This window comes from Gavia stellata, chromosome 2 (genome assembly GCF_030936135.1).
Source record: "Gavia stellata isolate bGavSte3 chromosome 2, bGavSte3.hap2, whole genome shotgun sequence".
Taxonomy (NCBI): domain Eukaryota; kingdom Metazoa; phylum Chordata; class Aves; order Gaviiformes; family Gaviidae; genus Gavia; species Gavia stellata.
Window position 1 is genome coordinate 31,064,523 of NC_082595.1, and position 55,475 is coordinate 31,119,997.

The 55,475-nt window shown below is 42.7% G+C and overlaps 1 protein-coding gene across 1 annotated transcript; it reads right to left on the reverse strand.

The window, feature by feature from the left end:
• Positions 1–296: 296 nt before the first annotated feature.
• TSNAX (translin associated factor X) lies at positions 297–26,654 on the reverse strand. Its single transcript, XM_059834770.1, has 6 exons — positions 26,622–26,654; positions 24,399–24,506; positions 19,982–20,096; positions 18,551–18,681; positions 3,775–3,902; positions 297–2,094 (listed from the first exon to the last, which is right to left on the reverse strand). Exons 1-6 carry the CDS (start codon positions 26,635–26,637, stop codon positions 1,720–1,722), a joined length of 873 nt encoding a protein of 290 aa, XP_059690753.1. The 5' UTR covers positions 26,638–26,654; the 3' UTR covers positions 297–1,719.
• Positions 26,655–55,475: the final 28,821 nt, after the last annotated feature.

A 55,475-nucleotide genomic window follows, 5' to 3' on the forward strand; every position in this document is an offset into this window, starting at 1 on the left:
CTGCAGATTTATTCCAGCAATAAACTTGTTTGGTCATCTGAATCCTTTGCATTTTTTTAATTCAAGAGGATCACATGAAGCTTCTATCCTAACTAGTTTTTAGACTTCACGGAATAAACTTAGGGAGAAAAAGAAAAATTCAGGATTAGAAAGTGCCCCTCAAAGTATGAGTATAGGAATGGAGTGAAATTTCCAAGTCAAGCTGTGCACAGCGGGAAACTCGCACCTTTATCTACTGCTGAGACCGACAGGCAAAAGGACCAACATACAGGCAGTGACTGCTTTTCAGAATTTATTGAAAAAAATAGTATTAAACAATAGGAAAAAAGCCACTCCTTTTTAACCCACCACATACTGCTTTATGTAGGAACAATGGAAAAATGTGACAGAAATGTATTCACCCATTCCTACCCATATATCAGATAATCCCAGCTACTCAGGACATGCTCGTGGGAAAAATATTGGCAGTATCACAGCATATGGAAGTGGAAATAAAAAACATGCAGTATTTTCAATTGCAGTTGGGAGGCCTATTTCCTGGAGTCTAAAGATCATGTTGTTTTATCTGTTTTCCTTTAGCATAATGTACATTATCAGACTTTCATAACTTCAGACACCGGCAGAAAGCCCTGATTTTTTGCCAATGGTGACATACCCACCTCAAAGATAAATGTGGAAGTCAGAATGTCTGCCTTATTTCTGTTTGCAATTTCCTTTCCATAGGAACATGCACATAATATAGTTCCTGCTAACAGATATTTAAAACTTGGCTAGCCCTTTTTCACTTATACCAGTTCAACCCCACTGGAGGTCCTCAGGGCAGCACAAACAATGGAGAACAGACTTCCAACACCACACCACACTTGTTTTGGCCAAAAACTGCTTTTCCTAACACCAAATTATTCATGTTAAACATACTTGGTAGGTCTTCTGCTTTCGTCTACAAACAGAAAGATGTCAGATTCTGCATTAAACTGTATTACAAAAAATGTACACCAATACATTCCATGGGGGGTGTGGATTTTCTAGCTCATGTCAAAACTGTGAAGTACCAGTGTTAACTTTAGCAGAGCCCCAAAATAATGAGTGCACAGTATTATTTACCTGGTGTAACTAGCTTCATTATCAATTGGTGAAAAGCTGACTTAGCTTCAGTTTCATGCTCAGAAGCATTAATCAGAGAAAACCTAAGTTGCATGGCACCTTTGAGACCACTTCAGTTGTAAGTCAATGGATGAACTTACACATACATAGGTGCATTGTTTTAGGTACGACATGAGTATAGAACCCAAATACTCAGAAAACAGGGGCCAGCAGAAACCTATGGATAATGCTAAATAACAGTACCTAACCATTTTTTTTCCCACTGCTGTGCTTGCTGAAAACTGGTAACAGCAACTACATAACAGTTCGAGGTGACTCACACAACTGACAGTCACTGGTGTAGAGCGCAGTGGAAATTTTGGTCATTCTGAAAGAAGATACAATGGAGCAATACAGGAAATTCCATACTGAGAGGACAAAGTCAAACATTTGTTCTCTTGCACATCATAAAAAGTATTTTTGGTTACGAATTACCACTGCAAACAATTTTCTCATAGATAAAACTAAAAATGTCTCTACCTAAAAAGCTTTGAGAAGGGCCAAAACCCCACAAACCGTAACTAAAAGGCTTTCTCCAAGTCCTCTTCCCTTCAGACTTGCAACAGTCCCCTTATTTTAAGACAGACCCTCCTCTTGGTCAATCAATTCTGTTTTGGTGGAGAACACATCAGCCAGCATGTGCTTTGGGATTTCAGATCCCCGTACTTTTAACGTGTAGCAGGCATTCTCTACTTTTGCCAGACTCTGTTTCAAGGTATACAGCTTCTTAGATACTTCGTAAGGTCCAGTGTTGCCAATGAAAGTAAAACCATCATAAATCTGACGTAAGAACTGGCTCAGTTCAAAAGGCGTGTCTATGTCACCATTTCCAACACTGCTGATGCATAGCCGCATCAGCTCTCCAGTTAGATCAGCCACTCCCAGCAGGTAATCTACAGGTGTTACCTTCAGGCTCCAAGTGTGCGGTTGTTTATCATGGGAATTGGTGGTCTGAGGACAGAACAGAACAAAATCCAGTACAGAGAACTATGAAAAAGCAGTCTCTAATGGCTTAAATGCACACTAACTTATCTAATATAACTAGTAATTAAAAACATTCCAGAAAATTAAATTGCATGGCACTTCCACACAGTCTGATTTCAGAAGTACTAATCTCCTTCCAGCATACCAGAAGGTATGAAAGCATCGCTTCCACTTGAGAAGTGATTTCCATTCTAGCAAGCATGATAAACACACCCTGCTTCTACCATCTCTATTTGCAAACAGAATTATTACGGTTTTGTACCAATATTTATTTGCAGTTGCTCTTTTTTTTTTGGCTGACAGATCTCAGCCTAATAGATTTAAATTTTCCCTAAATGCTCTGTCCAAAGCTAGCAAAGCAATCAAGAATCAAAAAGAGTCTGCTTTATGAAAACAAATCATAAGATGTTGTAATAGTATCTTGAATTTCAAAATATATTTTCTACAATAAGCTGATAGGTACAGTTCTCATATCTGTTTTATATCAACTGAACTCATTAAGATACCTAAAAAATACTTCATGAAGAAAACTCATCACAAAGTTACAGGTTTGCTCCTATATCCAAGTTTCCAATACTTTTTATTGCCAAAATATTGGTAACTTGGGAGACAACACAGGTTTCGTTCTGTTCCCTTGTTCCCATAACATGCAGTCCACCCAAATTCACAAATCTGTCCATAGGCGTGTATGCAGGGTTTAACACCTTCACAGTTTGTTAAAACAAGTGTGCCACAACGGGTTTGCCTCTGGTAAGAACAAATGAACTTAAGCTAAAAACTTGGCTTCTTTGCAAATATCTTACCAAGAGAATGAAAAAAGAATAAAAAGTGCTTTACAGCAGAATCTCTTCAACAGAAGCAGACTCAGGAATTCATCTAAAGCAGTAGTGCTGTGCATTACTGTACATTGCATGTGTACTGCATGTGTATGTCTGTACATTACTACAAAATTGCCTTTTGTCCCCTGTAGACAATCAAACTGTACACAGTTTACTGCGGTGGGTGGCAGTAGTTTGTCCCTATGCAAAAAGTTCTATTTAGGACAGGGTAGGAGTATGGGCAAGCCAAGAAACAGTAGATGTGGTATTAGGACTAAGGTATGATGGGACACAAGCTTGTCCTCTGAGGGGAGGCATCAAGATCAAGTCCAGGAAAGTTACAAATGACCAAGCTAAGACATATGCAGTGCATTTTAACAGAAGCTGAATACAGTGCCTCTTGTGACTAGTTTAGTAAGATTTCATTCATGGAGTTCATCCTGCCTTGGATTCGTTTGTCTCCCCCAACTTTTGCTACATCACTATACACCAGTAGGACCTACAAGCAGTTCCAGCCATTAAAAATCCCTCTTCTATATTCCTTTGCTAGTATTTCACTATCCTGGATCCTTCCCCCTACCAAAAGGAGTTCAGTTTGCTCTGAATAAAAAGGATGTGAAATTTATAAAGTCGTATCCCACAGACTTAGTTTACTACTTGTTAAAAACATACTTTTTATTCTGACAAGTGAGTCAAAGCCCAAATGTATATCTAATACCATTCCACTAACTGGGCTTATTTAATCAGATACCAAAAATGTGACTAAGCCTACTCATTGCATTTCCATCCCAGAAAGATGTTTGTCATATGAGAAAAGAAAAACTTTTACCGTATTTGTTGTTTCTTCTCTCTCTTCTGCTGTAAATATTAGTTGTTTGTTGATCTCTTCAACACTAATCAAAGATCGTGTTTTGATAAAATACTGAAATGAGACTGCCTCAACATATTCTTGAAGTCCTGCAAAAATAGCAGAATAATTAAGCTAATGTTTCAAACTTTCCAGCAATGATCCATGCTCACAATTATTTAAGAAATCTTTTAAGTGAGACTTTAAGGTTACTAGCAAAAACTGAAAACTAAGATAGTCCAGAAATAGCACTGAAACATAATTTAACATAGCACGCTTCTGAAATACAAAAACCAGACCAAGAACACAGCAGATAAACATTTTCAAGTTTTTACTTCAACTGCATTTTTCATCCAGAACCTTCTGTAGTATCAGTATAAAGCATCATGTTACTCTCAGAAACTTACTGAAGAGCAGCTCCCCATAATGTTCCTCAGTACTGTTTAGTATCTTCATCAATGACATAGACAGTGGGATCAGGTGCACCCTCAGCAAATTTGCAGATGACACCAAGCCAAGTGGTGCAATTGACATGCCTGAGGGACAGGATGCCATTCAGAGGGACAAGCTCGGGAAGTGGGCCCATGTGAACCTCATGAGGTTCAACAAGGCCAAGTGCAAGGACCTGCACTTGGGTCAGGGCACCCCCCAGTATCAATACAGGCTGGGGGATGAAGGGATTGAGAGCAGCCCTGCGGAGAAGGACTTGGGGGTACTGGTGGATGAAAAGCTGGACATGAGCCAGCAATGTGCGCTCGCAGCCCAGAAAGCCAACCATATCCTGGGCCGCATCAAAAGAAGCATGGCTTCAAAAGGTCGAGGGAGGTGATTCTGCGCTGCTACTCTGCTCTCATGAGACCACACCTGGAGTACTGTGTCCAGCTCTGGGGTCCCCAGCACAGGAAAGACACGGACCTGGTGGAGTGGGTCCAGAGAAGGGCCACAAAAATGATCAGAGGGATGGAACACCTCTCCTGTGAAGAAAGGCTGAGAGAGTTGGGGTTGTTCAGCCTGGAGAAGAGAAGGCTCCGGGGAGACCTTATTGCAGCCTTTTAAGTACTTAAATAGGGCCTATAAGAAAGATGTGGACTGACTTTTTAGCAGGGCCTGTTGCGATAGGACAAGGGTAATGGTTTGAAACTGAAAGAGGGTAGATTCAGACTAGATATAAGGAAGAAATTTTTTATGATGAAGGTGGTGAGGCACTGGAACAGGTTGCCCAGAGGTGGTAGATGCCCCATCCCCAGAAATGTTCAAGGTCAGGTTGGACAGGGCTTTGAACAACCTGACCTAGTTGAAGATGTCCCTGTTCATTGCAAGGGGGTTGAACTAGATGACCTTTAAAGGCCCCTTCCAACCCAAACGATTATATGATTCTGTGATAATGGAGATTTTAAAATATGGCATTTGTATGATGGAGGATGCAGATTCCTATTTCACGAGTTCGCAAAGACAAAGGACACAATGCAGAGAAAAACACTGCAGATAAATTAAAAACAAGGAAGGCAGCTCACCTACCAAAAAAAAACCATAAAGAGAGGTTTCCTTTGTTTTATCTTATTAGCAACAGTAGATACTCATTTAAAACTGAATTTCCCACTTCTCTATTTTGTGGGAATTAGCAAACAGAGTCCTTAAAACATGCAGATTAGATGAAATGCATGTTCAGAACAAAGCATCTGTTGTTACATATGGCTCAGACCAAAAAAAAATCAACCAGACAGGGCTGTGATGTCCAACAAGAGGAATATACTGAACAACAACTCTGTCCAAAAGAACTTATACTCTAAAAATAAAGCATGCAGGGAGACAAAGGGAGTTGCCACAATTACCTCTTGCTACCTACTTAGCAGATGGTGATTTTCTGTATGCATTATAGCAAAGGTGAGATCTAAAAAAGCTTGAATGTTGAAGACAGTGATTTCACAGGTTCTGTCAGTTACTCCTTATGTGCAGAGAGCAGATTTGGGGAAAGCATGTGGGAAAAGTTCATAAGCAGAAAGCTGAAGTTGGCCCTATTGGTAGGAAAAAAGCAGAAACAAACCTGGAACAAACAGCCATGGCATGACTAAGCTAAAAAAGGGTTTGCAGACAACATCAATGCACATGTATATCTGACCTACGGACAGAGAAAGTGCCAAAGGAGGACATTAAAGGAACAAACTAATGTGACAGAGATGGTTCTAGCAGAGCCATTCTGAGCCATTTTAAAGGGATGGTTTCACTTCAAGAGAAGCAAAGAGGTGACACTGCCGCATCACACTGCGAGAGGGCCAGGATTAGACAATAGTTTTGCCAGTGAGTAAAGTGAGAAAATGTGGAGGTACCCAAAGGTACCAGAAGTAGAATCCTGGTTCCATTAGAATAATCTTAAAATCCTCAACTGACCTATACAGGGCCAGAGCCTCAGCCTACAGAGATATGCAGGAAGCAGCAAATTTAGACTTCATCTGGATCAAAGAAAAAGTCTAAATCAAAAAGAAAAGAACATAGATTTGAATAACAGATGAGGGTGGAATTACCCCTGAAAAACTAGAGGTTACCTCAAGAGAAATTCAATTGTAGAAGGCTTTCCATGTTACAATCACAAAGCATGATGAGTAACCTGCATTTTTTCCTTTTAAATATGTATTTGCCAGGTGAGCGGAGGCAATTCAGCAAGGCAATTCAGCCTGCACCCTTTATGCTTCTGTGCAGCAGCAGTGGGAAAAGCAGAATAAACATCCAGCAACCAAAGCCACACTCAGCACTGCTGTTCAAAAATCAGAATGCACACGGGGAGCTGCAAGTCCAATTAAATACAATAATTTAATCAACTGAATTCAGGTAAAGCATTCTGGGCACAAGCAATAGAAGAATACTAGATAAAAGCTACTCAGGATCTTCTAAGATAAATAACTTCAGAAAGTGCAGAGAGGCAGATTTCATCACCCATTCTTTGCCTGACTTACTCTCTGACGTAACATGGCCAGTAATTCATTATGAAATTTTGGCTTTTTCTGTGGATAAGCTGTAAGCTACCACATACAACAGCACTCAACATGGCAACATCTGTGAGAATCTCTCTCTGCTGTCTGTGGAGAAGATTTATTACATATGAAGAATCAAGTTGGCATTTTCCCAAGTTCTCAGATCAAATCAGCTCTCAAACTTTTTGTTAAACAGTTTTCTCAATCAATCATAACTTCCAGTTTCAGCTCACTTCACTTTACTACTTCTCCACACAGGTTTTATCTTTTTCCAGGACAATTGTTTGGCTCCTTATAGGAGCTCCTTATAGGCATACTTATATGTATGTATACACACACACACATTTTTTGCTTCCTCCCGCTGTCCCAGTCTAGCTGACATGTTCCACTCTTCTCCTCACTCCTGTTTAACGCCACCACGCGAATGTTGCACACACAGTCTGGTTTGTTATTTACTGTTACCTTTTCACAGTTCGGGAATCTATCTCCCACTAGCTACAAGTAAGCCTTACAAAACCTCATTTAAAGTTCTTACCATTACACATAGACTGGTAACAAATCCTAGTTACAACTACTTTGCAAAAAATATGAGTAGCTGACTTTTTTTTTCAAGTCCTTCTTTCAGAAGTAGCTACAACATGACACTTCAATGACCCAAGACCTTGAAATAAGGTGTTTCCATGTGCAGGTAGAAGGATGTTTAAACATGTTGTGGTTTAGCTTAATGGTTAGGACATCCGCTATTTTCAGCAAATAATCCCCAAGGTGAAAAAACCCATCCCATTTCACTACACTATCCAACAATACCTTTCCCCTTATGTTCTTGTTTTGGATTTATTCCAAAATTGGCTTATTTACAGATTGAGCTGCCAGTAATGGGATAGTTTGTAAGACTGCCTTTTATGTAACTTATTTTTCTAGTACACGGAACGAAAATCCCAGTTAAAAGCACTGTATTATTTCTACTAGCACTTCTTAAAATTAAGATGTAAGGTAAAAAAATGCATAAGTATTTTCATATTTTATTACATTTACTCTATATAAATAGCTTGTACTAGTGACAAGTTACAGTGACCCAGTATAACAGCTTCCTTCTGTATTTTGAAAATTTGTTTTCTACATAAGAACTACAAAGTTACACTGAGGTAACTTCTGAGCACATACTATCTATAAAGGAAGAGATTTTGTGCCTGAAAGCTTGTGCATTTTTTTTTGCCAGCTGTATCAGCTGATATTCAAGACATCTATCCTTATCAGCATATGCAAGCTCTGAGAAAGAACTGTTAAGCAGTTTCTCTAAGAAACTTAGCAAGAAATCAGGTTTCTTCAAAAGAACAAGTCATTTGAGCACTCAATCGAAGAGTCAAATGAATGCGTAAGGGGTAGCAAAAGATAGTTCTACTTAAAAAATGAGTAAAAAATAGAAGTTCCTTAATTGCAGGAGTCAGGCTGGGGCAAACAGAGATCTAATTCCACCCGAGACGTACATGCATGTGTGCATAGAAGTTTTAACCCAGAATGAAAGATCAAACAAGAGGTGAAAGTATCCTCATAAAATTTTGTTTACTTAATTTCCTCCTTTAAATATCTGTTAAACAGTTAAAAAATGGGTTAAAATGGATTTCACGCCTCTCAGTTCTTAAGGTTAGCAATGCCAGTGCTACCTGCCATCTTCCCAAACAAGCTTCTTCTCTCCCTATTTCTTCTCAAACCCATTTTCCTTCTATCCCTTCCTCCTCTTTCTTTCCTCTTTCTCTTTATCGTTCACAGAGCAGCCTGTGCTGATGGTTAGGACACAAGCAGATGACAGCCTGTGTTCTCTTACCCAGCTCCTCCCCTAAACTGTGCAGCAGGAATCACAGGCGAAGTGCAGCCAATAGAAAGATGGTAGGAAAATACACACAGCAAGTTCCTTCCAGGATCACTATATGAAGGGTGGGCCACATCATTTACAGGGTGAATCATGTGAAACTACCCACTTGCAAATTCATTACAAAATCAAAACAGCACAGCCACAGCTCTATCTTATCATCGTGTTTAGGCTGGCAAGTTACACTCTCGTTAAAAAACAAACAAACAAAAAACAAACAAAAACCACAAACACAAAAAACCACACACAACCCAGAAAAAAAAAAAAAAAAGAGTCATATTCTTGTGGAAATCCCAGACAGAAGAAAACCAAAGTTAAACTGGAGGGCCCTTACTACTAAGCTCTGCAGAATATGGGGAGGATAGTAGATTTAAAAAACCCACTTCTACAAGCATATTGATCAATGAAGAGGAGAACTGGTGAAATAAGCAAATAATTAACCAGGTACATCAACTGAAACAAGTACAAGCAATAAATATAAAAGTATTAATACACTAATTAAATAATTTTGCTTCAGAGTCAGTGTCCTATTAAGATGAAACTGACAACTGATACCTCAGTCTTTTCCATTTATGTTCTCTGCAGACTTGGCAATGATTCCTTAGATTCACAGGTCTCTTTCCATGCACAAGTGATAAAAACTTCAGTAATTAAACTAAAACTGAGGCTGTGAAACAATCCAACTGCTTGTTCACTGTGAGCATGAAGTCAAAGGTTAATTTTATAACTACACCAAAAGAGCATAAATCCGGCTATCCTCAGAGACAGGCATGTTCTGAACATCCTGTTGTGAAAATGTCTTAAAAGAGTAATTCCACTCAGGCATGAATTTTATAAAATGGGACTAACTAACAAATACAAGTAAAAGCACTAGAACAAATGTCCATAAAAGCTTACAAATTTTGGGGGCGGTGGGGGAATCTGTTTCTATTCACTTCAAAAGCTGAGTCATTGTGGCAGGTAAGGGGACGAGTAGTCTTTGAATTTTTAAGGGAACTGGGCAGAGAAAAAACACAGCTAAGTCCACATCCACATAAACAAACTGCTCCATTTTATCAAAACAGTTTTGAAATTACTTTAGTAATCAGTAAAAACCCAGATGTGAATATTTGTCAGAAAATCTTATTTTAAATAACCTTGAACTGATTAATGATGGAATATAAATAAAGAATGTATATTATATCTAGCAGTGATTTGTCTAAACTGGTTTACTATTATATCAACAATTGAATTGATGCAAATTTCTCGTATTAAGCCCTGAATGCTTTGCTGATTAGTCAATTGCTACTTGACACATCTATGACCACCAAGAAGTTCTGTCCCCTTCTAGCTGCCTGTATTGAAGTGATGTATTTCAGATACTGAAGTGTTAATATTGTTTGCACTTTGTTTAAAGTTGAATACACAGCAACTTTAGGGAAAAGGTAATCCCAAGATTAGTCTGTTTTCCCAATAACTACAGAAACAAATATAGGTTCCCTATTCAACAGGCATAGGTGCCTGTAAGAGTTAAATTATTTCCCCAAACAGGCACAAAAAACCTGCAGAGAACTGCAAAGAATATTTTAATGTCTCATTGCAGAGAACAGTTTAATCGAGCCTCTTTGTTATTGTTATTAGAAACATGTGTACATATGACAAATGCTAGGTTTTTTGCAGATGACTCATAATGGATGAGAAATTCACAAGCTTTCATTTTGCTCCTACTTGACCTGAGGCATGTACCATGGTTACTTCTGTACCCAAGTTTTTTGTTCTGAAGGGTGGGGTTTTTTGTAGCAGCAATGTTCTACATGAGTTCTTAGAAACAATCAAAACAAACCCAAACTATTCCTGTGACAAGTAGTCCTCCTGATCTTTTTGACTACCTCCAATTGCCTTGATAATTGATACAGAGTTTCAAAAGTCATTCAGTTGGATGGCAAATTTTACACTAGTGCCTTGAGGGTAAGTGTTCAAGATACCAAAGAAAGGTTGGACTTAATGATCTTAAAGGTCTTTTCCAACCTAAGCAATTCTATGATTCTATGAAAGGAAGCTCTGACTTAGCCAGGATGGTCAATGATCAAAGAAGGAATAGCACCTAACACAACACAGCTTCTTCAGTTCAAACCCCAGTGAAATGTCTCCTCAAGATGGGGGAGATGCCTGTTGGGGCAACAGCCCCAACTCACTAGCACATCAGAAGTACCAATGGTGGCCATTTATCCTCATAAATATAGATCTGGTGAGATGGTACAAAAGGTACATCACCACTCACCGCATGACTGCAAAATGAAAACCTTATCATGATGCACTATACTAGTTGTTTTCTGGAATGAAGTTCCTCTATGACACATTCTCCTGTGTGATTTTAAACAAACAAACAAAAAAGGTTCATAGATTTTTCTTGGTCTTCTCTCATGTTCCACCCGCACTTGGTTCCTGTAAAGGCGGGAGAGCTCTGGTCTGTGAATGACTGATGTTAACAGCTGCAGGGTCAAAAAAAATTCCTGAGCCAGAGCACAAGGTCTGCTCCATTTGCTAGATATGAAACTGATTTAAAAGATGACAATCTGAAACTAGTGATGTTGTTATGTAAACAACAGCAGTATTTGCCATAATAGTACTGCAGGACTTTAGGACAGTTAAGTCTTATGTTAGAACTAGGAAAGGACAATCTTTGTTGGGCCCGATCCACAGCACGCATCTTTAATGGACTGTATATAGCTTCTCTTACGGAGTTATGCTGCCCTCAACGGCTCCTGCTGAATTTACGGCTTATGCTGAACTCAATGGCTCGTTCATGGATCAGCTGATAATCAATGCTCACATAGTGCATGCACTGTTTGGTCATGTCTGAGTTCACATTCACTTTCCCAGGTTTAAGTTTTTGTGTATAGACATACAAACCCTGAAGCACAAAGTAAAAAGTGAGAAGCTTTGCAGTTGCTGATTTTTCACTTTCCCTGGAAGAACCTAGAAAAAAGGCATGAACCAGAAATAATCAAAGGGTAGTGAGATGCAACAAGCTGAAGGTATCAAGTTTCAAATAAGCAACTTGCAGGGTGAAGAAAATCAGTTTCACAAAGTTTGTTGGCACAGTTGCTGATGTGGTAACATCAGAGAAACAGAGAAAGTAACAAAACAGAGAAACGAAGAAATTAACAAAATTAGATCTGATAAATATTAGCTTATTCACCACAAATTCCATTAATTTTCCAGTATAATCAGGAAACTTTGTTTCCATTTCTGGCATTTTACCTCTCACCCACAACAGCAGAGAGATGAACTTTAATTCTTCAGTTACATCCTGTTCCTGTGTTACTATGTTTTCCCACCATCTTGCAGAAACATGATTACTTCCATCATGGATAGCTTTCCTTTCAAGTTTTAGGTGTATTCAAGTCTTTTCCCGGGTGAGACGTTTACAATTCATGATACCTTCCTCATGCAGTAAAAAGCTTTTCCTTTGTATCGCCAACCTACGATTAAATATGCCACCTATTTTTACCACAGTTTTTAAACTTTCTTAAGAAGAAAAAAATGTCCTCCTTCTGCTGTTCCTGATGTACAGAACAGTTCTTTACCTTGGTATTATTTCAGAAATACATAGGTGTCTACAAATACAAAGGTGGTTAGCACAGCTCGAGTATGAGATGTTCTTTCCATATTATGAGTGAAAAAGTTGAGAAGAAAAAACAGGTAACGCAGAAATCATTGCCTGGATAGTTCCTTTAGTTTGTGTTCTAATCCAAATCTTTCACACAATATAAAAAAACCCAATATTACTTAAATAATCAGTAATATAAATCTGGCCTGTTTGGACAGACCTCACTCATCTCCATAACATTTCCTATAGCATCATGTCTGGTGGTCCTACAAACTGCAGTTTAAAAATGGTATTCTAGCACAATGAAAGTATTTCCTTTTCATCCAGGCAGACTTAACTGACTTTGTCCAATCCAGCAATGCAGTTTCTTGCAGTATGATTACATGCCTAAAGTGAGTCTAAATGGCACAAGGCAGGAGACAGAAATAAGCTTCATTATATCATTCTCTCAGAATACAAATAGTGCCTGCACAAGATAAATTATGTGTTAGACTGCGTCAATGCTGAACTTTCACACAGAATTTCCCGCATCATCATCAGCAGCAGCAGTCACAGAGCAATAGTTTTGACAAGGTGCTGACATTTTACAGCCTCGTCATCTAATCCTATTGAGAGCAAGTGCAGACATGATAAAGAGCTAATGAGCTGCTCTGTGCACACCACTCCATTCACCACTGCTGCTAGCACAGGCACACAGCAAACAGAAAGGTCAGCCAACAACGCTCTAGTTGCATCTACTATCATCACTCTACGCCACACTACTGAAGAAGTCCCAGAAGAATTACGAGCTCCTCATTCCCTATTTTGTCTTATGTATGGCTATCAGCTGTGAAGATAATACCACACCTATACTTGCTCCTAGCAGAATCTAATGACCTCACTGTAAAAACATCAACACGTAGTTAAAGCTATCACTTCGAGAGGTTTTTCAGTCAAGCTGTCCTATAGAAAGTAGTTTAACACCTCAAAAGCCTTAAAACTCTCTCACACGCCCTTATTCTTAAGGGACAAAAAATTGAGTAACACTTCAAATAGCTAGAGATTCCATTTAACAAAATCATGTTAAAAAGATACTCCATTCAGTCCCACACAATGCCAACCTATCAAGCAACTTTTGATAGGATTCCCTCTGCATTACACAAGTTTTGCATTTACGCAAAGTAGATTTAGAACATGCTTAGAATAACTCCATAAATCCTAACATGTTGCAGGAGACCCTCTTTTTTGTCTTTAAGGCTCATACAGGTCTTTCCTGTATACTACTGATATTTTCCATAGTATTTCAGAGTTAAATATATATATATAAAAAAATACCCAAGCACACATATATACATATATAAAAACCTGAAAAATGTGTTCCTCCCCTTCATAAATTCATACAATCTTTTTCAGTCCTTTTCTTGCACAGCGTCTCACAATAATTTTAAAGAAACAGTACACATTTCCTCACAGGATATATAAGGTACACACTGCAAAGTGGGGCAAAGGAGCAGGAATTCTATATTACAAATAGTAAAGCTTTAAAAATATCAACAAAGCAGAACGTTCTAACATAACAAATGAAGAGCTCTACATTAAAAAAAGGACTTCATTATTTCAGTATCTCTTTGTTTGCTTGTTTAATCATCCCCTGGGACAATCTGTACTGTTAAGAAACGTGTAGAAAACAGTCATCAGTTTTTGTTGTTGTTCAATTAGTGCTATACTCAGTGTTTGAGCTCATGCAAGTGTCCTTTGGGGAAACGTCCTGCGTGCCATTAGCACTATTCTTAATGAGGGAAAGCATGAAACTCCTTTAGTGCTCTGCCAGAATTGTTTTATCTTCAAGTCAAAAGAACAACTGCTTGGAGTAACCCCAAAAAAAGCATTTAACAATTACAAGTGGCAAACAATATTCCCAAGCATTATACTCATTACACTCTTCTATTTATAGGCTAACAGTTATTATACTGAACAAAATATGTATTAGGCAGCTTTATTATGCAGACAGTCATGGTTCCCCAGTTAAGGCTGCTATGATGGTTTCCATTATAAGGCCAGTTTTGATCCCTTTTACTCTTTCTGTGAGAGGTAGGGTGGGGAACAGGAGGATGTTTCATGTTTGGTTTCAAGACAAAGGAGAATATTTTTAGGAAGTTTGAGGTTAATTAGACATGCTGCTTTTGAGATATGGGACATAGGCGTTTATTCTTTTTTGAAGAAAAAAGCAGTTTAATGGCAATGTTTTTGTTCATAAAAAGCTTTTTAACTAGTTCTCCAGAATTTCTTTAAAATACAAAATCAGAATTGAAAACTAGGTGAAAGGAAGGTCAAGACTTACAGCTCTAGGAAACACATAAAGACAAAAGATCTAGCACTTTTCCTAGCTACATTTATTTTCAAAAAGGCACGCAAGCTTTTTCCACTGTGCAAAAAGCAAAGCAACAATTAAGGAACACTAGACTTAAAAACAAAACTAAAAGCAACATTCTTAACTGTTATCACTCCCAATTACGGTTCTTCATAAACAGTGGGGGGCAGGGGGAATAAAGCATTTCCTCTCACAGTTGCTCTTTATCTAACTGTCTCCTCATTCTTCATGTCTCTAGGATTTTATGTCAGCTTCATAATCCTGACATCAAACATCTTCACATCTCTGACACCTCCTTGATCCTAGCTTCAGCACGATCAAGATCTACAAGTCTTCAAGCCTGCGTATTCCTTTTTTCTGTGATTCTGTGATTTTGCTATCCCAATGACTAACTGGAGAGTGAAGGATTTAATGAACAAGGTAAGAATAAAGCTCTCGCTAAGTTTGCATTTCATACTTGTCATACACACGAGCTCATTTAAACAATGCCTAAAAGCATTCCCTGTCTTCTCAGTGACACATGCGTATTTTCTAACACGCACCCTTACAAAAACATGCACAATGGACACCAGCTGGCACAAACTCCCCTCACAGAGCAGCATCATGTAGAAGAGCTAGAATTTAAGTAGACACTGTGGATGACCTACAGAAATGGAATGAAGGCAACTTATTTCAGTTGGACTTCATATACAGCCTTCTTAAGGAGGCAAGAACTACCTAATTACAGAAACAATGGGGAGATCTCAGGGCCAGGCAGTATTATACAACTGATGAGATTCCACAGACTTGCCACTTACGTCACCTGAAGAGAAGAAAAATGTAAAAGTACAGCCATTCCCAGTTCTAACTCCAAAAAAGCAATGAGGGGCTGTGTATTTCTATCTTTTAGTTCTGTTCACAAAACTGAAGAAACTGTTCAGGCATTTGTTTGAGAGACTGCACACCTGATTGCTGGAAAGATGGACAGCAGAGTCAACTTCTCCTCCCCCTTATTATTTAGTGTACTAATACCTCTTTGCTGTCCTTTCTTTTTACCTAGAGTGTTCAATAAGATTCATTCTCTTAAGCTGTCTTAAGACTGCGGTAAGAAAATTCTTTAATTCTATGACAATCTCACTCCAAGTCCCATGCAAGTGTTAGGGATGTGCTGTTGTATATACATGTGTGCAGTTCTGGGCCCCACAATTTAAGAAGGATGTGAAGGTCCTTGAATGCATCCAGAGGACAGCAACAAAGCCAGTGAAAGGGCTGGAAGGAATGTCCCGTGAGGAGCAGCTAAAGACTTCGGCCTTGTCTAGTTTGGAGAGGAAGAGGCTCAGGAGCGACCTCATTGCTCTCTATAGCTTCCTGAGGAGGAGAAGTGGAGAGGGAGGTGCTGGTATCCAGTGATAGGATGCATGGGAATGGTTCAAAGCTGCACCAGGGGATGTTTAGACTGGACATCAGGAAGCATTTCTTTACCAAGAGGGTGGTCAAACACTGGAACAGGCTTCCTAGAGAGGTGGTTGATGCCCCAAGCCTGTCAGTGTTTAAAAGGCATTTGGACAATGCCCTTAATAACATGCTTTAACTTTTGGTCAGCCCTGAAGTGGTCAGGCAGTTGGACTAGATGATCGTTGTAGGTCCCTTCCAACTGAAATAGTTTAGTCTATTCTACTGTAAAAGCTTTGCAGCTCTGGAGGCATTGAGTCAACATACACATGCAGCAGGCCTCTAACTTTCTCTACTAGAGGTCTATAGTAATTTGGCCTGCTCTGCAATGGATAAATACATCTTAGTCATTTTAAGAGACTGAGATTTAAAACACTGGGGAAAAGTTTTAGAAATGCTGAATTGTTTCTGATAGCATATTTTCAGTTGTTTTCTAAAGAGTTTATTCAGGTCCATTTTGATATTAACAGATACATTTATGCAAGTCAGAAATCGATTATGCAGGAGAATCAGTGTAGCTGACTATGTATGAGTATTTGCCAAATACACAAAGCAAACCTGAACAGGATTTTTTTCATTAATTTCTTTATTTTCAGGTTGCTATGGCTAGCTTAAGTTTATGTATCTTTCATATAAAAAAAAACCCACTAACTTTTCAGGTTGGAAAAGATGTAGTTTTTAAAAACAAAAACTAGTATTTTTTTTTTACTCAGAGGAGACACTCTGGAAGTAGAAACCTAGCATCAGGTTTGCTCACTTGCTTTATAAGACATGGGTACACACAGAAGTTATCATGCAGTAAGTTTCCATATGTCTGCTACGTAGACGTACTCTGTTACGTCTGAGATGAACGCAAGCTAATACCAGGCAAGCTGCCCCTCAGTAAAAATAGAGGTGGCTATGCCTCTTTGAATTTACCCACACAAAGCCACATACCAAGAAAATAGAGACAATTCAGGTGAAGCAGCTGATGCAGGGTAACTGGTTACCCCATAACAATTTTGCTCACATGGCAAGGCTGATAGCTTGTACCATGACATCTCACAAGGGTTCATGAGGTAGCAGACCTCAAATGCTGTTGTTCTACAGTGTTATATGACTCACACGGGACCACAAACTTGAGGGCTTATTCAGACAAGGTTTACAAGTCTCAATGAAGCTTTCAACAGTTTTTGTTCATAAAACTGAATGCAAGGATTTTCAGCTTTTATAAGCAGTACTTAAAATGAAAATCCAAACAGATTTTCAGCATGTCAAGATATTCATAACATACTTGGACTAGTATTGTTTACAGTTTGAGGTCATCTGTAGTGTCAGAGTTTTGAATTATCTCTTTCTTTTCATTGCCTCATTACAGTACTAAGCTATAAATAGCAGCAAGACACACACAGATTAAGTGGCTCTTTAAGAATAACTTCTTACATTTAATTTGAACAACCAAACGCACCACAGGTAAGAGGACTGTGGAACTGAATTAGAGCCACTGAAGACTAGCATGGCAAGCTCCTTCTGGTTCAGATGTGTCAAACTGAGCTTTCACTTAAGAGCTGTCTCACTCTTAACAAACTTAAGTTTGTGTAAGACATAAGTACAAGTTAACCTGTGCACTGTTTGTTTTGTAAATTACACAGATGTATTTGCTGCTGGTTTATCAAACCAATCCTATGGACATTTTTAAACAATTAAATAATTCAAGGCAAATCTTCAGTTCTCCTCAGCTGAAGAAGTCTTGCCTGAGCAAGGAAATATATACAGGATTCCAAGATGTTTAAAACAAGACTGATAAACACAGGACACTTTTATGCCACGACCAAGATGTCAAAGAAGCAGTTACATATTTTACTCATGTGTTGCCACAAACAAGGCATAACAATTTTAGGTAAGATTCAGATTGTCAGCAAAGATTCAGCAAAGAAATATGATTTGACAGCAAGAGTCATGAAAGCACTGGGACTTAGTATCTCAAGGATGTTAGTAAAGACTGCTATTTACAGAGAGGAGCAGAAAAAGATGCAATTGAAGCAGATATAAACTCTGATTTAATGCTTGTAACACAGAGGCAGAAGCACATTCTGAGTCTTCAGAAGAACGAAAATGCTAATCTAAGGATTTTAATTCATGAACTTCATCAACTCAAAATGGGATCATTTCATAAGATAGTAGCTCCTGCTCTCCTCCCAGAAATTATAATCCTTCAGGTGGGGTAAATAAGTGTGTTGCACATATTTCTCTCAGTCAGAGAACACCAGCCAGTACATTTGTTAGAACTAGTCCGAACTTCAGATTTTGTCAGGGTCCAAATTTTTGTGGTTGTAGTCTCTCATTTAAATCTTCATTTAACTGCAGTGATAAGAAGACTGTAGGGCAATAGCCTCTCTAATACCAGAGCTAACTTTGCTAACAACAAAGATTAATCTGAGTCCTGATTTATAACCACAGAAACGTGACAAATTCAGAGCTGCAGCATGAAGAGGAACCACTGCTACATAAAGAGAAACTGAGCTTAGTGCAAAATAGCATACTTTCCCTATTTTAAAATCATTTACCTGGAGATATAGCTCTGTGGAACTGATACATGTCTTCTCCAATCAGTTCTTGTGCAACCTGCTTAATTTTCCGTCGGACAGCATCTAGCTTGATTTCAGATTCATTTAGTATTTCTTCCCCATTGGGAGCACTGCAATCATAAAACAGAAACTGAAAGAGCAGCTTTCAGAACGTGAGCAAACAGTTAAAAAATATTACACATTTTCTTTAACTAACCAATAAATTTTCAACAGTTTCAGGAAAAAGCAAAGCTGATATTGGAATGAGAAACAATTTAACTTTTATTGATACCTACTGCAGATTCTGAAATTCCGTAGATTCTTACAATGAAAATAATCAACCAGCCAAACACAGTTCTGGTAGCATGATGTTTATTCCAGACTAGAATTTTAATTAATGCTTAAGTAAGAACAATGAGAAACACTTGCAAAGGCTTTAAAAAAGTATTCCAGAAAACTAGCAGTATTTGCAGAAGTCCTTCAACCTCTTAAAAAAAAAAAGAAAATCAATATTTTGCAATACATTACAGTATTGCAAAATACAATATATGATCTACTTCTACATGTGATTTTTTTTTTTTAGGAAGTAATTATGGACTATGCTATTCAGCAACAGCTGAAGTATCTGATTCACAAAGACAATATATACTTGGCATTGAAAGTTTAGTTTATCTAATTTCCTTTAAACTTCCCACTCCCCCACCCCCAAATAATGTACATGGTATATTAGTTTACAGTCTATTTAAGGAACTACTGACAGACTGATCTCAAGAAACCATTTGAAAGCAAACAGATTTCTGAAAGTAAAGCCACAATAATAGCAAAAAGCAAAGGAGAAGGAAATAAAAATACAGCATGGAAAGCTTCCACTCTCACAAAAACAGGAATGTCTTACAAAACAGGAATGTCTTACAAAACAGGAATCTAAAATTCGGAGTAAAGAGGAGTTTTTTGTTGTTGTTCTGTCCTCTACCAGTTCCCAGCTATCTAGCCCCTGCAGTGGGAGTAGCTATTTAAAGTCAAGGCTGTAGCGGTTACTAGAATTATCACAATGCCTCTTTGCAGAAGACCACCAAGTTAAAAAGAAGGCAACTTCATAATCCCTATTTATAACTATTACTACTATGATAACTATAAGTAGCTACTACTACAGCAGAAATGCATTAATAGGTAACAAAAGATAAATTAAATTAAAAGAAACAGGGAGAGCTGGTCTAACTGTAACATGCAAGGCCAATGTTTGACACATACAGTAAATGTTTTATAACTGGAATGTGCATTCATTAGCTCACATCCACCCTAATGGACGTTTATGGGAAGTTAATTAAATTCCTCTCAATAGAACATTGCAGCTATTAATCACAAATACAGAGAACACTGCAAGGCAGCTTCTATGTTTCTATAAACACTTTCATGCTCAATGTGACTCACCTGGTAAACCTGTGGAGCAGAAATATTGTTCTTTTGCTTTCGATAGTTATATCACGACTGAGCTTCACAAGCCGTTCATATTTATCATGCCTGGTGTCAAGCTCCAGCTGAAATGCTGCAGAGTCAATCATTACAGTAACAAGCATGGTTATCATATGTACACAGCGTAGGGGAAGAGCAGAGAGCCTGTGCTATTCTAACTGCTTATGGGCCCCAGCCCCACCAGCCTTTTCCCAAGGTGGGCAGCGCAGCTGCCCCTGCATGGGGCACGGCTGCAGAGGCCACCACTGCCTACCACCTGCCAGAGCTGCAAAATTCATCATCAATACTACTTTTGTTTAGTAAGTCAGGTTTAAATATACATCAACCCTGATGATGCTTTAAGGAAGCCCGAACAATTTTAAGGTAAAATACTTGTTTTAACTAGTAAAATCGATCCTGCAATACTGCTGTTCAGGAAACCAACTTAAAATTTTCCCCAAATTCAGCAAGATAAATTAAAAAAATAAAACGCTACAATCATTAGTAAATAAGATTCACCAGCCTCTAAAACAAACCAACCAACCAACCAACAGGCATTTGACTAAGGCACATATACTGTTAAAACTGCACCATTTAGTAAAAAGAAAGTTCGCATTTCACATCTCAACTAGACTTGGCCAAAAGTCAAGTATTTTAATATCCCTAAGAACTAGAAGTGCTAAAGCAAAGTGAGATCAATTACTTAAAATAAGATTTCTGACTTACTGATGTAAATTCTCTCTGTCTAACTACAACAAACAGAGAGAAGAGAGGATGTGTATCTGGTTATCACAATCAAACTTTATGAATGTTTCAAAGATACCATTAACATTTTATAGACCGTTATTCCACTAAATAAGCCACTAACAGATAAGAAATCTAACACATTTCCTGCATAACTGTCTGAGGTGTTAAAGCATCCATGAGAGAAGATGGTGAAAATAAGCTAAAAGGTTACATTTTTTAAAGGGTCTGACAAGTGAATATCCTTTAGAAAACCATAGCAGTTTGCTGGCAAGCAAAGTTTAGATGAAGTTACAAAAATAACTATTTCTCATTGCCTTGATAAAAACTTGGTTCCTCTTATTTTGTTCTGCTCTCCTCAATCTTCTTCTGAAACTCAAGATAAGTCACAAATGCTCCTACCTATCTTGTAAATCTTTCACACGTCTGATTGGTGTGTCTCTTCCAAATTCTGAGAGTCCAGTCTACCACTAAATTAGAAGAAATTTTCCCTCAGATCATAGTGACAGGAACTTGAGGGAGGGTGACTGGTACTTTCCTTCCTAGGATGCTATATATGACATTTCCAATGACCATTTACAAATTTCATCTACCACGAAATTCACTATTCTGAAGATCTACACAATATTAGCAATGCCCTCGATCTCTTCTGGACAGTTGCGGCTTTTAGACTTTCACATTAGATTTTAAACCAGTTAGGGACTACTGGGAAGTGTTTTGTGACCTGAAGTAAAACACGGACAAATACAGTAATCTTTAGCCTAAAAGGATGCAAGAAAACCTACTGTACTGTTGCCTAAAATTGCAAAGGATTAGAACTTGGTGGATTCTCCAGGCTAACACATCAACAGCACACAGCCCTTTCCTCCACATATTCCACTTTAATGTCTAATCTATCACTGAAAGCAAAGATTCAGACTCTATTGATTTCGGCGGTGCAGAATCAGACCGTTAAAGATGACACTTAATAAATCTTAACCTTACAAACCAAGATACTACCCACTCTCTATATCACGGAGCTGACATATTTAAAATTTATTAAAAAAAGAGGTGTAACTGAATAATCCTTGGTTTTTGATTAATTATTATTTTAGAAGACATTCTCATTAATTTTTTAGAAATCTTTGGTGCCAACAGATAACTATGTCAATTCAAGTATAACATTTTTCCAAAAGGATGAAAAACAGCAAAATGTGTATAACTATTTAATTTTACACATTAAGTTGTTCAGATTCAGGCAACATACCTAGAAATAGTGCGCCACTCTGGTTCACCTTACACAGCTTGCTCAATTGCAAGCAATCTGGAGCACACCTTTTCTTAAGACTTGTGCCTGACATGGAGACAAAGACCACCAATCTCTCTGTCTGGGCCTTATAAGCACTAGTGCAATACAAAGAGTGGATCTCTGAAAAGCCGAATAAACTGTGTCCCTTATGTCCTTTCTGAAATTAACCAAATGCTGTTGACTGGATCTCACGGGAAAGGAGGGAAACAAGTGTTGTTTTGAATTTGAACTAATGGCAACCTTATGATAAACTGATATGCTTGAGGGTGAAAAATTGAAGTTGAAAGTACAGTTGCACTACTCAATTCAAGTGCAAGTGTATGTATGTTATTCAATATAAAAGTTCAGGGTTCAAAGTTAATTGTCTGCCAAGCTGACTTACACAGAAAAAAAATATCTGTTTTAAAGAAAGCAAGGAAATTATGTGATGTTGAAGTGACCATCTATAACAGCCATCCAGCTCTTACTTCTTCACCTTCCTCAGCTTCATAAAAAATAGAGGGGACAGGGAAAATTTTACACCAAGCATTAATCTGTACCCCGTATCACATCTCCTTCCTTCTTCTGTCAAGGCTTCTCATTTCAGAAGCTCAACTTTGCCTTGTTAGGGTTTGTCTAATAAGAAAGCTCAATTAAATTTACTGGAGTTTAAATCTGGTTTTGTGCAAAATCCTGTGAAAACAATTTGGCTGGAGGGACATTTACACTTGCTTATTTAAAGAAACCAAAATATAAGCTAATTTTAGAAAGGCACTCAAACTGAAATAAGTGTCTACATACAGGTCTATATATTAGTTAGCTAAACTCTTACTTTTAAAAGGTGCATCTATAAACAGCTACCAACTCACAAAGCAATGCATCCAGATTTACATTAAAGTAGCTTAGTTATCTATGCACCAGAGCTAAGATCAACAGCTAAGAGCGTTCTCAGTCTCCCCAAAGGTAGCCATCTCCATTGGTGAATGGAGTCAAATCCAGTTGGCGGCCAGTCACAAGCGGTGTCCCCCAGGGCTCAGTTTTGGGACCGGTCTTGTTTAATATCTTTATCGATGATCTGGACGAGGGGATCGAGTGTACCCTCAGCAAGTTTGCAGACGACACCAAGTTGGGTGGGAGTGTTCATCTGCTCGAGGGTCGGAAGGCTCTGCAGAGGGATCTGGACAGGCTGGATCGATGGGCCCAGGCCAAATGTATGACGTTCAACAAGGCCAAGTGCAGGGTCCTGCACTTGGGTCACAACAGCCCCAGACAACGCTACAGGCTTGGGGACGAGTGGCTGGAAAGCTGCCCTGCAGAAAAGGACCTGGAGGTGTTGGTTGACAGCCAGCTGAATATGAGCCAGCAGTGTGCCCAGGTGGCCAAGAAGGCCAACGGCATCCTGGCCTGTATCAGAAATAGTGTGGCCAGCAGGAGCAGGGAGGTGATCATGCCCTGTACTCGGCACTGGTGAGGCTGCACCTCGAATCCTGTGTTCAGTTTTGGGCCCCTCACTACAAGAAGGACATTGAGGTGCTGGAGCATGTCCAGAGAAGGGCAATGAAGCTGGTGAGGGGTCTGGAGCACAAGTCTGATGAGGAGGGGCTGAGGGAACTGGAGTTGTTCAGTCTGGAGAAGAGGAGGCTGAGGGGAGACCTCATTGTTCTCTACAATTACCTGAAAGGGGGTTGCAGAGAGGTGGGTGTTGGTCTCTTCTCCCAAGTGATGAGTGACAGGACAAGAGGAAATGGCCTCAAGTTGCACCAGGGGAAGTTCAGACTGGATATTAGGAAAAATTACTGAGAGAGTGGTGACACACTGGAATAAACTGCCCAGGGAAGTAGTGGAGTCACCATCCCTGGAGGTGTTCAAGGAACGTGTGGACGAGGCATTGTGGGACATGGTTTAATGGGCATGGTGGTGTTTGTTGGTTGATGGTTAGACTTGATGATCTTACAGGTCTTTTCCAACCTTGGTGATTCTGTGATCTCCTCCTCTTGTCCTCAAGGCTCAGATTTTGCATTACACCTCTGCAGATCTTATAGGTTTCTGCCATCAAAGGGCCCTGCCACCTTTTGTCTGGCTGAACACTTATGCAGTTTGCTTAGCATCAGGTTCAGCACAGGCAGGGTAGGGAGGGGGAACAGGAGGAAGGATGAAAAAGGGACCAAGTCATGAGTCAGGTGGAGCTATGTGAAATCCCACTCTCAGGACTTTATTGCACAAAAAGCAAAACACCAAGCTCTAAATGTATGAAGCATGAGTCCAATTAGTTTCAAATTTCTCCCCCAGAAAAAGCTGGTTTATTCCATCACTAAATACTAGCAATTTCCTAGCAATTTCTACACCACATGTTTTTATAATCTGGCTTTCCAAATGCTTACTTACATTTAAAAGATGTCATCAAAGCTGAAGATGGATTAACATTCTCTTTTTCCTCTCTTCTTTGACCATGTGGAAAATTGTCATGCTTTCGTTTTCTGAAACCACCCGATCCTATTAATAGGAGATGAACACACAAAAAACAGTATTTAAAAATAAAGTAGCTTTGCCAGCACATAAGCAGCATCACGATGCTGTCTTCAGAGCATTCCTGACTGTAGCCATATTTTACAGGACAGAATAAGGTATAACTGGATGAACCTTATTAGCAACTGACGTCATCTTCAAGTTAGCACACTACTTTTTCCACCACATTCCTAGCGAAAATAACAAAAAATCCTACCAATTTCAATGGATGAGTGTGGTAGGATCCCAAGTCCCTTTTATTTTTTTAATTTTTTATTTTTTTAATTGTAAGGTTTTCACACCCTTTTATGTTGCCTTTCTGCAACGGAATGGCTCCATGGAAATCCTTGCATCAGCAAGGGCCTACAGGATTAGACCTTCCCCCCTCCCTCCTTTTTTTCTGGAAATTATTTTAACTATTCAGCTTGACAGAAGTCATTAATACTACAAGTTTTTCATTACTGTAATTATTTATGTCATAGGTCTTCAGTAACCAGAAAAAGAAACAAGGCATAATTTAAGTAGACTACCATTATCCAGGTATACAGGCTTATCTCCTGCAGTGTAGCATCTTAGGACCTTACACTCTGCCCATTAACCAGTTTCTTCTCTTTTCACCCTGATATAGCTGTTCCCTTCAACTGGCCTTACGCGCCTCTTCCTTAGCCTCCCTTTTCAAAGCCTTACCCAGAACTCATCTCTTTTGGACTGTGTTTTACTACTGATTTACACTATAATGCTTCTTCCTTTTGTCCTTCCTTCACCTAAAACTGACTCATTGTGTCATTCATGTTTTAACCATTCCTCCCTCTCACTACCTCCTTTTTGTGACAGCTGTACACTTCGCGTTCCTAGCAGAGGCCAAAATTTGGCAAACTCTTACATACCAGCATACCTTTTTGAATATGTGGAGTTCTCTCAGTTTCCTTAAAAGAAGAACAAAAGGAAGCTACTTAAAAGTTACAGAAGAACACTGGATTTTAAAATGTTTCCGTTTAATTGTTTATTATCTCAAACCAAAACCAGAAGTGGGCGTAGTTACTTTCTAAAAGAGGAAACTGAATATCATTTTTTCCTTCTTTTCTGTTAGGACATGAGTTCAGGGTTTTGTTTTTCCTGTAGCAGTTGAAAACATTACAAACACAAACCCTGAAATAGTGCAGAGAATTAAACTCTCTGCAGTATTCCAAAAGTTGGGAACATCATAATGACCTACAGGAAAAAACAGGCCCTCCTGAAGTGGGGGGATAAGTGAGAGAGAGAGAGAGAAGTTCCACTAAATGACCAACAACTTCAATATGAGAAAACCACAGACTGCAATAACAGTAATTTAGCCTTAATTTAAAAAAAAAATAAATAAAAGCCTGCCTTCTTGTTGTGGAGCCTCCTGTCTGGCTGAAGGGAGGTCTGTGTGACCGCCTAGGCTAAACCAACACGCAGACCACAAAGCGAGTGCTGCGTTACTGAAGGGCAGTTACCACTACAAGCACTTCACAGGCCTAACACACGCTCGGCTTTTGGCTGTAGCAATTTCTTTTTTTGCCACCGAGGATGACGATTTCTAAAACTACATTCACAGACATATCTGTAGAGCCCAAGTGAGAAGGCAATAATGCCTCTGAAGAAACGGTCTGTCTCAGTGTAAGGGCAGTTGAGTGACACAGTTGAAGGAAACCAGTGGTTCACGGCAGAGGCTCACACCTCCGCCCCCTCCTAGCTGCAGGGCCTCCCTCCCGCTCTCGCCAGCGATAACTCCTCACGCCTTTGTCTCCTGCCGCCTCAGGGAGCGGAGTCGGCCCCTGCGGGCCCGCACAGCCGCCAGGCCCGGCCAGCTGCGGCTGGACCGCCCCTCGGCGGCGGCAGGCGGCACATCGGCCGCACGCCCCGAGAGGCGCCCGCCCATAGCCCAGCGCGCCAGGTGGCGGCGGGCGGCCCCGCTCCAGCGGGGAAGCGGCACCGAGCCTCAGGGGGCCGCGGTACTCGCCTCGCTCCGCTCCGGCGGGGGCGGCAGCCGCGCAGCGCCACGCACCGGGGAGCCGCCGGCTCCAACCGACGCCGGGCCGAGGGTGGAGGGGGTAGAGGTACGCGCGCCGCCGCCGTCACCTTCCTTGCCGCTCATCCCGGTGCCGCCGCCGAGCCAGGCCGCGACCCCCCGGCAACCCGCTTCCGCCCCGCGCGCCGCCAGGGCCCGCCGCACCGCCTGCCGCCCCCGCCCCAACGGCGACACGGCAGCGCGCCCGCGCGGGTGCCTGACGGCAAGACGCCACACGGGCGGAGCGTGCCGGCCCGTGGCCCACGGCCTGGGAGGAGCGGTGCGGAGCTGTGGCGGCGCGGAGGGTGATACCGGGCCTTGCTGCCCGCGAAATCGGCGTAGAGGCAAGGGCCGGGCTGTGCTTCCGAGCAGGCGACTCCATGGGCAGCTAGTCTGCGACCCCGCCGTGGGGCCTCCCGCGCCCGCGGCACGACGGGACATGTAGTGCTGGGGCGGCGGTGGCGGCGCTGTCAGAGCGGGGCCGGGTAGCAGAGCTGCGGTCGGCGGGGAAGCCGCGGGGTTACTCGCCCGCCGCCTCCGCTGACAGCCGGCATGTTCCGCCACCGCCCTGCCCGACCAGCTGAGCGGAGAAGGGGGGGATTGGCAGGGCAGGGCAGGGCAGGGCAGCGGCGTTGGTTCCACCAACTTTCCTCAGCCTGGACCCGCAGAAAGTGGCTGTCAGGTCGCCCTCCCCTCAGCCCCCTGCCTTCCCTCCCAGGCCCTCTCCACACTCTCTGTCTCCTTATTAGCCCTTTCTTCCCTGGCGTATCAGGACCATGGTACTTTCCTTCCACGCGAGGTGAATCGGAGCACATCAACAGCCCAGAGTAGCCGGCACCAAGCGCTGGGTTACTCCCCTGAGCGCCCAGCGGGGAGAGGGCGCCACAGCACCCAGCTGTGAGGTGAAGGAGGCCAGAGAGGATGCTAACTAACAGTGAGACAGGACCTGGAAACTGGAGACGCTAACTATACACCGAAAAGATCTGATAGGGAAGCCACCTGATATCTGGAAAAGAAATGCGAGAAGCAGCAGATGTAGCTGCTGCCACAGGGGAGGCAGTGGCCACAGCTGGAGAATAGAGGTCCCTGGCCTGCAGTTAGGGAGAGGGAGGCATTGAAGGGACTGCGGATTGCTAATCTGACCTGGTTTGGGACTCCTAATTCCTGAGCCCAGGTTATTTGCATCCTATGTTTTGTCAGGGCTGGTAAAAAATAGTGTTTCCTGTGCTAGGGATTTAGTGTGAGTGTTCATAGGAGACATCACAGGCCTGAGCATAAGGGAGATGGATGCACAGTGTAAATATCTCCCTGCACAGAGCGAACTTGATGACACTTCAGTTCTCATGGCAATGAGCTACAAAAAGTCTGCTTGCCCCACTGGACTATGCATGCTTTTCTTTCCTAACACGCATCCTGACGTGTTCCTCTAACACGTTTAAAAAAGGTATGGGTATTGCAAATCCCAAACTCAAAAGGCATACAAATCATCAGTCTTGTTGCTCTGCTGCTAGATTTCATTTCTTGTCACAGCTGTTGCCTGTTTTAGTAGCTGGATTCCAAGGAAACAAAGCCCATATGAGCACAAAGGCGGAGTGCTCACAGCCTTTGTGTGTGGGTGTGTGGGTGTGTCTGTCCTTCCTCCCCACCCATAATAATTTTTTAATCTGTTGGTCAATTGGTTGATCCAATTTGACAGAGGGAAAGAGCCTCCAGGATTGATTATAAACATCCTGACTAGGGAAAAAAAATTGGGTGGAAGTTGCACCTTACTAGAAACCAGATAAGCCCAGCTGTGATATGGGAATGCTTCAGAGTCTGACATTAGCAGTGTCCAGCCTTTGGGAGTTCTCAAAGAGCAGGAACACCAGCCCTGGCTCAGGCCTTTGTGTTTCACAAATAAACAAATACAGCTATTAGCAAACTTGAATACCAGGTGAATCTGTCGACAGATTCACGAGGACAATAAATCACCTAAGTCAGATAGCAGAGGAGTAAAGCTCTGACAATGAACTTCAAACAGTCTATAGGCAGCCAAGCAGGAGTTGCTAAAACCTGGTATTTCCAAATATCTAGAACACATGTCTCTGTCATGCAGTGTTCAAAATTATTCAGAAGTGTAACATAAAACCTCTCTCCAATTTCCTAATCTAAGAAAACAGATGTTAATCACATTCAAAAAACAGAGTACAAAGAGGATCCCAGCAGAACTTCCTCAGGCCTGATCTACATGTTGAGTTGTGCAACAGCTTGACTGCTGCCCTACCAGCCACACAGGAGCTTTCTGCTTTCTATGTAGCAAAATCAGAACATTAAATTATTTATGTCAGTGTTATCATTGCACACATTTAAGCACAGCCTTTTGTTTTAGAAGATGTACAAAACTGCTTTTGGAAACACATACTTTTTTTTTTTTTTTTTTACCTGTGCTGTTTCCCTATTCTTGGCACCTATTTGGACAAAAAACAGAGTGGTTTTATTTATGTTGATGTCACAGGATAGTGGAAAGAACGCTGGCATTCAAGTGTTTTCCAGCAGTAGAGAATTTTCAGCCAATTGTGGGGAGTGGAGGTTTGGTCTTCCACTGATTTCTGTTGGACTCAGTGACACTTTGCACATGCCCAGAGATAAACAGCTTGCTTGACATCCCTGAGATATAGTCATGAATAAGAACTGTTGGGGTTTTTTTTCCTGAAACAATCCATTTAAATGTGGCAGTGTTAAACTTCTTTGGCAACAGGTTATTTGCAAAATCTCTCCCTTTCTTCTAGTTGATAATTCTACCTTTCCCCCTCCCCTTCCAGTTATGTTTTCTTTATGCCTGAAGAGAATGGCACCTCCACCTGCACAAGTGTGAAGGAGGAATAGCAACATTTTGAGGAAGTAAATGGTAATAGGAAGGAGGTGCAAGCATTTAGGGTAGGGCAAAAAACCCAAACAAACCAACAAGGTTTTCTCAGAGACTTAAGGTCACACTGAGATGTTGCATACGGGTTGCATATGACTGTGCTCCAGATCTTAAGACAAGGTCAGTAACTCAGCTTCCATATGGAAAAAAAGTGCTTTTTAAGACTCATGGTTGTGAGCACAGCATATGAGTAGGTGGAGCAGATATGATCTGTGCCTTCCTGAGTGGGCAAACCAACTGAAAACAACCACTGTAGGAGGTAGGAACTTCTTCATTCATTTTATCCCTGAAGTCTGCTGCTTTGGGCAATGACCTACTTTAGTAACACTCCTACACAATATTCTTCAGTGAGGCTTTTGCTCTGATGCAGTATTGTCAGCAGAGACCACCTTGAAATGATGCTCAAGGGAGTGGAGAATGAATGTTTCCTTCTCTGGAAAAGCCCGAGTCTAATATCAACTCGGCTGAACAATGTGAAGGGCAGGCACAGGAATGGTGGTGGGGCCAACTCAAGGACCATACTTAGTGAAGCTGCTTCAACACGTACAGCTTCAAGTAATGGAATTGCAGAGGTAGGGCCCAAGTGATTTGGCAGACACATGAAATCACCATATCTTTATGCCCTCAATCATTTCAATGTAGCTCTTTGGAAGCTCTTTAATACCCCTGGGTTTACTGGCAGAGCTCACAGTATACTCTTCATGGACCTGTATGGCTTGTATATCTTTAGAGACAAATGCTATCTTTGCGATGCCCTCCCATGTTTAAATAATCACCCTGGGAACATCTCCTAAAGCCTCTGCTAAACCAATAGCACTATGGATAGTTAGAGCTGGAATTATCTCCGCGTATCCTTTTGGTTTTCATTTTATCTCATGACATGACGTGCTTGCTTAGAGCAAGGTTGTGAGGTTGCCTTGGAGATGGAGGGCTTAACCATAGGGCTCTCTGTCATACTGAAATGTTCACATTAGCCAATATAACTGTGAATGCTTTCAACAAACAATGGAGTGAAGTGAAGTGACAAAAAGCTTATGAAACGGTCGCAGGGGCATTGCATAAACTGGGGTCAGATGTTCAATTAGAGACTGTTACATGACCGAGAGTTTTGCAGCTGGTTGACGAAAGGAAGCGGGAGGTCAGCTGGTCTCTAGTTGTTATAACAACAACCTGTTATGTTTCTCAGGCAACAGAGATGCCCATAGTCTTTTGGCAGGATGGATCGGGAGGATGAATTCCTCTTTTCCTGGAATAATGTTTGAAAGCTGCGAATGTTTTTCAGCCAGCTGAATTTGGGATTTCTCTTGGAAGTGGCAGGATCCTCCCAAGTGCTAATACACCATGGTGCAGTCTTTGAGTGGATCAGGGGGAAGATTTTGGGAATGGACCGTCTATTTAGCTGACTTGTAAATGAGCGAGTGTGAAAGAGAAGGACAGGGAGAACCTACAGGTTTGCTGCAACATCCAGCTGGGAAAAAAAAAAAAGAAGAGACCCAACTGTGCATTGCCTTTATTCCTAATGTTTAGTTTACATCTTCCAAGGGAAAACTGGCAAGTGACCGGCTATGAATAATGTACCCATGGGGAAAGTTTGTTTCTAAACATGAACAGTTAGTGCCTGGCTTATGTCTGGGTGGGTGTGCTGACTATTTCATAAAGATTTAATTCTACTGAGGCAACCACATGAAAGAATTGCTTTGGAGGAATTCAAGGTGAGAATATCTTTATTCTGCATCTACATCAACACCCTTAATGCAGCAGAAGTGAAGTGCAGAGACTAACCTTTCTCCCCCATCTCTCCCATGCCCCTCTCTATGCTTAAGCCCCTTGCAAATTATAACTGAAGTGATACAATCCTTTGTATTAGTAGATGCTTCAGTTTGGCCAACTTGATGAAATGCTGGGCTTTTCTACCATAGTGGCAGTACACAGAAAAGGTATGGGCTAAAGTTATGGTTTGTTGTAGTTTAGGAAAAGATGCTGATGGAGTAAGAGCTGCAAACAAAGGAAATGCAAAACATTTCCTTCAGCTGTGGGAGTCACAAAAGTGAGGGAGCCTGAAGGTGCAGTTCCCATCAGAAATGGTAAATCCAATCACATAGCAGCAGAATCTGCATTTTTTTTTTACACCTACCTAGGTCTCTCATCTGAACCCTACCAACCTTGAAGAGTCTCAGACACTCTTCAGTACCTATGGCCCTCAGTACGCCCTGGATAAGCAGTGCCAAATACATTTTCTCCTTCACCCTCTTGGTCCTCTTCAATGCTGCAGTTTTGAGGTAATGGCTCTTAGCAAAAGAGTTAATCTGATTCATCTGCAGTTAACCCTCTAAAAGAAGGAGTCTGAGAATGGTGTTTGTGTCTACATCTGAGAGAGGCAAAATATTACATTATATATGGAAAACCCTCATTCATGCCAATGTAAATCAGGAATAATTCTGTTTAAATTGGGTACCACTGAGATGACTATCAGGCCTTGAGAATTCCCAATGTACAGAATATTTTATGCTGTGGTATTGGTAGGGCCAAAAACACAGCAAGGCTCAGGTAGTTAGAGAAATGCTTTCCTAACAATTCCCACCAAGAAGTTCTGTTAAAAAGCAGTTAAGGTTGCTCCAGGGCAAAACACACCCACACAAGAAATGACAGGTTAGGGGAACCTTCTTCCCATAAGCTATCGTGTATGCCTTATATTAACCACTCCCAGTGACAGACTCCAAACCCCAGCAAGAAGCTTCCCTTGTTCTGTGGGATAAAGAAACAAACTAAATACCTGTCCCTCCTACACACTTCAGTACAAAACTCTCTGGCTTCTGCAACACTGACATTAGCGGCTGGTGCATGCGTAGAGGCTATGGTGATTAGGGGAAAAAAATGGAGATTAAGAAGTCCCCCCCTGAGCATGCACTCTGCTGGTACTGCTGGTCTCAGGGACCTTCTTTGAATTTGTCAGACTGTCTTCTCTGTGGTTGACCACTCCACTTGGTAGACTCTTTCCCCAATGCAGAGCTGAAGAGATATTTATTGCAGGATGAACTGTTTGATATATTTACACTGGAGTAAATCTGGTTCCCTTGCTCCAAAAATAGCTACATCTGCACCAGCTATTTGTATGGGACTTATTCTAGATGGTTTATTCCCAGCTGGGCCAGGAGAGATTTTACCTGAAGGGGTTTTGCCACCCAGCACTACGGCGATCCTGGGCAGAATGATGATGGCACTGAGTTGTAGTTACAAATAAAGCTTTATTTTTTTTACCAGAATTTTATGATCAGCATAGCATACAATTTTATGATCACAGTAACACAGGATTTTTATAATCATAATCAGTGTATCACAGTTTTATAAGTTACATAGCACAGGGTTTATAGCACAGCTTGTCTTATGGTTCCTAATCACCTGGACCCTCTGCAGTTTGGGTCAAATCTTAATACTTGGCTTGCATTATCAATATAACAATCATAATCTAGACTCGAAACGCATGAAAGAATACAAGTCACTCAATCCTCGGAGGAAGCAGATGATGGTGGAGGCATCCCTGACCACTGGGGTGTTGTGGTTTAACCCCATCCAGCAACTAAGCACCACCCAGCCGCTCGCTCACTCTCCCCTGGTGGGATGGGGGAGAGAATCAGAAGAGTAGAAGTGAGAAAACTCGTAGGTTGAGATAAATACAGTTTAATAGGTAAAGCAAAAGCTGCGCATGCCAGCAAAGCAAAACAAGGAATTCATTCACTACTTCCCATGGGCAGGCAGGTGTTCAGCCATCCCCAGGAAAGCAGGGCTCCATCATGTGTAACGGTTACTTGGGAAGACAAAATGCCGTAACTCCGAATGTCCCTCCCTCCTCCTTCTTCCCCCAGCTTTATATGCTGAGCATGACGTCATGTGGTATGGAATATCCCTTTGGTCAGTTGGGGTCAGCTGTCCCGGCTGTGTCCTCTCCCAACTTCTCGTGCACCCCCAGCCTACTCGCTGGTGGGGTGGTGTGAGGAGCAGAAAAGGCCTTGACTCTGTGTAAGCCCTGCTCAGCAGTGACTAAAACATCCCTGTGTTATCAACACTGTTTTCAGCACAAATCCAAAACACAGCCCCATACTAGCTACTATGAAGAAAATTAACTCTATCCCAGCCAAAATCAGCACATGGGGGATCATGGGTTTTGCCATCCAGCAACAGTTCTGATACAAGTCCCACTTAGGACTTGTAACCCCTTGATTTTATAGACAGTGCTCTGTGCACTGCTACGCTTCCCTGTTCTGTGATAGGGTCATCACAACCTGGTTGGCTGGGTGCCTGGGACCTTCAAGGCCGATAAGGAGTTCCAGTGCCCAGGAACCTTGAGGTTGATAGGGAGGGGGAGAAGAAATCTGGCTGGTGTGCAGGACCTTCAAGGGCTGATGAAGAGGGGAAAGGGACTGACACATGACCAACTTGGTCACAGAGAATGGCCATTTGCCTTATAAAATGGCATTCACTATGCTAACCATATAACCAGGGGTCAGGAGCAGGGGGTACCGGTTACAGATTTGTGTTGAAGAAGCCTTTGCTTCAAAGTGTGTTGGTGGTCTTCCATCTACCTTCCCATAGAGCTTTATACCTTCCCACACCTAGCTGCTACCTTCATCCAGCTTTCTTCTGCTCCGCAGGGCCATGGTGACGGGTACTGATCAGGTTTCACCTCGTTGTTTAAATGCTAATACAGAGTTAGTTCTGCCTTTTTGTACCCAGGTGCTCTAGGAACAATGTCTTTGTATCATATCAAAAGACTTTATCCGCTACCTCTGTGCTACAGGGGGCTCATGAGCCTTCTCATACTCTGGAGAAAGGCAAAGATGTGTTGGTCCAGGCACAGAAACCAGAAGGTTTATGTTGGGCCTCAGGGGAGGCTGAATTCTCTTCCTATACAGAGTTGCATCAAACAAAGAATTAAACACAAGTAGATGAAGTATAGTAGTGCTATAGACATTTGTCCATTGAAAATGAGCTAGAGAAGACTTTGTCAAGAGGCATTAGTCTAAGAATGTAATTTTGTGTCATGGGTGATGACCTTGAAGATGCTGAGGACAGTAAGACTGAAAACCTCCTTGCTACCATACACATGCCAATGCTGTGACCTGGTCATAGTCTGTTACTTGACCATGTGTCTCCAAAATTCTGGCCCTGCTCTCCCTGACTGCTGTGCTGTGTGGTCAGCTCGGGCCTGGAAGACTGAAATCATAATAAAAGTGTGCTCATTACAGACTGAATATTTTATAGTTCTGTCATAGTGCAAAGGCCCCTGAGAGCAAACTAATACAGGTTAGAGATGCATTTATAACCTCACCTTTAAAAAGTCAGCATGAAGTTTTTATTTTCCTGCCCTCAAGGAAGATCTGTTTATATCAACAAATCCCAGATAATCAATACTTGTTTAGAAACCTGTAATAACTGAAACATTAATCCTAATGCCTTTTAATGCTAAATGCTTTTATTAATGGTTTCTAAATTTACCATGGACTATGTAAGGGTAATACACAACATCATAGAGTAAGCTTGGAGCAGGGGGCTTTGCAGGATACCTATATATGACATGCACGTCTCTACTCACTGGTCTAAGTATATGATATCAAAACGAGTGGACTCTTTTCTCTGTTTCCATGACAAGTATACATCCCATATGGAAGTCATCAGCATCAACACTAATCTTCCTTGTAAGCTCTTTTGAGCCACCATTATTAAAATGCATTACACATACACCTGTACAAGTTGAAATCTTGGAAGAACATGTCTATTCCCCAGAAATCAAAGTGCTTTCAGTGTGGATGCCTGCAGGGGACAGTGATCATAAAGCAGCCAGAGAGCAAAAGGAATGCTGAGATTTCAGAGCCTGCGTGATTATCCACAGCTGTACAAACAGTACAGTGGAGAAAACAGACTGACCTTGGCCATGTTTTGAGAGTGCCAGATAATCAGGTCCTTCAACAAGCCTTGTTTCAACATGAAGAGGAAAGAAGAGACAGTGACCCTGAGGAACGTGAGGAAACACAATAATGACTAAAGCAGCAACATCGCAACTCAGCAACTTGAACATCTTCAAGAGACTAGTCTGGGGTTGAACTGGTTGGTGATGACAGACATCTGCCTTATGTACCTGGCAGCGTGAGAAGTAGATTAGACTGGGTATCTGACAGCAATATCTCGAACACAAGTAGGCAGCACCCTTCAAAGCATGAATTATTGTGCCTTAACCATCCCATAAATACCCATGGCAGTGAAATTTTAGCCTGTTTGCAGGGAATTTGAAATAGAATTTAAGAGGCAGAAAGTGTCTTTTCCCAGCTTATTAGTGCCTGTATCCTCCTGTACAGAGAGAATGTTGGGAGGCCCCATTCTAGCAAAGAATTGCAATGCTCAGCTCACTGACCTCCCCTTCACCCTTGCAAATAGATATTTTCTTTGCTGTTTCCTCACATGACTGGGGAACACATCTTCCAACACCAGGACCACTTGCAAAAGTGCAAATACTATCACTAGGCTCGCCGTCAGCATCCCCTCTAACTCTTATCTTGGGCTGTGCCCCACTAGGGTTGTTAAGTTAGATGCTTAACCTCGGGGAATCTCTCCCCCGTCATGGCGGATGAAATACAGCGGATCAGCTAACTGGTAGAGAGCCCACTAGATGTTAGATCCATGAAGCACAGAGGCTTGATGCAGGATGAAAGCTAGAAATGAACTTCCTCCAGAACCTCCCAGAACTCAGAGCCAGCTGTGGAGGTAATCCTCAGAATGGTTGTGGGAAACAGCTTGAGGACTGAAGGAAACCTTATCTTTGCTGTGCTGGAAAACTGAGTGTTACACAATACTTGTTTTTCTCACCTTGTGAATTCTGCCCTTGCAATGTGCAAATCCTCAGGGATACATGTGTTCACTGCCATCCAGCATCTTGGTAATGACAGAATAAAGAAGAGATGTTTGGAGAGCTTGTGAAGATCACTGTGAAGAACACTTCTGTAGTTCTGAAATAACAAGAGTTCCCTAAACAAGAAAAAAAAAGATAGCAGAAAGGAGATGGAAAGGGATCAGAAGGTGAAGGTCACTATTCTGTCACTCAGACACTGGTGAAGGACCCCCATCCTAGCACAGGGACTATGAAAGTGCTTCCCTGTTAAGGCTTCACCTATAGCTGCTGCCAGCTTGGCAGGGAAAGCATGTCTCTGATGACAACAAATTCCTATGTTCCCCTGGCATTGAGTTGCTCCTGCAACACTGCAGCTCTCAAAGAACCTGAGTGACTCCAAGGAGAAACACTGCATTTACCCTGGCTGTTTTGCTCTCCCCTTTCAAACACTAATTTTATATTCTACAGTCAGCCAAGCAGCTCTTTGCAAATTTTACAACCCGTTCTCCCCAGAGCCTGAAGGCATAAAGCATTCACACAGTGCACAACCTGACAACTAAAGTATAAAATACATGAAAACACATAAAGCCTGTACGGAAGGTCCTGAATAAGGTCAGGGAATCTGCCTACACCTTCAGGAGCAACCACTCACCTGACTGATAAATTAAGAGTTAAAAATAGATCATGTTAAAAGCTGATGAAAGCACAAGTAAGCATAGCATAGTATTTATATCTGTCACACAAAAATCTCATATCTGATTTACGAGAAAGTGTATAGAACACGTCCTCACCAGATATCTGCCAACTGTGTATTGAGACCTTTAGAACAAATTTAGAGGAATGAAAAATTACAAATTGCATGTAATGAGTAGCTGGGAAACAGGGTAAGATGCAAGATGAGTCTTTCGAAACCAGATCATGCCAAACTAAGCAATTACTTTTCTTAGATGTGATAACCCCGTCTCTTTGGCAGAGGAAGCGTGGTAGGTCATACCTATTGGACTTCAGTATAGCATTTGATTCAGTGCCACTACTTAGGTGATTAGAAGGTAAACTGGAGAAGATGGAGATCAGTAGGCAAATTGTAAAGGGGTGAGGAACTGCCTAAAGGGAAGAAGATAAGTAATGTTGGAAAGGTGCCGTGCTGGAATGAGAGGGTGCCACAAAGACCAGTCTTAGGTCTTTCAATATTTTTACTGACATTTTAGATATTAAAAAACCAGGAGTGTTGTGAAACATGACTGATGTGTGATGAAATCTGTCAACAGTAGAAAGCTGGAGTGTGTTGCAGGTACTCAAGAAGTTATGGATATCACAGGCAGAGATCCCTGAGAGATGAAATTATACAAATAGACAAATGCTGTAGTAAAAATCGGGTGGAGAAGAGGTAGAAATGATGCTAACAGCAACGTAAAAAAGGCACTAGAGAAACTTCATCTGGAATACTGTATACAATTCCAGTTAGCTCTATTTTCAGAAAGCCCTCAAACTGGAACAGGTGCTGTGAAGAGATGCCCAGGAAAATTATGGGGAATGGACAGCCTGTCCGGTGAGACACAAGAATAATTTCAGCAAAGCAAAGGATGAGAGAGCTTACGATTTCTCTCCATAAACACCGTGGGGGGACAGGAGGGAAAAAGACAAACTATTCAACTTGAAGGACAATCTGACTCAAAAATATCTGAGTGCAAACTGGCCATCAACAGCCCGAGTCCTGAAATTAGAGGAAAGTTCCGAGTTACCTGAGGCATGACCAAACAGGCTTCCCACAGAGGAAGACAGCAGCAAATGTTGCCAATTTTTGGTATGAGGTGTATTTAGTTTCCAAAGAGCCTGTACCACATGGCTGCTTGCAGTGACCTGGGCCAGGCTCCATGCTCCAAGGGATCAATTCCCATCTCTGTCCCTGCTCCTGTCCTCAGAGCAGCTACCGGTGGTGTCCCAGGAAGGCGTTCTTGGAGTCTGGTCTCACACAAGCGGGTGTCTCACTAGTTGCACAGACTGGGAGGCAAATCTTTGAACCTCTGTCTCCTAGCCCTCGAGGAAGGTCGCTCCCTTTTCTCACAGTGCTACGCAAAACACAAAATCCTCTTCTATTTCTCCAGCTGCCCCAGGCATTGCTTAATACTTGCCAGTTTTCCAAAGGCGCTCTTCATTTTGATCTCAGGCAGTAGTTAAACAGCTCATTTCTCCAGCCCAGGTGCTTTCACCGCCAAGGCAACAGGGAACAAACAGGCTCTGCGGCAGGCAGGTTGCTGAGCCCACGTGCAGCATTTCTGCCCCTGCCACCTCACTGCTCTCTGCCCCTGCCCCGGGGCTGCAGTGCGCTGTGCTCTTGGCTGTGGTGGCACAAGTGTCTGTGGGGACCTACCAGAGCAAGAACCAGGCCTGGCTGAAGACACATGCCAGAGCAGTTGCCAGGAAGGTGCACGCAGGCTCACGGGGAGAGGAGGAAGAAGAGGAGACGTTGATTGTCCATGTTATGGCTACATGTCCATAGCGGGCCAGCTGCCTTTCTCACTGGAGGAAAGAAATGTGTATTTTGAAAAGTTTAACATGATCTTTTCTGGACCTGACTACTTTAAAAACAGTATGTTGACCGTGGTGGATGGCCAGGTGCTAAAGCATATCACAGAAGTGCTCTTTCAGATTTACAAACTGCAAAGCCTGGTGGTTGGAAGAAGGGGCAGAAGAGAGTGTGGGTCTGGCAATAGGACTGTGAGCTCTGTCAATCACACCAACACATCTGGAGCACCTCAGACCTCCAAAGCCATTGATCATCTCCTGGGGACTGGCTTTCTACACGTGTTGGTAGCGATGCACACTTTCACCTCCACTGCTTTGACATGCAGCTGCCCCCACCCCCCCCCCCGCTCCGGCTTACAAGCTCGAGGTTGACCGCCAGGAAAATGCCCTTTGTCACCTTGGCACTGCTGGCCATGCCAGGTTTAATGAACCACCCGCCTTTTTTCTTCAGCGTGGTACTGGCCTTGCAATAACTGGAGCTTTTCCAAATCCTCCTCGAAGCCACCCACTCTCTGCTCTCCCTCCTCCTTGCTGGCAGTGGCTTTCTGTGGTCAGAGGAAGGAGTGGGTACCTGCAGGGTGTCCCCCCCGCCCCCCAGGAAAGCAGCGTCTGCTGGGAAAGTAAAAGCTAACTTTTCCTTTCACATGTTGGCATCAAGGAGGTGCACTGAACTTGTCCATCTGTGCAGCTCATGTGGATGTAAGCTCTGCTGGCACTGCGGAGTCCCATGGGCTTTGAGAAGGGGATCTGGCCAGTTTTCATAGAAAGTGTTAAGAGGGAACATACTGCGGGCAAGCTCATGGAATGCAGGCGATATGGGACAGGGCTATATTTTAAATTCCCTGTTAGCACAGTACAATCCTGGCCTGAGCCCAGGACTCCTCAAAACCATCCAACACCTATTCTAATGGTGACAGGATTCAGAGGTAAACCTGTTCCTAGGCAGAGAGGACACACAATTGTCCCAATAAATAGTTCAGGAGTCTATCTTTAGAGCAGAGCTCCAGCACACAGGGAAAAAAGTTGCTATTTTGCCCGCTCCTTTATATGTTGGCCCTGATGTCCCAGTCTGGCTGACCTTTCACTAGCGTAAAACCTCCAAGGGCTATCTTCATCCTAGTGTAAATCAGCATAGCTTCGGGGTTGGCATCACAGGAGGTTCTTATCTCATGGGGACTGTCCCAGCACAACCTTCCTCCCCAGGACACCTCTGGGCTGGAGACAACAGGATCTGCTGTACATGCTGACTGCTGCTGGCTGTGGCTGTCCCCCCCACCAGAGGAATCCTGAGCCAATCATTTAGGCTTTTCCCCTTCCCTTCCTTAAGAGTGGCCCCAAAAAACTAGCAGTATCTTTCCTTCAGGCAGTGTTTCTGCCACACTGCTCCCTCACTGCAGCTGGACTTGTCCCAGGTGAGGAGTGTAGCTAGTCTTCTTCTGTAGTTGAGGGAGAGGGAGGTTCTTGCAGAAAGCAATTTATCCCTCCTAAAATCTGAACTGTGTCTCTCTGAAGGAGCACCCAGGACAACTGTGCTGCTGACACGGATGCTTCACTTAGACACCTAAAATGAAGTGGGGGTAAATCCACACCCTTCTGCTTCTCAGGCATGATGTTTCACAAGCAGAAGCACTGTAATTCTCCTCCTGCTTGTTGGTCTCAGCCGCTACGTGTTAGGTAGGGTGTTAGAAAACGTACATCCTCCCACGTTCTGGCAGAGCTCTTTCCCCCAAGTGGCGTAAATGATGGCTTTCATCTTGCTACACTAGATATTCAGCATCGCTTAGTGTAAAGGATGCATATTTTCATATCTGACTGTGATCAATAAATAGTTCCTATCTATCTATGACAAACATTGAGGGTTTGGATTTTGTTCTGCAATGGTTGTTGAAATGGCTATCTCTTGTAACCAATAGCCTGAGAGTCTTTCTCAGGAAGATTTGCATTGCATGATCAACAGCAACAGTAGTCCAAGCCAACTTGATGAAAAGGACAGTTAATCCCAAAGAGCCAAGTAACTGGAATGTGCCCTGCTCTGGGGGGTCATCACTCAGCTACGTGCATACAGCTGGGTATGGCCAGTGTAGCTGAAGCTGGTAGTTAGCCAGAGGTTTGGGGGTTGGTTGGTGGGGTTTTTTTATTTTTTTTTGAAGTAAGGAAAACATCCACAGTTGTTCCACAGGAAAAGAACAAGTAATCTACCCACATGGAATATACGCAGTTGTCCTTGTTTCCTCCTTGCTTACTTTCACCTTCTGCTAATGTAATTTGAGTGACAAGATTTTTCCAAATGCCAAATTAGGATAAACAGCAGTTGGGTGCAACAGATGAAGGGGAATAACCAGCAGGCTTTTAACAAATGAGTAGTATCTGCATAAGGCAGATACTGAAATGCATAAACCTTGCAGTATTTTACAAAAGCAGGCAAAGGAGGTTAACCCATCCACACAGGTAGAGTTGTGTAGCTCTAAGGTCTCTGTGCTTCACAGCCCACTCTCCCTTTCCCCTGGAGGCAGCTGCTGCTGAGATGGGACACCTGAGCTGCACGTGAAGAAACTCCTAACCCACTGAATTTTCAACCTAACATGTTAAAACAAACTCCCTCTCACCCGAGCGGGGGATTGAAAAGAAGCCCAAGGTGTGATCCTCCATGGAGGTAAATCTGCCCAGGTGACACAGCCCCTGATACCTGAGCAAGGTCCTTTCCACATATGAACAGCAGTGGTTTGCACCTGCTTTGCACAGACGCACATGCCTACGCAGTGCCCAGTACAGTGAGGGACACACTCTGAGTCACATTCAATGCAAAGCCAGGTCTGAGCTGACCACATGTGAAACACCTGCCAGAAGCCAGCCTGTGAAGCACGCTCTCCTCGCCATTGATCCTGCGGAGCTGCACACACCCTGGCAACAGAGCAACATCTCTAAAAAGTGTCCCAAACCTAAAAGGAAACAGCAATGATGGTCAAAGCTAGAGCCACATGAAACTGCATAGGTAGTCAGTATTGCCTATGCTGATTAAGCACTACTCAGCTGCATGCAAAACATCTGATTGAGAAGTGCAAAGGCCTAAATCAAATGAGTTTTAACATGTTACCATCCTCTTAGGTGAGATCCAGTCACTGACCGTATGCACTTTCCGAGGCTGCTGCAATATGAAATAAAATGGGTTGGCATTAACCGTAAGTGAAGGTACCAAAACATGCCAAGCCCATGCCTGGTGCTTGCTAGAGCAGACCCAGGGAACGCTGAACTTCAGGGCACCTGTTTGGGTCTGTCCGGCCAAAGCCATTTCTCTGGGCTCCCCAGCTGAGCCAACTGACTTTTACCACTCCAAGGATAAAAGGTCAGGACCGGGACAGGCTCACACCACTCACAGGAAGATGGAAATGGCCAAGCTGGAACAGGGTACTGGCAGAAGACCTTGGAGAGTTGGGTATGCTGTCTTACTGCCATCAGAGCAGGGGGAAATAGCAGAGGTGGGTGTAGGGACAGTAGTTTTATCATCTTTATCAATGATCTAGACGAGCGGATTGAGTGCTCCCTCAGCAAGTTTGCAGGCAACACCAAGTTGGGCAGGAGCATTGATCTGCTCAAGGGTCGGAAGTCTCTGCAGAGGGATCTGGACAGGCTGGATCAATGGGCAGAGGCCAACTGTATGACGTTCAACAAGGCCAAGTGCCGGGTCCTGCACTTGGGTCACAACAACCCCAGGCAACGCTACAGGCTTGGGGACAAGTGGCTGGAAAGCTGCCCTGCAGAAAAGGACCTGGGGGTGTTGATTGACAGCCGGCTGAATATGAGCCAGCAGTGTGCCCAGGTGGCCAAGAAGGCCGATGGCATCCTGGCCTGTATCAGAAATAGTGTGGCCAGCAGGAGTAGGGAGGTGATGGTGCCCCTGTACTCGGCACTGGTGAGGCCGCACCTCGAATGCTGTGTTCAGTTTTGGGCCCCTCACTACAAGAAGGACACTGAGGTGCTGGAGTGTGTCCAGAGAAGGGTGACGAAGCCGGTGAGGGGTCTGGAGCACAAGGCTTATGAGGAGCAGCTGAGGGAACTGGTGTTGTTCAGTCTGGAGAAGAGGAGGCTGAGGGGAGACCTTATCGCTCTCTACAACTACCTGAAAGGGGGTTGCAGAGAGGTGGGTGCTGGCCTCTTCTCCCAAGTGACTAGCGACAGGATAAGAAGAATCAGCCTCAAGTTGCCCCAGGGGAGGTTTAGGCTGAGTATTAGGAAAAATTTCTTTACTGAGAGAGTGTTAAAGCATTGAAACAGGCTGCCCAGGGAGGTGGTGGAGTCACCCTCACTGGAGGTGTTCAAGGAACGTGTGGACGAGGCATTGTGGGACATGGTTTAGTGGGCATGGTGGTGTTGGGTTGATGGTTGGACTTGATGATCTTACAGGTCTTTTCCAACCTTAATGATTCTGTAGTTCTGTTTGTCCCCTCTCATTTCAGCTTCCCAAGCTCTGGTGTAGCTAAAATATGTAGCAAAGCCACCACCATTTTTCAGCTGCTTACTTCGCCAATGGTGAGAGCCAAACTTGGCTCATGTTAGCATTCCCTGGGTCTTGCTACCTCAATGCCCACAAGCAGCTCCGTTTCTCCTGATGAAATGAAGATAGTGCTTTTATTTCTCTGCCAGGCTTAGAAAAGCCACAACACAGTAGAGCAGATAGAAGGAGAGTTGAGGTAAGCCCCACAAAGCAGGAAAAGCCCAGGCTGAGCGTGGGGCAGGTGCCCAGGATGTCCCCAAGATGTCCATTCGTAACCTAGCATGCCCCTCACGAGACCACCTGAGCGCTGGTGGAAACCAAAGCGTGGGGCTGCGAAGTGGCGTAGCAGAGAGGAATTAAAACTGCTGTGCCCTATGTGCTCTAAATTTCCACTGCTTACGTGCTGGGAGGGAGCAAGTTCCTCCTGCCCGGCATGCGGCTGCGTCAGCCCTGGGCTGTGCGCTGCCTAGCCGCACCTCGGCCCCACTTGGATTCACATGCACCGTGCAATGCCTTCACACAGATATATTTATCAAGCTAAAAAAAGTTCTGGTTAACTGTTTTGTTGACTGTGAGGCCTAGCTGTGCTATCTAGGAGGGAAAAAGAGGCCACCTGGAGCTGCAAAATCTCACAAGCCTGCAAAATAAGGAGGGGCAGCATGTTGGTGGGAAGTTGGATAGTTAGTGGAGTGGCAGAATTCCTGCAGCAATACAGAAATTACTCATTTTCACCCCGTGGTCCCTCCTCCAGCTATAAGAAAAAAAAATTTACTTTTTACATATTTCCTGGAATATGTGACTTTACTAAAAGTGCACTTTACACCCTTGTTATGAAAGGGAATCCAGTCCAGTGGGACAAAGTCATTCAATGAAATCAAAGTAACTTTCAATGAAATCAAGAATTACAACTGGGGTGACTTTGGCATAACAAGTCCTCAGGATATTGGTGGCTGCTATAGTCATGTTTTTGTAGGCAGTCTGGATCTACTAGTTTTCCTAGTATAATAATTGCAGTAAGAACTGTGATGTTTTGTAACCAAACTAGTTTACACTGGCAAAAGCCCTACTTTGAATGATAGAGAGTTACTTATACTGTTAAATTTCTTTCAGTTCTTATTTGGGAATTGCTATTCTATTATAAAATGTCATTATGCTGTCTGCACAATAGGTGGGGACGATTACTTCTGCATTGTTGTAACAGTACCATTTTCTAGCATAGACAAGAGAAAATGTTTAAACTTTTGTTATATTTTGTAAAATACTAGCATTAAAACATGGTTTGGAGAAGAAAGAAACTATTATCTTAAAAATGAAAAAATGGATTGATGCCCTAGATTAGCCTGCAAGGCAAATTCTGCATGACAATAAGAGAACAGAAGTCACAAAAAATCTAGAATATTTTCATTATTTATTTTTATCAGGCTTGGGATCTTTATTTTCGAAGCTCCATGCATAACCACCTGCATAAACCCAGAACCTATATATTTCTATTTTAATTTCTAAGATTCGTGTTAATCTTGTTTGCAGCATGCAGAGAAATTGAGCAGCATTCTGTATGTGACACCACTTAGTGTCATACCCATTTAGAAATACATTAGCACTGTGGTATCACTGCCTGGCCAGCCCACAGGGCAGCGGGACACCAGCAGCCTTGCCATTACAGGAAATTCAATCTGTGCTTGTTGAGAACAGCTTTACAGTGTTTCCATATGCATAGCATGCACTTTAGAAAAACTACAGATCAGTGCCGTACTGCTCCTTAAAACAAGCCCCCACATAACTTGCACAACACCTCAGCAGAGGCAGGAGGGATGGTGAAGGAAAAAGAGTCTGTGTAGGATCCTAGCAGGTGATCTACCAGGGAAGAAGGGGCTCCGGGCTACCTGAATGTGCAGATTGCTTCTGAGTGGCCCATCATGGATTATACTAATGAAAACCAGGTCCTTTGGCCTAGAGCCTCCCCCTGATGACCTGTTTCCTGAGGCAACTTGGAGCTCACAGCAATTAGGCTGCGGGCTGAGGAATTTGCTCTAGGGGTGGCAGGGCTATTCTGGCACCCTACAGCCGCCTTTCCCCAGGGCTTCTCACTCTCTCAGCCATCAGGGGAGTGGTGCATATCCTTGATGTGACAGTGATGGGGCCTTGGGACACCAGGAAAGATGGTGCTGGAAACAAACAGCCGCTACCAGCTAGTCAATGGCCTGCGACTCATTTACGGCGAGCCCCAAGGGGTGTGCGATGCTCAGGGGTGTCACAGCAGCAGGACGCCTCCAGCTGTGCTCCTTCCTGCAGCAACCTGGGGCGCAGCAAAATCACTCCACCCGCTGTGTGTGTGCAAATAAGTCCACCTACACCTATACAGTAATACCATCAGCCACAATATACACGGGCTTGTATAAACTGGGTTGAGTACTTCTACTGAGATAAGGATGTCAGTGGAAAGGGGTGACAAAACAGCAGCAAAGAGAGCAACTTTTGCAGTAGCTCTGTGAATAAATATCCGCAGGGCAAGCGTGTATGCATCTCACAACAAGAGAAAGGATGTTGCAGTAATCAAGGTAGAAGAGGAGAGTCTGGCACAGTTTTGGCTGTGAGGCTAGCTAAAAAAGACCATATCTTGTAGATATTATCCCAAAAGAGTCTGGAAGACTAAAAATAGTATGGATATATCAAGGTTTAAGAAGACGTCAGAACTGAAGCCTATGAAGATTGAGTACAGAAAAGCAGCACAAACTTCACAGCTTATAAAAGACAGAGAAATGGAAATTAAGTTATACTAACTCACATTACCTAGTCTCAATCTCCAGTCACCTGAACCAAAACAAGAAGACAGTTTTATCTACTGTTTTTTTCATTTTTCCTGAGATATGCAAACTGTAGGCGCTGTATGCCAGACCTCCTGTGCTTCTCGTGTACGGACCATGTTTCTTCATTGCGCAGGCCCCTCTCTTCTGCCAGCACCTCAAGCATGTGCTTTCGTGGCTACCTCAAAAACTGCCTGGAGGACTGAAACGGGGAGAAGCAAGAAACTGGCTGTGTCTGGAGGAGCAGGCTGTGCATGAACTCCACTGCTCTCTGCAGGCCAGACACCTGCCTCAGGTTTGCAGGGTTTTGCAAAGTATTTCATGTGCCACTTTCTCCTGTCGGTGGGTTAGGATGCCCACCACATGAGGCTGGTGTCCTGATCTTGAACAGGCAGGTGCCAAGCTGCCCAGAGAGCAGCAGCTCTGCCTGTAAACAGGGACCCATGGCTCACACAGGCAGCTGCCTGGCAAGTCTTGGCACCACCAGGGGTGTAACCAGCTGCCTGGGGACATTTGGGACTTTAGTTTTAGACTCAGGACCCTTAGTTAAGCATATATCCTGCTCAGGTACATTAATCTTTCATCTTATTTAACCCTCCATCCCTACGCAGGGCTTTTAAGGGTTTAATTCAGCATTTGCAATGGGACCCAGATAAATGAAGAGCTTAAGGTGAAAGGATAAGGTAAGCTGAGGGGCTGCAGCAGAGGCTGATCCTTGTCCAGTCTGGGGGACAGCACAGAGCCCTGTCATTCGTGCTGTGTGTTGCAGCAAGTGCTGGACATGAGCCAGCTCAGCACGGTTTGGCCAGCCCCTGCATGAGGATGCAGTGCTCAGTCCTGGGAGAGGCAAGGGCAGCCACAGGAGGAGGCAGGCTGCTGGGGCAGCTGCAGAACCTCCTTGGGTGGTATGAGAAGAGGAACAGAGGCGACAGCCCTCCTCAGAGCCCTCCTTGGGCAGTCATAGACTGTACGCAGCCGTATGGCCACAACTAGGCTGGAGACCCAAGTCTCCTTCCAGCTGTAGTTGAAGTGTTAATGGCCCAGTCTACCCCTCCCCGGCTGGTCACCGTTCTCCTGCTAACCACGACTACCTTCCCAGGTTTGTCAGCAAAACTGCTTGTACATGCTTCCCTCAGCCCTCTGGAGTCGAAGCGAGCCACACGAGCTCAAGCAGTTGAAATGCAAGGTCTGCCTGCATCTAGTTCATTGCTAGTAATTAGGTCAAGGAAAGCTGGCAGGGGGGGTGTATGCCCGAGTGCTGGGAGAGTGGTAATCTCTTCAGCTGACAGACCTGGAGTTTAAAGATTGGCTTACACACCTCTGTGCTGATTTGCCCCATGCACCCAGAAGCTAAGGCAGCCGACATTTGCTTTCCGTGGCTCGTTGTGTTCAGTGCGAGCTACACCAAGAGGGCGAGTCTGGTCAGAGGAACTCCAGATGTGCCTAACTTCTTCTCATCCCCACAAGCTCCTTGACTGCCTCTTCCCCACCTTGGCAGTTATCTACAGCTAGCATACAGGTCCAACCCAGGGGCAAGCAAAACCACACCGCCCTGTGCACACTGCCAGGGGCACAGTCCCTCCCTCCTGAAACATGGTGTGAAAGCAGGGGGGTGCGCACGGTCCTGGTGATGCACAGCGTGCACTCCTCTGCCTCAGTGGGGCAAGAAAGCAGTGCCGCTGAGCTGCCTTCTCGTGCCAGTGATTTTCATGCACCTAGTTGCTTGCAGCTAGGAAGAAATTTTTTCGGTGCTGCTTTAAGTGCAGGGATCTTGACTGCTGGGCCCTGGCAATGTAAAGGAGAGGGACATGCTCTTCTCATATGTGTAATACATGTCCTGTGGTGTAGAAAGGTTTGGGGTTGAGTTTATGAGAGCACAGAATTTGCAGGTTGTCACCACTTCCTTCCTTCTCAAGCACTCTCAAACCAATACGCCACACACTCAAAACAAACAGCTTCCTTGCAAGCGTCTGTACCACAAAGTTTTATGTAATTCAGAACTGCAGAATCACTTTCTCCAGGTACCTTAGTGAGCATCAGTGTGAAATACTCTGACAAGAAATCCGAGGAGACCTGGTGTTCACTTCTCTGGACATGCGAGCACCTTATTCTCTCTATTCTCTCTAAATAAGATGATTATCAAGGGGGTGTTTATACCCATTCTTGGTTTTGGGGACTCTCCTTTCCCTTTGCTGCCATGACTCATAAAACTCGTTAAACCAGAGTATGCCTAGCAGGAGAACATTTAATTAAACAGCAGTTGCAGGGTAGTGATGGAATTTATGCTTGACAGGCTGACGGCAAAATGGCTTTATCTACAAAGCTCTTTAGATGTCAGTATAGCCAATTCCATCCCATAAGGCTGGGCAAGCCATACCATGCACCAAAACAGCAAGGAGGAAGGTAAAATACGTGCCAGGATCAGGCTTGGGATACTGGTGGTTTGCATAAACAGCCTGAAAACGTGCCTGTCATCACCACGTCTGGGTCAACGTGTGGAAACATTATCTGCTAAACCAACAGCTTCATGCTGCAGAGTGACCTAGATAGGAAATACGATGCAGGGAGGGAGAAGGTGAGACTGTGCACTGTTGTAACACATGGATCAGGTTATTTGCTGCTGCTTTTATCTGGCTATAAGAGTTTAATAGTCAATAAACCACTTGGAAACAAATTCTGGCCTCTCCCTTCCTTCTCAGGCATTCTCACAACACAGCGTGCAGCCAGACCAATTTATGAACAATGTATTTCAGTACTTAGCAAAATACTAACAAAATACTCTGAAAACCACTGTACACATCTCAGCTACGTGTGCACCACTTCAAGAGTACAGCCTTAAGGTTTCTGTGAAGCTGCTCAGAGGGATTACACCAACATTGGAGTGACTACTCTTCCTATGTCTGTGTAAACAGGTTTGTTTACATGAAGAAAACTGTTTCCAGTCTGGCCTTTGAGATTGCAGTAGATGATTCAGTTGAAGCAGGCTAGGATGATTTTGCTCACTGGAATCAAAAACTAAAGGAAAGTGTTTGGGCACTAATGCATGCTACTGTTTGAAATCCCTTCCCATTATACACGTTTTGTCATGTACTTAAAAGCCATACATATGACCAAGTAATTTGTCATCAGTTTTGTTTGGTGTTTTGGGTTGTTTTTTGTAATTTACCTTATAATTAGCACATCCTATCATACATTCTAGCCCATCTAATATCAGATTGTTCTGATTTTAAAACTCTACCATAAAACCTTAGCACACTGAAAGAAGTACTGTTCTGGCATGGAAAGCACATCTCCCTCACCTTTAAAGAAACTGTATCTGGATGATGCTTTCAGGAAGGCAGAGGGATAATAATCTTGTAGGGCAATGGCTCAGTGTTCCTCTATTATAATTTTCATATTATTTTTATATCAACAAAATAAAGATCTCTCAATTCTGAAACTCTGCTGGCAGGAAGAAAAACATTTAAAGATTGCATATCAAAGGTCTTTGACATCAATAATAACTTATCTGAGCCCAGTGTGTTCAATATGCAGTCTGTGAGTGGGAAAATGGTTTGCTTTCATTTTTCATTCCTCTGTAGACAGAATGTTGTCTCCCAAATTAGCTTTGCTGGCTCCAAATTACTGTGCTTAGTCAAAATTAAGCCTCTTTTTTTATATTTTCAGATTTTTCCCCCAAATAATCAAACATGTAGTGGAGTATTCCTCTTTCAAATGTATAGTAACCGAGATTTTTATATTACCATGAGGCTAAGCTATCACAAGTCAGAGTGAAATTTTCCTTTTTCAGTCCCATTTTTTAAGTTATTCCTTTTGAAAATAATACATGAAGCTTGACCCCAACAAATTTTTTGCCCCTCATTTAAACTGTAGATAAATCTTGGAAAATACATTGTAGCTAAATTTTGGAAAACAACACTTTTTAATCTGTTGCCACAATCAAGGGACCTATGTTAATCAAAATGGAGAGTGTTAAGCCAGATTCTTCCAGCTTCTGTAGCAGTCAGCTGGTTTTCTTCTATATTTACATATTTTTTAGAAACAAAATTCCAAGTGTTTTGCTCTTGGGACTTACTCCAGAGTTATGTTTGTGATTACTCTGTCGCATATTATCTCACTCATGACAGTCCATTAGAGCAATTAAAAAATTTCTATGTGGTAAGTTACAGTAATTCTTACAGCATTTATTGATGGTTTCACTGATCCCAGGGAAACCATTTCTCCAGTCGTTCTGGAGAGTGAAATATCTCCTCTTCAGGAGTGTTTCTTGACTGACTGGGGGAATATCAGGTATCTTCCTTTGTCATCTGCAGCTGACGGTCACTGTGGCTGCATTTTCCACTCTGCCGGCAGTAGCTTCTGTGTAGGATTTAAGGGAATTTCTCCCTGCACATACGTTTTTGGGAAGAGCCTTCCATCTTAATTACTCTCCTCTCAACCTGTCCGCAGACCTCATCTCACGTTCGAAGAGATCCCATTCCCCCTCCCGGTCCCACCACACTTCTCCGTAACTCTCCTTCTGCTACCTCCATCGGAGCTCGGCACTCCCCTGCAGAATGGCATTGCAAAACCTCCTCGGGGATGAAGACCTCCTGTATTTATAAAGCGCTGAGGCTAGGTCAAAGTTTCCAGAGAGCACTCTGGAAGGGCTCCCACCTAGCTGCTCTGAAGGCTTACAAAGGGAAACGAACTTGCTACCTTGCATCACAGCTTTGCCCTGCATATAGCATTCACTAAACCTTCGCAGTAAAAGATACAGTGCACCAGGCAAGCATTTCATGTTATACATTGGCATTTACGAACCTTTGAAAAAGTTTTCTTCTTTATGTGCCTTGTCCATATCTGGATTACAAATGAAAAATGAGAGGTTTGGGGCAGACTCTCTAACATGAACCCACATCCTCAACTGATTTCTATTCTAGGTCTGCGATTCAGTGCTATCTTACGGTAACAGAGAGGGAGAACAGTTTTCAGCTTCGTGCTGTAGTTTTTTCTTAAAAGATTCAGTCTCTTGAGGCTGATATTTTTAAATTGAAAATAAGGTTCCACTAACAAACGCACTACTGAGTGTTGCTCCACAAAGATATGATTCAGCATTTCTTTAACTCATGTGACAAACAGAGTACTTCTTAAAATAGGGGAGAAATGATCACCCTAGCTAAAATAAGGTAGGAGCCAGGCTGAGTATGCAGAGTAGGCATATCCACAAACACACGAGCCTTTGTGTGTATATAAGCTAGCCAAGTTTGGCCTCTCACATTGATAAGTTGCTGTTTATTTAAAAAAAGAAAAAAAGCAGCAAGCCCTTAACTACTTTTGCCCACAGCACATGGCTTTTATTGGAGGATATGTTTGCACAAGGGAGGAGCGTTGCCTCCCACCCAAATTTCAACAACGCGTACCATTTGGTAAATAGGTGAGGACATCTCTGCCTATGCCCTCCAGTTCAAACTCTATCTATATCACACCGTGAGGAAAGCATAACCTGAGGAACCCTTTTAGGAATCCATTTTTTAATGAAAACTCTTGAACATGGTCCTAGCATTAGACAGTCAGAGGTTAACCCCCCCAAAACCAAACCAACCAACCAACAACAAAAAAAACCCAACCAACAACAACAAAAAAGAGAGAATAATGCAAGGGGGAAAATGTAAGCCCAATAAAACAGTAAGGAAAAAAGTGAAATCCGCCTCCTGACAAGATAAGCATTATCATCTTCCATTACACCGGGGGTGAATGAAGAATGTGTAAATTGCTTGGTGACCTGTTTTTTGCTTCTGCATAAAAATGAAAGGCCATTTCTTCTAGTACCAATAAATGTCACCTTATCTCTAGGTCACTAATTAGCTAGCTGGGTGAGCAAGGAACAGGTTCAGGGGTAGCAATTCTAACAGCAACAAACCGATGCAGCATGATAGCAAGGCTCAGATGCAGCCCAGCCCTAATTACAGCTCCGTAGCACGTACTATCACTCTGAGAACAAACCAAAGATGTTAACAATTCATATTCAGCTGTGTGCTTGCACAAACTCCTGGTAAGTTTAATTTTCCGGGGCCTAATATTTAGGTACCGCTTTGTAAAAGCTCTCTAGCATACAATTCCAGCATTATGTTGTACTGGATTCAGTTGTGCCATCTGAATGTCCATTGAAAGAGATAAATCAAAAAGTGTCAATTTAAATCATGCAGGGGGAAGACAACAATTTTTCATACTAATATAGGAATTTAAATTACTATATACCCACTGCTAGAATTCCTGGTTTAATAAATATCTGTCCTTGGTATAAGTTGCTTGGGAAGTGCTTTAAAACATGCTGAAATATCTTACTCTGGTATTAGACTATTTGCACAGAGCGTTGTGCTTGTTAGCATAGGAAACAAGACGACACAGAACACCATCATAATGAGTGTGCATCAGTATCACAATTTTTAATACCACATTTGTTCAGTTCTAAAATCTCAAGAACTATTTTAATCAACAGACAGAACCTTTCAACTACTAAAACCTCAGAAGAAAAAAAAAAACAACTTACAAAATGTGAGTCCCTGGCATGCTGTTCCAGAATCAATAGCCTAAACCCCCTCTCCCCGCATCCTTAGATAGCAGAATCAGCTGATGCTAGCCATTATCCTGTCTTGGTGTAGAATATCCTGCACTATCTGCTGATTCTCTCAGTACAGTTTCAAAAAGAAAGGCTTCTCCCTCAGTTAGGGAGAAGGTAGAAATGGGTCAAGGTATGTAATATGAAGTAAATAAGGGTGAAATTATATGACATGGCTGAGTCAGTTTACCATTCTGACTTGGGTGGTCCTGCTTTTCCCTCCCTGACTCCTGGCCCTGCTGGTCCACACCCTCTCTTGCACCACATCAAACCACTCGGTAAGCCGATCCAACTTGTTAATCCAACAGAAAACGATTCTCTTGAACTGACTCACCAAAGGGCTTGACAAGCGTGGTGCTAAGGAACATGCTGCTGGAGGGAGTAGAACCACCCCTTTTGGTGGGCAGCAACTCAACACCGTGGCTTAATGGTAGCACAACTGAAGAAAGCATTGTAGAAGGGCACAAGAGGAGCGCTGAAGGCAAGCAGAAGGGCATGGAGTAAAAGCCTGTGTCTTCGGGAAGGATGGAAATGCAAGAAAAGGCATCACAAGGCCCTTGGGAGGGGGGAGACACTGAGGGGGGCAATGGCAGGAGAACAACAGGACATTGCATCCTGGTATGCACTGGAGGGGAGCATGGGAACACAGACACTGTCCTGGCAGAAGGGGGAACAGGGAGTGCAGGAGAACACAGTGCTGAGCTGTACTGAGTCCATCTAGATTGCAATGGCTTTTCAGTGTTCAGGCTCACGATGCTTGTGTACGTGTCCGTAGCCAGCCCTGGCAAAAGTGAGCTCTTCAGGACAGATGTGCGATCTTGATAGTTTAACAAAACATGAGCTATAATATTGTATCCCCATTGTTCAAGAAAAGGGGGAGGACACCATTGTTCACTTGGAAAAAAAAATGAAAATGAAGCCTGCCCCCATTCTTCTTGAGAAATTGCCGCCTCAAAAAAAAATCAAACCCCTAAGTCTTACTGAGGAGTAACACCTAGTCAGTCCTATCAGCTCAAAAACTCCCTATTATCTTTTCCTTCCTCTCTTAAATTACTGAGACAGGTTTCTCCCTTCATAGCAGCAAATGTTTTAAGCTCACCGTTTTCTTAGAATCTCGCTTACTGGTACAACTGCCTCAATAAGAAGATGACTTCAGAGATATCAGAAATTGTGCTAGCCAGCTGGAGAAAGGGAAACGAAACTGCATCTTCATCCAAAGATAAAATGTCCAGTCTTTTAACAAACATATCTTTATGGCTACAGGAACAGTTCTTGAGTTCCTCTCTTGAGCTCTGGCTAATAGTTTCTAGGGAATCGGGGAAAAAAAGCAGAGACTAACTTATTAAATAGCAGGATATATTGTAATGCATGAGCTGAGGCGCTCTCAAGCTTCCCAAACCTAATGCATGAGCTGAGGCGCTCTCAAGCTTCCCAAACCAAGGGGCACAGAGCAAACTGTCCTTCTTGCCCACGCTTCAGGGCATCCCTGTTCTCTTTTCCGAATACAAGGCCAGGCACTGGCAGAAGAGAGAACTACGTGCCTGGCAGCTGAAAGACGAGGAAAGAGAAAATATGATGTGCAATAAATCAGGTTCGCGCAAAATAATCATGGCAGGCCACATCATCCTGACACTGCTCGGCATTGTTTCCACCTTGATGATCTTTCAGCATGTCATGATGCTGAATCATGATGACACAGGGGCAGGAAGCGCATATCAGATGCAAAGTGAAAAGGTCATGTTATGATTGCAGCCCTACGAAGCGCTGGAGAGACTTTCTCTACTTTGGAGTCCCTTGTTCTCACGCTGCAAGACTTGTCTGCACCAAAATCAAGAAAAGCTTCCGGTTCCAGTTCAGATAAATTTGACCTACATAGAGATAAAACAGGAATCTTTTTTTTTTCCTTTCAAAACTGCTTATTGCTGTATCAGTGCGTGGATTTCAAATAGTGTTCAAAAAATGTTCTTTAAAAGTAACTTTTTGTCCGTAACTGGGCTTTAAGCACCCCAAGGGCCTGCTGGCTTGTCTAAGTTAGAGGCCAAAAATGTACATAATTGTCAATCTTTAGCAAGACAGGGAGTTCTTTTCTAACCAAAGCCAGAAATACTCCCTCTGGAGAAACCTCACAAACAATGTGGAAAAAGCTTTTGAACTTCCCATGGTACAAAGTTTAAAATGAGGACAAAACTGGAATGAGTCAGTCTTGAGCATTTTCTAAGCTCTACTGCATTTCCATAGCTTTGCAGATATAGACATCTGGTAGCAGCATTTTCAGTTAAAAAAAAAAAAAGGACATGGTCTTGTACTTCACTAGCATAATTAATTTTTCTTTAAATATGAATAGAATTATTAAAGTAGTAAAACATTTTTAAATGTATAAATCTCTCTGAATCAACCCTAACCGTATTTTTGGTGTAATTAAAAAATAGGCTGTATTTCCAGAGAAGCAAATGCATCTTATTTCAGACAGATTCAGGGACAGCAAAAACAATTTTAGTTGAAGAGCCCGGAGGAATCCCGCAATATTAAACACAATATTAAACACGAGTTTACACAAAGTAATTGAGAATACTTCTCCTTATAATTTAGCCCAACCCTTATAATCTCAGATTATAACGAAAGTTTTTTTCCTTTAAACATTACACCATTATGATATTCAGTGATAAACAACCAAATTATGCTGTTGCTTTAATTTCAGCAAAAACTTTTATGGAAAC

What these genes read in the sequence shown, in the direction of transcription:
- TSNAX (XM_059834770.1), bottom strand. An exon ending in CCACAGAGCTATATCTCCAG is followed by an intron (nt 3,903 to 18,550) that starts GTAAATGATTTT and finishes CTATTTTTGCAG; the next exon opens with GACTTCAAGAATATGTTGAG. An exon ending in GAGAAGAAACAACAAATACG is followed by an intron (nt 2,095 to 3,774) that starts GTAAAAGTTTTT and finishes TTCTGTCCTCAG; the next exon opens with ACCACCAATTCCCATGATAA.